Consider the following 71,669-nt stretch of genomic DNA (forward strand, 5'->3'; position numbering starts at 1 on the left):
TGAATTAAACTTACTGCTTCTTTAGGCAGGAGCCATGTCAGAACATGCCGGTGATTCTTGGTTAGTGATTCTGATCTATTCAGAGATTTAGTTTTGAATGTGTTAGAGTAGATGGAGAGAAGTCAGTTGGGTTTTTTTGAACTTTGCCTTGGGCCGTATATGAAGAAGAACTGACGCCACCTGAAGATGCTCCTTGAAGGAACTTCTTCCTTTCCACTGATTTTGCAAGAACTGAAGAAGTAGGTAGTGTGATTATGCAAAAGAGCCCCCGTAGGTCAATGAAAGTCCTCAGTCCTTGTCTGGACTCAGTAGGCAGCTAAATCTGAACAGTGGCTGTTATCACACTACCATTTGCTGTGGAGATCTCTAATGAGCCAGGAACACTGGAATCTTTCCAACACGTCGCCCCTGTTGGCTGCCCTCCCATTTGGTCATGCTAAATGACTAGGTAAATAGGCCTTTCATGAAATCTAACACCCGCCCTACCTAATCCCCCCTGCCTTCAAACTGTGGGGCTAATCAGTTGTTTTGACATAACCAGGATCCAAGTTCTATAAGGAACATGGCCAAGAAAAGTTCAAATCCAAGACCAAGATTAATGAGAACTTCAAAGAAATTTACCACCAAATGTTACTAATTTAGTACACCCTATGTTTGAAACCAATGACCTAATTGGAAACTATATTCTTTAAAAGCCATTATGTCCCAGCTCTTTAGTATTCTGGAGGTGGCTTCTGAGATCAGAGTAGGTTTATGTCACGTGGTAGGGTTGGATAGTGGGTTTCCACCCCCACCTCCCTGAAACCCGGGTAAAATATCCTGCTGTTGACTGTATCAAGCAATTGTGCTCTCAATGCGCGGTAAATAACAGACTCCAAATCAGACAAACAATTTCCTTCTGCTCTCCAATATATGAGTATAATATTACAAATCCTTTAAAGCTGGTTAGAGAAATGAAAGGTCTGGTTAACTTTGCTGTCACATTGCCAAAAAATCAGCACATTTAAAAAAAAATGTACTTAGCAAAAAAATGTACATTGTTCTACAGGGCTGCCACTGGTACTTCCCAGAGCTTCACCGAAGTCTGTAGCAAGTGCGCAAGCCAATGGTCCCACATTAGCTGATAGCTCGGTCACCCTGGGCTGGCTGGGACTGTGCCTTTCTTTCTCGCGGCGCTCGCAGATGGACTCCAATGTGTGGCTGATGTGGTGGGAACCAGCATCGCAATGCTGGGCTGATTCTCCAAAGTGCTGTTTCTGCCGTCTGGCACACTGAAATCGCCCCTTCACAGTGTAGATCTGGGCCTGGACGTCTGTCTAAACTTGCTGTCAGCCCCCACTTTCTGGAGTCAATTCTGCACTTTGTGGATTGGGTCAACTTGTGGAGAAAAACTGGTCCCTTTAGCAAAGACCCATCCACCTGCTGTGGAGGGCTCAAGCGTGCTGTGCTTGGCAGGGTCACACCTCTGTGTCTTACCTTCTAGCTCCACCACGGGACTGCACACCTTCCTAAAAGTGGTTGTTTCTCTCTATATGCAGGAAGCCTGTGATGACGAGCTCAGACTAGTACCTTTCTCATCTCTTGGACGTGGGTGAAGACAAGAAGATTCCCATCCTCAGTGATGTGCCAGATCAGATAGCCAGGCTCTGATGCATCAGCATGGTCAACCCTGCTTTGCAGAAGACAAGGTAGTGCCTTATGGGTTAAATCTCTTCCTGTGGCTGACACTTTGCTCTTCCCATCAACCTCCTGGTATTCTGCAGCTAAATGAAGCTGCTGTGAATGCAAGAGAATGGAAGTGGAAACTTCACCAAGCCTCCAGCAATGTGCTGGCTGTGGGGATACCTGCAAAATCAGGCACCAGATGCAGCCAGGGAAGCTGCAGAGACCTTTACACAGATGCACTCCCATGGGCTTGTGTGCGCGTGTGTGTATGCGCACACACACTGGGTGCCTATCGCACATTATATGATGTCTCTGGGTTTTTACATACACATGGGGAAATGCTGTCAATCACACTGTGAAGTTAATTCAAGTAGCAGAGGTGTACGTTCTGATAATCAGAATTTCTTCGAATAACCCAGAGCTTGTTACCTTCATATGCAGGTGGCTGTTTATCTGAAACTTCAGTATCCCACATTAGTTAGGAGTAGAAAGACAAAAGCTGTACCCTGGAGTATGTCCTCTGTTTCTATGAGACACTGAAAAATGAAGGTAGATCTGTCAGTTTGTAAACTCTGTCTGCCTCAAAAGCTGTGGGACTTTTTAAAAGGAGCTGGATTTATTTAAAATACTAATAATTTCTTTCTTGCTGTTGAAGATAGCAGTGACCAAGAAATGGCTGCTGATCAGTCTTCTCCAAAATTCTTTGTTGACTGTGCTGGGCAGAATGACAGCAGGTGCGGAAGGATCCACAGGGAAGTTTTGGTCCATACAGCTGACTAATTCTTAAGTAAATTTTTGGGGATATACTGGAGTCAGTTTTTAGGGAAGGATCTGAGCAGGATCTGGGGTACCTAATGCGCAAGCACTGCCACCTCACATGTAGTTCCAAATGGACCATGGAAAAAGAAACGTAGATTAGCGTAGAGCCAGGCTGCGAACCACTTACCTTCAATTTTAGAGAGGAGTAAGGAGTTTTTCTGGAGTTATGGGATGCAACCCTCAGAATTGCCATTCTCTGAGGATTTTCTGTTAATCTGGAAATAAAAGTTAATGTCTAACTGAGGTCACACGATGTCTCAGCCCCAAAACTGATGTCTTCCTTTTCTCAATCAAAGTGACTTTCCCCCTTTCTGCCTGACTTAAATGCACAGAGCAGTTATCAGTTCAAAAATTAAAAAAAAAAAAGGACTAGCAAAAAAGGAAGGAGGACTTGACCGTTCTGGAGGAACTTGGATACGTTAAACCTAAAGAAAGATTCCTTGTTTTCACATCAGTGAAATTTTGCCAATAAGCGCTTAGCTAACCTCAAGCAAGGTTTTTCTTGGGTCATTTTCAGAAAAGAGTTTAAGGAAAAAAACAGCCCCCAGACCGAATGGGCTTCTTTGTTGACGAAGGAGCTGGTTCCTGCTTTGGTTTGGATTACCTAATGCAGGTCAGATACTCAGCCTGGTGCCAATCAGTGATGTTTGACTAAGTTCAGCTGAGCTGTAGCATTCGTCCCTTCTGAAGACATTGCTGTATGAGCCTCAGGTTGCTGAACCAGTACATTAGACTTTTATTAATTTCTTCCTGATGACATTTGTTTTTTCACGTTCCGATGCAGAAAAACATCCTTGTTCAAGACAGTGCTTAAGCACACACTCATTTATCTCTTCTGTGTGTGCTCCCGAGGAGGGGTAGATGTTTAATTGATTGCCTGTTTGGGGCCTTACAAGCCTTGTAGGGTACCTGCCACCTTAGGAGCTGGGCAGAGCTTGAAAGGTTTAAGCACAGAAGAGACCGTATTTCCCAGAAAGGGAAATCTGTATTTTATAAACCCCGCAGTACCCATTTTACTCACATTCATTTTATGATTATAATTACTTAGATTACTTTTATTTCAGATGAAGGAAAACAATAATGAAAGGGTAACTGAATAAAATATCTCAGAGAAAGAAAGAAAACACTGTGGTTTCTGGTCAGGATTTTTAACCCTTCAGCAAGAGGAAAGGCTGAATTTTTAGAGGTGGAGGAAAACACTGATTAGTAGCTACATACAGACTACTAAGATTTCAGTCTGTTCTTTCCATAGAGCATTCAATTCTGTACTTACAAGTGAATCTCCCTTATCTTTTATGTGCTTAAATTAGTTGTGACTCTTCAAATGTCACAAAGTCGGGCATTATACATATCTACATATATCTATAGAAATAGTGGAGCATAAGAGAGTTTAGAGGGCAAGTCCAAACTCTAAACTGCCCTTTCTATTGGTACCTACAAGTGAACAGCACTATAGAGACCAAGAGCCCACATCCACACGTCTCTGCTGCTGGCCATTTTGTCCTAGATGAGTTACCAATGGACAAAGCTTTTTGTCCCTGCTGGAAATTTCCATCAGACTTTGACGAATTTTGAGGGTTGTGATGAGAAGACAAATACACCACAAAGAATTCTGATAAAACCAGAATGCTTCGTATCGGTTGGAGTAGAAGAGTTTACATGTCCATGCTGTAATGAGTGTCTGCACATTTCATTTATTACAGATCTATTTTTAATGTGAGAATTAGAAATTTTATTTTTGCTTTTTCCCATGCTCAAAGCACATCGGTTCGCCCACGTTTTCATTTAAACAAAAGCAAAGAACAGAAATCTCAGACCTACAGAATTTTCTGCAAATGGGGAGCCTAATTTCCACAGAAATGTCTGTTGCGGAGACCCCAGCTCCCTCCTAGAAAAGTATGTTATAGAGCTCAGCCCAGGGACAGATCTCTTGCAGCAGCAGAGGGTGGAAGGGCACCCGGGGCTGCGGCACGTGGCCTTGGCCTTTAAATGGTCCTGTGCCCACGAAATGGAGCAACTTTCTTCACCCCTGGCTGAGCTTGCCTGAGCTGCAGCTTGCGACGCTCGCTGGTGGATGGATGCTCTGCGTATATAGAGTAACGTGCAAACGCCTGCAACTCCCCGGGGCTCCCTGGTGCGGTCTGAGCGAGGATCTTCAGCCTCAAACAATTCATTCAATTTTTGTGCTTAAAACTGTCAGTCTGAGGGTGACACTGGCAGGCTGAGGTCCTGTCTCAGGTCCCAGTGACAGGGGCCATAGAGTCACAGTCCAGCCACAAGCTCCCCAGAAGTGAGTTTTGGCCGTTCTCAGCAACGAAGCTGTATTCGTGCAGGTGCGGTGGATGAAATCCGAAAAGGCATCTCCAGTGCCTGTAATCCGGTACAGCGAGACACATGGAGGTTATAATCCTGTAAATGCCTTTGTGTGTAGCGATTTTGTGAGGATATTTTGCCCCTCGCTCTAAAGCAAGAGAAATCTTGAAGCAGGGGCACGTGAGCACTGAAGAAACTGCCTCTTCATCAAAGCCCCTCATCCCTTTCCCAGTTCTCCTGACAGCCTAGCAGTGGTGGAAAACTTTTGCTTTTTGTGATAATATATGAAACATCACAGAGGTTGCACAACTTGCTCCTTCCGGGAGATGCCCCTGCGCTGGGCCACGACTTGGCACTTGTGACGCCTGAAGCTTGGAGTACTGGGAGCACCGACAGGATTGGGTTTGACGAATTTTCTCTGCCTTTCCTGGGTGTTTCACCCACAAGCAAACTCAGCACCTGTTCCTGGATGCTTCGCGAGCCCCAAGGAGCAAGTGCCGTGCCCCTCATGCCTACCGCGAAGGCCATGGCAGGCTAATAGGAAAGCAAGCAGATGCATTTGTCTCTGTGCAGCAGCAACCAAGAAGGGAATTAAAATTATGATATGTTGCCATGGTAATCAAGTCCCAGGATTTGGCTAGGAGGAAAAGTGAGGTTGTAGCTAGTTGCTCATGAATTCCTCAGTAGGCTTTTCGATACTCCGTTTCCTTTAAATGAAATTGGAGAAAGACTTGCCGTTCATCGCGGGGATAAAAATTTTATGAAGCTAAATCTAGGCAGTGTTTTAGTGTCAGTCAGCATTAACCCACAGCATGAACACATAAATAATTGAGATTTCAAATACCCCAGTGCTCTAGAGTAGGGCATTTGTGGCACTTGGGAGCCGGAGCGCTGCAGACACCCCTGAGCAACGGCGAAAGCCGGCGAGCGTCTAACTGAGCCCCCCCTCTCCGCATCCCGGGCATCCTTGTCCTCTAGGCTGGAATGAAAACATCCTTCCTGGGGTCGTCCTGCTGCCCCATTTCTTCTACCCATAATAAAAAAAACAGCTAAAAGCTAACAAGTTTCCTCTGGCTTGAGCAGGAGATGAATGTAGCTATTTAGGAAATATTTGCTCCTTTCTCCCCTTTGGGAAGTGAGGATGATGATTGTTTCTGAAAACAGATATTCAGGAGAGATTTAAAAAAAAAAAATCTGTTTTCTTCTTTTTTTTTTTTTTGACCAGCCCTGACCTTGGTTCCTCATCGACGTGCACAACAAGCTTTGGCAGAGATGGTTGAAAATTAATTTTCACGGAGGAAAATAATGCTAAAAAATAACCTTAAACATTTTTAGCTAGCAATAACACTAGAAAAAGGAACCTGGCCACAAGTTTTCCCCAGTTTTGTTTTTAATTATTCTTTTTCCTGCTTCTTCCCATTCCCCCTTTTCAGAGGCAAAATGGGAAGGGAAACGAAAGGGGGAGAACAGGCAACTCAGCTGTAGAGTAGAAGAGAGGGCCAGCGGGAGGAAAACCATAGCAGGGAAAAGTGGCAGGTCTGAGGGCTTCCAAGGTCCTTACCTGGGGCAGGGAGGACTAGCAGCCTGCCCCTCTCTGCTTCTGCTTAAACTCTTGTATCCGCTGCTTTCCTTTGCGGCATCGGACAGTGAGCGAGTCAGATCTCGCAACAGATCCTCCTGAGGTGCAACCCTCCTGTTGCATTCTCTTAGTTTCCCATGTGGTCGGGCCCTTTCTCCTGCTCACCGGGGAGTGCTAATACTAGCATGGAGGAGATGGTGGGAATTGGCAGCTGCTGGGAAGGGGACAATTCTGCGCCTTGTAGCAGCGACATAGATTTTTTTAGAGTGTCACTGTAACCATGACTTCACCCTTGCAAAGTGCCCTGCTGTTGGAGGATGGCTTGCCATGAGCCTTGGTTAAAGGTGGTGGATATCCCTATGCTTCAGTGCCACGCGCAGAGTAGCTCAGGTCTGGAGCTTTTTAATGTCAGTCTCACGCTATTATTTCCATTGTGGCTGTGAATTAAGCACTTCACTGTTAGAGGACACAAATGGAGGCAGATCATTTTGATGTTGGAAAAATCACTGCTGGGTGAGGCATGCCACAGGGTATGTTCCCGAGTGCTCTGCTCCTGTGTAGAGCCGGAGCCCAGCCAGGTCACAAGCAGGATGAACACAGGCTCCAGAGCACTTTTCAGCTCTACAATAACTGTAAAAAAGTGAAACTAAAGGGTAAAATAAAGAAATTATGAAGTTATCACCTTCTGCAGGGCTCCTGCCCAGTGCCTGTGTCATCTGAGGGAGAAAAGCAATGCAGGTCACTAAGGAGCTGCCACGACACGGCAGGGTTTCTTGAGCGTACGTCAGTACGAGTATGTCTGTGGCAATAGTAAAGTTGGGATGCTGTGATCTTTACAGAGCTAGAGGGCTTGTGAACTATCCTGAGAGCAGCTGCAGTTCACCAAGCTCCTCTCAGCAGGTGTTTGCCTTTCTACCAGTGATTGCCTTCCCTAAAATCACTCTACCAGGCTGGCTGGGTTTGATTTTTGTAGCCGTCACTCAGAGTGACTTCCTGACCCACTGAGATGCCCAACCAGATCGAGGCCTTTTTGCCCCTTACCCATTTCTATTCCTGCACGTCATACTCTGGGCTGAATTCACAGTGGAGCTTCACCAAAAAAACAAGCAGTGCTACATCCCAGAGCTGACTTTGGAAACCTCCACTCCTTCAGCAGTTCATCTTTCATTTTAGTCCTAGAGAAGTGTGCTTTGGGCCCTTTTTTGGGGGGGGGGGGTGAAGGGAAGGGAGGAAACCATTACCTCATGTCAGCTGTGCTGGTGGGAGCAAAGCAACCAGATCTTAGCAGCCAATTCTGGCAGAAGTACCTGGAGGTGGAGAAGCCCTGGCCCTATAAAAGGAGAGTCTAGGCCCACCTAGGGAGTGATGGTGGGGGTGGCTGGGCACAAGGTAAGGATGAGTTGTGGGGGAAGAAAGGATTGTGTGGTTGGAGGAAGAGCTGGACTTGCACTGAAGCTCACCTCTTTGGGAGGCTGAGGGATTTCATGTGGGTGGCTGAATGTTTTGGGCAAGTGTTGATGACAGTAAAATAAACACCTGGGTATCTCTGTTAACTGGCTGTTATGTTTTCTCTGCCTTTCTCCTTTCCAGAGGAGGCAGTGGGTGATAGCTGGGGGGAAGACCAGAGGAGCATGGGCTGTCTGTGTGTGTTGTTCTTGTATGCCAGTTGTGTTCGCTCTGAGATATGAATGTTCCCTAGTGCGGAAAGAGTAATTTGGCCTAAAGGAAAAGTGGGGGGTTGTGGATAGACCATCCCCGTTGCTAAGGCCGTAGAGGTGTCTTCTGTGAGGCTGTCAAGGGGGAAGGGGACAGCATGGTGAACTTTGCTAGAGCCTTTGGGGATCTCCAGAACTTGGATGTATCTGAATAAGAGCGTTTGTAGTCACAACGGGGCCTGATGATGTACCAGGATATGTAATGGGGCATCTGGTTTTAGGTGAAAATGGGACATAGTGGAAGAAATATCTCCTTTGCATTTGATATTAAGCTTCCCCCCAAAGCCATGGGGTTCAGAAAGAGGTCAGAAGTGCTGATTTTGGTACGCACGGTTATGTTTCTCTCGTTCTCTCTCTCTCTCTTTATTTTTTTCATCTGGGAACCTAAACTGGCCCTTTGCACCCCAGGGGAAAACATGAGAACTCCTGAACATCAAACCTCAGTGTCTTCCCACTCTGCCCCGAGCCTGGTTCACAACGGTGTTGCTGTGCACCCATGGGGTAAGTGATTTCTGCTTGGCAGCGTACTTTGCAGATCAAGAGAAAATAAACACAAAGAATTACTCTCAGCTCTTTCTCTCTGGTGCAACACTTGGGCTGGCTCCACCGTGGCATGTGAATAAAGTGTAAGGTTGGCTGCTGTTGGATCAGTAGGTTGATTTCAGGTCTCTTTTAGCAGGCTACAAGAAAACAAAAGTATTAAAGGAAAGACTTTTTTTCCTCCCTACTGTGCTAAACCAAGCCAGACTCATGTGATTGCTCACTCAGCCCGGAGAGCAAAGGGCTTTAGAAGCTCTGGGGTGCAGAGGTGGGCCAGGGCTTTTACTTAAAACAACTTTTCTTTTGACAGCTAGGTTCGAATGACTTCTAGAGCTGGTCAGAAATGGAAAATCACTATGGGGTGTCTCTTTAGTAGGGATCTTGTGTCAATTATTTACTTTCTGTAGATTTCCAAAGAGGAAAATTGGGCCTATTTAAAAAAAAAAAAAAGGAGAAGAAAAGAAGTGCTTCCATAAACCAAATTTTCCTTCAGTGTTTTGAATAATGCTTTTGGATAAGTGCTTAGAAGCACTTTTTGGTAAAAAGTTGAACAATTGTCATAGAGAGTTGTGATAATGCAGATTTAAAAGGAGCTGATCTTGAGCAGAAACTTCTGAAAACTCTTCCACTTAAACATTTGAGGGTCAAGCCTTTTGTTAATTCAGACCTTATACTCACAAATTTGTGATGCTATGCCCAAGAAAGGGCTGTTAATATCCCAGAGGTTGGTACTGACTCAAAGTTCCTGCTAGGGACTGCTGTAGAGAATGTAAATAAAATAAGCATAAAGAAGTTAATTCTGAAGAGGACTACAGTGCTGTTTAATAACTAATTCTTAATTAGACAGAAGTTTCCAAAATTTTCATGGCCTTTTCTGACAAAGGTTCCCATTTAGGGAAGCTTCTCTAATGGTTTTTCCAAAAGTAAATTTAAACTATTAAAAACACCGAAAGTAATTACACGCCATTTCAGCCAAACTAGCTACAAATTCCAGCTAAAAACCTTATATTAAGTGAAAAAATTAAAAATTCTAAAGGAAATAAGAACTTCTGCTTCTTCAGGAAGGGTGGAGTGAGGGAGGGAAGACCCCCCCACACACACACTTATTGAATGTGTTCTTCCAGCAAAAACTCCTTTGACCACCTCTAAAACAAATTCTTTTTTCCCATTGAAAATGCACTGATCTCCTATCAGCTGAAAAACATTGGGTTTTGGCATTAGAAATAACTGCTAAAAGTTTTTAACTAGAAACAGGAGGTAGGCTGGCAAAAGGGAAACACGGTAGGATTCGTGTTGCCTCCCACCTGCAACTGTTTCAAGTATCATAAAGCATCTGAAGGGGGATGGCAGGTCTGCAGTGCTTTAGCTTAATGAGGCGAATCATTAGAAAATGACAGGTCTCGTGGAAAAGACTTCCCAGGTGTTGAATCTTTATTACAGCGTTCTCTTGGGTATTTGTTTTAATCAATGCCTGGATGGTCATATTAGGGCTGTTTGCTCTCTTTATGAATTAATGTGGAATTCAGCATTAACGAAGGTCTAATTTTATAATGTTATTGTTAAAGGAGGTAATACAAGCATGGGAATACTGGCAAGGAAATACACTTTTGAGGTCCATGCCAGTAGTTAGTTCTCTGAATTAGTTCTGGTAAATGAGTATAGATCAAACAGAATTCTGACTTTTGGCTCAAACAAAGCCACCACTCATTTTGCAGACTTTGCATTAAGCTCTCCCCAATGCTTTCTAATTATGTTTCTGTTCTTCTCATTTCTCTGACGAGAGAAACTGGCTGTGAAGAGAAGGACCACAGTTCTTCCTGGTAACATCTGTGCCAATTAGAGTGGCAAGTACCAGAGACTTCAAAATGCTGAAACTCATGCCAGGGTGCTGGCATGACTTAGACTTTCTGGACCTTTCTTTTGACTGCATTCACAGAAGTTTTCTTCGTTTGACCCTTGGCAGCTAGGCTTTGCAAAAGAGTAATAGGTCTTCTGGCTCATGCTTTGTAAGGCAACTGGTTTTGCAAGGGTATTAGCAATGGTGTAGACCTTTCTCAGTGACAAGATTTGATTCAGACTGGTATAATGGACTCTCCGTTAGTATTTAAAAGTTGGACTGCTGCAAGCTGGTGGCTACAGTCAGAGCAATTTCCTCCGCCCAAGTGGGCTGGCTACCATGTGTTATGAGAGATAAATCTGGGGGCCAAAACCAGTGTTGAAGGACTATTTTGTGCTGTCCTTATCTAAAGAATGTGCTCAAAGGAGAGGTAACTTCTCAGCTCTGGAGAGAGGGCCTTTTGACTGGGCCTGAAGCTTTTACTTCCCACTATCCCAATGGTATCCTGCTTCTGCTCTGACTTAACTCAGTCATCTGGGATAACTGTCAGCTGGCTCCAGAAAGGCACAGCACAAGGGTGGTTGCAACCATCTTTCTGGTTTGCCTGTTACATGCTCTTTGGCCGTAAGTGAGAAGATCTGAGCCAATAACTAAAAATATGGCTTCATGGCCTTGGATAAAGGTAGCTTGCCAGCAGGGGCCTTCTCTGTTGGAGTCCTTGCACTAGTTCTTGCGCAAATCGCATGTGACTTTCCTTTGGGGCTGGGGGCGGGGGGATGTCAGTCTCCTGTTGTTTGCTTCTTCTGCCAAGTTGTCTTTGCCTCAACTCATGCTGAGCCACAGCTGGCTGCAGCTGGAGATGTGTGTGCTCTTCTCCTAGTGAGACCTCCATTATCTTGGGGGCACTACCACAGAATAAATAAGAGGAGAAATTTTTTTACAGTGGGCCTTGCAAGGGCGTTCTGGTGGATGACTCAAGGCAGTAGAAGGCAATGCATGTGGCAGGCAGGTGGGGATCCCGAACAGCTGGACATCCCAGACTATTGTAGGTTCCCAAGTCTAACAGTGCTATGTTTTTGTTGTGGGGACTCAATGTTGATTTAAAATAGGTTTGGTCAACGCTCTCTACAAATTTTTTTTATGCTGTGCTCACATCTCCTCATGTTCCCTCTGAGTGCATCCTTAGTGTAAAAGGAGATGGCAAGGTGAATCCAGGCATTACATCATGGACATCCTGTTGCTTCAGACCCTAGCATGTGTTTGACTTGGCTAATGTTTCTTTCTCAAGATCGATGAGTGCCCATCCTGTTTGCCTTTCTCTGAAGATAAAATGACCACCCTCCCCAGCCCTCCTGGGATTAGATTCCGGGTCTGGGCAATCCAGCTGTGACAAAGGACAGGTGTGGATTTCCAGGCAGAAAGGGGTTCAGAGGCATCCTCCTCTCCCCTGGTGTGTGTTATTCTTGTGAGATGAACTATCTCCATGAACATTCCAATTAACGGGGACTTTTGTTACCCGCCCTGGTTGACAGGCTATGAATGTTTTGGGTGGGGGGGGGGGGGAAGGGAGGAGGGGAAACGTGAGAGGAAGGAACTGGAAGACATTACGGTTTGTGGGAAGTGTGGAAGGGAGAATAGATGTGATGAAGGAGGAAAAAAGCAAAGTATTCCAAGAACTGCTTAAAAATGGACAAATAGATGAGTGCAACGTATGTTTTGTCCTGGTTAGGTAGGCTATATTTCTTGTCTTGGCAATGTGCATGTTTGTTCTTTGAGTCTCTTGTTTCTCAGACTTGGTCGGATCTGGTGCCATGCACGTTGGTAAGGATCCTTCCCTCTGGAAGGTGAAGGATCCCCATAGCTCTGGAATGTCCCTGGGAGAGTAATGCTAACCCACTAAGGCTGTTGACACTGGCAGCGTTACAGCCACACAGCAACTGGCAGCAAAGACAACTGTGAGCCAGAATGACCTATCTGTTAGTAATTCAAGCTTTCTTTAAGCATCAGTAATGGCTCTGGATGGCTGCTGTAGTTAAAGCAATGTTCTGTGCCCGTTCTTTAACAGGGAGGACTGTGTTCAAGCAAATAGCAGGAGGAGAGGTTTTTGGTTTCTGGAGAGAAGCTTAGGAGCAAAGCCAAAGAGGTTGATTCTGTCTAGTGGGTCATGGGTTGTAGACCTGGAAAGGGTCAGTGGCTTAGGGAAAACAGACTCTAGTTGGGGTGTAGTAGCAACTGAAGATCCCACTCTGTCAGGGTTTCATGGTGCTGTGCTAGCTTCTGTCACCACATATTGTAGGTGTGAGTTCTTTCTCGCTCAGGAGCTTATGCCCACTTTGCAGGGTGGGCATGATTGACTTTATTCTTTGGGTTATGAAAGAGTTAGTGACAGCTGGGGCTTTCTTCAGTCCCATAAAGATGTTGTGAGGACTATCCTTTTTCCTTCGGCTGAGCATGGGGGTAGTTTCTAGTGAGCGCAGCCTGACGCAGACATGACTCCGGTCTTGCTTTCTCCCAGGCACTGAAGAATACCAGCACCCATTCGTTATGAGCCAGAAAGGAATCTAAAGCATGACCTGGGTCTGACTGTTCTCCTTTCAGCTTTGTGGACTGCGATACTCACTTGCATGCCTTAACTCAAAAATGTAGCCTCTTAGCTAGGTCAGAATAGATAGTCCTACAGTGACCCTGGGCACAAATCCCATGTTGTTCACTGAAAGCTGTTAGTGATGTAAGTGACTTTGTTTTTTGCACTGTTTAGTTTATGCATTATAGTAGATGTTCCTACTGCAGTGTATTACTAGTAGCTCTGTGAAGACAAAGAATTTAAAAAACTAAAAGCTTGCAAATTCCTGTAACCGTTTGTGCTTGGGGGAAAGAGGAACTGCAGAGCCTAACCTAGGTTAACTAAACACTCTCAAACTCTGTTTCAACATAGGACTTCTAACGTTACTTGCCTGGCATGTCATCGCTGTGGATAAGGGCCACGACACAATGCGTGGTTAATCACAGAGCCAGCTGCTACTAGCTATGCTGCAACTTAAAGCTTGCAAGAGAAAGTTCTTTCTCTGACAGCCTTCATGACATGAAGAGAAAAATGAATAAAGGATGGGAAATGTCACATGACAAGGCACATGCCAGCCACTAAATGGGGCTGAAGAACAAACTCTGCGGGATGGCTTATTCCATAAGTTCTGCTATTTTTTTCCCTGGCTCTTTCTATAACAGTGAAAAAGGTAGTGATGAACTTAAGTTTTTTTAGGTCTCTTGCTTCTATCTGAGACGGGTTCCGCTGTCTTTTTAATACATCGGTCTTTCTGGAGCATGTAGGGAGTCGGAGTTGAATTAAATTTGGTGTCTTCTCCATGTCCTAGTGCTATGGATGATACCAAAGGCAAATCTGTTCCAGCTGTTGCCTCCCCACTCCAGCCTCCTACCCCCAATTGCTACCATCTCTTTCTTGCCCTCATTGCTTGGAGGATGAGTTCTTGACCACAGTACCCTGTTTTCTCCACTGAGGCAGATTCTGGGGAGAGGCACTGGGGCTGGCCCAGCCCCTGCCTGCTTTTCTTTGGGCGATTTAACTGTCCCTAATGGTCAAGTTCAAGACGTTTGGCCAAACTTCTCCTGAAGTCACTGACTAGGTCCTCTTCCAAAGACACGACTCTTCCAAAAGCTCTTCTAGAAAACTAAGTGTCTTTGAAAGTCCACAGTGATTCTTGACAGTTCCCTTTTCTGGGTATCTCTCTGTGTAGAGACTTGTGCGGGTTCTTTCCTCAGCTCTGTGTCACTGACCTTCAGCAAACCATTTTATCTTCCTGTTTCCTACATCTGACAAAGAAAAATGGTTCCTTTCTTCCTTCTTTGTCTGTTCTTATCTATTTATATTTTAAGGTCTTTGGGGCAAGGACTATCTCTTGACTGTACAAAGGCTGATAGACAAAGGCATTGACCTTATTTGGGATCTCTAAGTGTTAATGTGATTACAGCACCAGAACAGTGGGTGGGTGTAAAGTAGCAACATAGTCTATTTTGGCACAGAAAGCTGAAGTGTTTTCCTCTCCTTGTTTTAGCTTTTAGGTTGCCGCAATTAGGACACCAGATGGAAGCACATGGGACTACCTGATAATAGCATATTGTACAAAAACACTGAACAAAATTGTTTTGTAAAAATTGAGATTATCTTCTTCCACCTTCCCTTTTCTTTCTTGACTAAAAATAAAACCCAATTCCTGAGAAGAGGAAGGAGTTGGGACATAATGGATGTCTGTAGCTTACTAAAGCTTCAAAGTCACCTGGGGTCCTGAGGATGTAAATAAACAGACCAGCCTTTGCTGCTGCAAAAGGCTTTTAGGAGTACCTGGTCCACAGATCCCTTGCAGTGCAACGGTTCATGGAGTTACCTGACCATAGTGAAATGGCCTGGATTATTTCAAATCATGTAAAAAAGTTTTAGTGTAGATCTGCTTCATAGAAGAGGTTTTATGTTTATTTCAGTGCAGAGGAAGCATGAGCAAGTCTTACTAGAAAGTGGGTTTCTTCTGCTTAGAGATATAAGCAGATTTTTGCAGGTAGTCTACCTTCTCACACAACACTCTTCCCTTCTTCCCTCTGCTTAATGTGCTGTTTACCAGGAACAGGCCAAAACTACTTCTAACCTCTGCTGCATCCTAGTCTAAAGATGTGTCACTCTTTTTCTAATACAGAGATTTAAACAAAAATGAAGATGATTTTGATGGTAAACTCGACAGAAAAAGTAGTTCTTGAGCAGTAGATGTGGATGTGACCTTCTGAAAAGTGTCTTTTCTGTTAATTTAGTACTAAGTTCCCATTAGATTAAATGCAATCTGAAGAGATGCTATAGGAGAATGACAGAGGAGGGGAATCCAAGCAGCTCTTAATGTCATCTTTACTTGTGTTTCATGCTGAAAGATCAGATCAAGTAGTGAATTATTAACGCTGCAGTCTGGCATAATCACAGGCATGCAGCCTGCCAAAATGTAAGAAGTCCATTGCAAAGGCAGGATATTGGATTCTGTTGGGGTAAGCAGGCATGCTTCCATGTTTGAAAGTTCACAGTGGGAGAACTCAAATCAACCTCTGAAGCTGGCTGCAGATTTAAACTCCTCTATTTTTAATTAGTTGCCTCACGGAAGACCTCATGTCAGGAAAAAGTAACACTAAGCCCATGGAAATATCCATAATAATTGTCCCACACATTCAGTCATTGTCAACGAGGTAAAACATTAACATACTTTTATCATGCTTAAGCATTTGCTTGGTTTGTGTTGTTTTTTTTTTCCTGGTCCAAAAACTTTAAAGCCTAATGAGTTAAGAATTGCTGAGAGTGATAATGGGGCTGCTAAGTCTCTTTAATGATTGGCGTGGCTTATGAAGGGGAGAAACAAAACTGAAGGAGGCTCCCTGGGGGAAGGGTGTAAGGCCACAAAGGGTTGGTTGAGTGGGCGACTTGGAGAAAGGGACTGTTGCTTTCACATAGTTAGGTGTTTAAAGGAAGACAAACCCTGGACACAGCTGACTAATTTTGGCTAATTGGAACCTGCATGGGTCAAGGCCTGGAGGCCTTGCTGCTGTTAGGGCAGGGTAGCATCCATCCTTAGCCTCTCTGAATGGCAGTCCATCTGCAGCCTGCAACACTGCAGAGTCAATGGAAAAATGACAAAGCCTGTTCTTCAGAGAAGCTTCCTTTGCACCCGTTTGTACTGGTGCTGCTTTCTGCTGGAGTGGCCAGTCAAGAAGTTGCTTTGGTGGAGCAATCTAATAAGATGTCCTCGTTTTCCCCTTGCTTCAGGGCCAATTTGTCATGGAGGGGCCTTATCTAATTCCACTCTGTGATGACTGATTAGCTACTGTTCAACTAACACCCATCTCCCAGTCAAAATTCTAGTTAAAAACTTTCAACTGATGCTGGCTGGCAAGTAGGCTTTGATCTTTGGCGAGGGGTGGCCTCAGGTGCCTGACTCTTCGGTGGGAATGGGAGAGTGTAGCTGAACGATTCTAATTGCCTGTTTGGACTCTCACTTCAAAACTGTGAATAAAAGGTCTTTCTTGTGTAGCAACACTTCTAGAAAAGCAGAATACTCCTACAAAAGGTTGGAGGCCTTTGTATGCATGAATGTGTGAGCTGAGCTATGGTGTGAAGTGTGGGCTGGTATCATGCCAGCTCGCTCCTAACATACACTTTGCCCTGTAGGACTTGTCTCTTTTGACAATGGTTTGTCACCTGAAAACATTCATCCTGCAGTATTTCATACAAAGGTACAGTTTTGATAACATCTCTCCCCGTTCATCTTTTTACTTCAGATCATGCTTGTTCCATACAATAATTATTCCAGATAAATGCAGAATAATTATTATAATTATTCCAATAATTATAATATATTATTCCAATAATTATTCCAGAATGCATTGTCTTGGACACACTGTCTTTTTAATGCCTGTTATTTATAAGAAGGATGCTATTATTTTGACTGAAGTGGAGGGTAGGGGGAGGAAGGGCATCTCAAATGTTCCCAGCATAAATCTCATGGTAACCTGAGAATTACGGTTAATTAAGAGCTTCGGCCCTTTTTTTTAATACTGCTGAAGTAGTAGGCTGCTTCAGCTTTCATTTAAAGAAATGCCATATGGGCCTACGAATCTCTCTAAGCAACCTTTGCATCAAACTCACTATTCTGTTTCATTTATTGTACATCTCTAGAAAAAGGGGAAGGCTCTATGACCCTTTGGGCTTCACAGATATAATGACAGGCAATTTCCAGATATAGTAGTTTCCACCAGCAATTTGCTGGTATTTAATACAATGTGGTATTGGACAGTAATAATAAATCAGAAGCTTTTTTCAATATAAACTCAAAATAAACCTAAAAGAACTTGGATGAAAGATGGAAAACCTTTGAGATCATTGGTAGCTGTTGTTTTCCTTTTCTACACTTGGTTTCTGCTACATAAGTTGCCCTTTGGCATTTGCTAAAACCAGCAAATTGAGGAAATGACACTATGGCATTCATTAACCTGCAACGTGGATGTTAAACAGAAGACGTTTCACTGAGAGTGGGATATAGTTGCTCTGTGGGAAATAGTCCATTAGAGCTTACCTGGATGTCAAATACTATAAAACAGGCTTATTATGAAAATAATACCATGCTGCAATGCAGTTGTGATCACAACACGTTCTTGTGCACGTTATAACAGTTCTTTAGTTGCAAAAACCTTTCATGCTCCAGAAGACGAGGTCTGCTTTATTCAGAGATTCACTTCCAGTTATCTAACCTTCTTGAAGCTGGAAAGCTAGTGTGCAGATAAGTGTGGCTTCCAGCACTGATCCCCACATGCATAATCTGATGTCTTCAAAATGGGATGGCCAGTGTACACTAGCAAGGAGCTATGAGTTTCCCATCAGTTGAGCTTTACTCACTGCTCTACGTTAGGTGTTGTTCTGATCTGTTTCTTTTCAGGCAAGTCCAAAGCAGCAATTACAAAGGTAAGAGTGGAACAGTTCTGGCTTGAGTTATGCCCTGTAAAAAAAAAAAAAAAAAAAAGGAGAAAAAAATCTTTATATATCTTTTGGGATCTGAATCAACGGTCTCATAAAAACAAAGGAGGAGTTGAGCCAGCTTGGATAGAGGCACAAAAACATTAACATCCTAAGTTCTGTTTGAGTATTTCAGATGTCAGCTGTACCTGCAAGATAATCCATTCATGGTGAGTGTGTGTACCGCTCTGGATGTGCAGGAACAGGATTACGACAGCCCACAACACTTTCTGTTGTGGTGCAGTGTGAGTTCTGTTCATGGAAGCGATCATCTAATGCACTTGCCTGTGAGAGCAGAGATCTAGACTCAGTGTCCTGTGAGTTCCCTTCTACTCCCGTGCTCTTACCTGAGCCTTGACTGCTGGTGTATGAAGGCTAGAGCAGGATGCACTTCATCTGCAAGTGGCCAGATCCTTCCAATAGTCAGTGTAGGCAGACGTTATGAAGAATTGTCTTGTTCAAGAGATGATTCAGGCTGTATCTTCCTGATAGGTGTTACAGGGTGTGATGACTGATTTTCTAGAGGTGCCTGTCTTTCTCTCTCTACTGATAAGAGAAAGCTTAGGTGAGAAGCTTAAATTAGATGTTTAACTAGGTGAGATGTGTGCTGCTCTTGGTTTACCAACTATTTGGATTGTCCAAGATAAAGCATCAAGATGGATCTGTTTTCCATAGGAAAGGAGGACAGAGATCTGAAGCTCATGCCATAGAAAGCTCCATAAGAGGATGAGTGTGGAGGAATATGCATGACATCTTTTTCCCCTAATCTCCCTGGCAGCAAGGTCCCATGCCGTGGAATTTCTCAGTGCCATACCATGCTTGTATCTGAACACCTTCTCTGTATCCCTAAGGCCCCCGGACTGACATCTGCAGTGTGTATTCTCTTGTTCCCCTCCTAGTGTGAGACTTCAAAAGGTCTTTCTGGTTTTGGTAAACTTTTAAGAGTATAGTATCATTATATTTGATTGAGGAAGGAAAAGCGAAAGAAATGCCTCTTATGCTTGGAGGTACAAGTGCTCCAGGAAAAGCTGCTCAGCCAGCCATGGATTTAAAATCTCCTGAATTTACTTCCTACCCTTTTAAGGGTAGGCAGATCCTCTAATGTCGGGTTATTACATAGGATAGTGATGCCTATATTCTTCTTGTCTGAACAGCCCAGCATGGTAATGGTCTACAGGGAGAGAACTGGAGAAGGAAATGGGAAGAAATAGCAGGTAGTTCCAAAGTGTGCCTATAAAAAAAAAAAAAAAAAAACCTCTTGTTTCTGTAGGAAAAGATTTTTTTTTCCCTCTGCACAGTTCCCTGGTAACTTGCAGGGGTGAAACAGTTCCCATGTTGCTATCCAAACTGAGAATTTGAAATCCCAGAGGATTTCTTGAAAAACTCCAGCAGTTCCTGTGGGCTTTGCGAATGAATGTTTGTGCAGACTCATGAGTTAATCTGGTTAATAGAAATGTGAGAATAGCCTTTTTCATGAAGTGCAGAGGTCAGTAAAAACAGCACAAAATAGGAATGAAGGATTCAACTATCCAGAAATATAGGCTGGGTTCTTCCCCACTCTCCCAAGCCAGAACACTAGTGGTAGTTTGTTCCTTTCCTCCTCTTAAGCTGATTTTTTTTTTCTCTTGTTTTCAAGACTAGTCCTGGACTTGACATTTGATGAAGCTTTGGATTTTTTCTCTGAACCATTGCAGTTTGCTGATTAGTAGTTTTATATATAAATAAGTAGAATATAAAAGGATTTCATACTACTTGAGCGTGCAGTCACTCATGGAATATACATAATATATTACCCACCGCCTATGACATTGATGTATGTGAGCCCTCAGAATGGGGAGCAATCACTTAAAGTGAAATTTGAACCAAGCTTGAACTTCCCTTGAGGTTCAAAAAAAGTCAGTCAATTTTCAAGGCTGCCTGTTGTTCATGTAGCTGCACTTTTCCTCTCGTTGAGGTGAGGAGAACTGCGAAAGCTCTGAAGTTCACGGAGGGCCTGTCCATCTCATGCAATACAGCCTGGGTCAGGGATCGCTCAGCTGGACCAAGTGAACTCTGTGTTGAACAGAACATGGCAGCAGGAGGATGTTCCTTGTTCTGGATCAGTTCCTGGTGCTGAGAAATGGGTCTCATTCACGCCTAAGAACAGCATTCTGTTTAAAAAAAAAAAAAAAAAAAAAACCACTTTACTACGCCTGTGGCTAGAGCTAGTCCCCTTGAACAGCGTTGCTCTCTGCATTGAAGTGTAGTGGCATAGCTTTGTTGGTGTTTGGTCCCTTGTGCAATGAACTTAACCAAAGTGCACTTTGACCAGGCTCATTTTTTTTAATATTTAGTCTCATAATGAAGTAAAAGTTATCCTTTAAAGACCATAGTATATAGTTGGAGAGGGTATGTACTGGCATTGGGATGGAAGAGCTGCTTTCAGTTTACAGATAAGCTGAGCTATAATATGAGAGAGGTTTACGAACTCATGAAGGTGATGAATCATCAGGTTCGAAGAGGAATTTGAAAGTCATGCACGTCTCCAGAAACATGCTAAAAGGGTGGGATGGGAATGTGCCTCTCTGGTATCCCATGTTTAACAGTTTGGTGGGTACAGAAGGAAGGGACTTCAGTGGCTAGGCTCATGTACTCTCTCTAAATAGCATCTCCTATTACCTGTATTTGACATAGAAGAACCTACAGGACAAGATCATTTGAGCCAGTAGAGTATTTATGTGCTATAAAGCAGCTTAAGGAGTTTCTGAGAAGCAGAACAGGTCTGTATTTTGAACTTGAGCTTGGGGCAAAGACCTTGCTGACAAATCTAGTTAGGCTCAGTCAAAACTCCTCTGCTACAGAGCAGCCCCAAGATGGCAGGTTGAGCTCCTTTCCCTATGGAGAACTGAAGGGAAAGGGCAGGTGTCATGCTGGTGTCAACTCTTTTATACATTTGGGAACATTCAGTTTTTATATTAGAACTTTAGTTGACTGATTTTTTTAACCATACTGCACACTTGGAAAAATTCACCTTTTTATTAGGTTGGCTTTTGTAATTTCTCAGCCCTAGTTGAGGCAGGGGAACCGGTAGCATACTTACTGCGCAACCAAAAAATCTGTGTGTATTTGCTGATTTAGAAGTTGAAGTGGCTAGAGGAAGAGAAGAGCAAAGCAGAATAGAGCCTTAAGGTTCATCCTCTATCAGAAGAGATGCACATTTATCTGCTTGATATAAGTAGTACTATTTTAAAAGGCTTTAAGCATGAAATGATTAATCAAACAAAAAGTGTGCTCCAGAGAGTTTGGGAAAACACAACTGAGAGAGGATGATTTCTGTTCCATTGAAATGCAAATATTCCAAAAAACAATCCCTTCAAAAGCCTGGCATTATTTGTTTCTGGGGATCCTTGTTATATGCTTATTACCTCCTTTCTGTGATCACTAGCTAGGTAGGAACTATTTCTGCCTAAGCATGTCAGTAAGAGAATTAAATTGATGCCACACACTGAATGAAAGATGCTATGGCTCAAATTACAAATGATTTGCCTTCTTATAATTAGGGATTTTTATGTTATGTCTCTTTTTGCAAACCCAGCCTTCTGACACCGAAGTAGAAAAATCTGTTTCAGATGTGACAGCTGTAAAGAGCCTGGAGTCAAAATGATTTCATTTTGTAGGCAATATTAGAGGGAAAAAAAAAAACCACCTCAAACTATAATTGCAATACACTACATTTCCAATCCTTGAGCGCCCTTTACTGTAGTGAACTGCTGAGTGCTAGACTTGATCACAGGTACTGGTTCAACAGGCTGATCTTTCTGAGGAGCCACAGTGGCTTTCAAGGAAGCCAAGATGTTAGGATGGCTGCAGGTTGTTTTCAGAGGTGAGTAAGCAAGGAGGGCAGTTAACATCAGGGCTCATAGGCCAGGCAGGCTTTGAGGAAACATGTCACATCATTGCTTGGTGGTTGTGTTCATTGCAGCGGGAGTAAAGCAGCTCAGACTAAAATCTTGGCATCTCCAGAAAACTCAGAGCTGACTGTGGCTTGGACCATGTAGCTCCAGTGGGAAGGGAAGTGGATAGGAGCAATGGGAATAACTTCTCTGCTGTTCACAGAGCAGCCTGGCCATGGAGTACCATGCAGAAAGGAAAAGAGGTTCAACCAGGCCTGACCTACAGCCCCATCAGCAAGGGGGGGAATTAGGGACCCTGGTCCTATGGATTTCTAATAGATGTTCAAATAGCTGAGAAAGGTGAGCGGCATTTGTTGCACAACTATCCATGCCCCGGGCCTCACTGGATTTTGTCTTTAGTGGGACTTGCTGAATCTGGATCAGATTGATCTGAATTTTTTAGGGCTTGGGAAGAGGGAAATGAAGGTGATGGGGTTGATTTGATCTTTTTGTTTTTCCATAAGGCCATCTGGTCCTGAGTCAGTCAGAAAATATTCTCTTGGCTTTAAATTTTTAATCCTTTTCAAATTCTTTCTATAAATGAAGCTTGTTCTCACATCAAAAGTGAGGACGCTGTTTCAAAAGAAAATGGAAGTATTTTGCTTTGAAAACAGCACTATTTCTATTTTCTTATTTTTTTTTTTTAACCAAACTAATTTGAAAATTAAAACGGTTGCAGTTAAATGGGAAAGTGTCCTTTTTGATGGATAAGGAGTTAATCTGAAATGCATGCCCAGCTCCAGATGGCAAATAACACCTCTGGGATGTAGCGGCAATGACGTTCCTTGAAATCGCCCACCGAGCTGTCTTGGGGAAGTTGGGGGGCGTTCAGGGCAAGAGCTTGGATTCATCCAAGCCCTGTTAACCAGCAGTGAGAGTTAACATATGGATAGGAGAATGGAGAGGCCAGCTGAGGGGGCACATAATTTACTGCCTTGCCTGGGGTTATTGGCCTAACAGTGACTGTGGTTGTACAGCAGGGGCCAAATTGAAATCTTTTGTGATGAGGAATAAGTCTGAATTTGATGTGAGGCAGCGGCAGATCCTCGCTCTGGCCTCTGGCTCTGGACTGCCCATGTTTTTTCACGCAACTGAAACTTGTGGCCTGTATATCTGTGGGTAGGCTTTAGTCCTGAACAGCCTTTTATTTCTTTGGGTAAAAGGCCAATATTAATACCATTTTGTGATAATTTACAGTGATCCAGGGAGGTTTATTATGCCAAAGGCAACAGCATTCACCCACTAACCAGCTCGAGTGAGACCTTGGCCCCACGGAGGGGAATGGCAATGATCCCATAACTTTTATGGAGTCAAGCTTTCACCCTGCTGCTCCAGGAGCAGGACTTGGGCATCTGCAAAAGATGTAATTCCAGGGTTGGCACCAAAACTTTTGGGTGCTCTTGGACCCTATACTACTTAGAAAACTTTGAACTGAAAGTCCATTGATGAGTATTCCTAGCAGAAAGGTACGAACTTTGCTTAGGCTTGTTGTTTGAAATGGTAGTTAACATTTTTTTTCCTCCTCTCTTCATTGGAAATGCAACAATACAAATTCAGCATGGTTAGAAATCTTCCCACAAGTAAAGCCCTGAAGTGGACTAAATGGTTTTGATCAGGAGTAAATTGTATTAAAAAAGGCTAGTAATCCAGAGATCTGGGTGATAATCCTGATTCTCCTGTAGGATTTCTGTGTGATATTAGATAAGTCACTTAATGGCTCTCTGCCTCTCTTTCCATGCCTGAGACATGAATAGCGCTCAGCCCATCCACAAAAGGGTCATGAGGCTCAATTGTTGAATATTTGCAAAGCTCTTTGCAAAATCCTCCAACGTGAAATGGTACGTCAGTGCGCGAGTGGCTTTGTCTAGGTAAGGAACTGCATATCTCTTGGCTGAGCAGGCTGGCTAAGCAATATGTTAAAACTGCTGCGCTGCTGCAGCGAGGGGGAGGCTGGACTGGGACTAGCAGGAAGGGATTAACAGGCAGTGGTGGGTCCGTGCTCAGCTACAAAGCTGCATTTGAAGGACTTGTGTCCATGGACTTGTATTCATCTTTGTCTAGATGGCTCCTCTTCCTCCTGTGCTGCTGTAAGGTAGACACTGGTGCTGCCTTTCCCTAACGGGTGATGCTTAGAGGCAAGGTGACATTAGCAAAAACGGTGTCTTGTCCCACTGCATTGGCAGAGAGTTCATGTCCATAGTCTCAATTTCAATCCAATGCCGAGTCCTTGCAAACAGAGCTGGGAATGCGATAACAGCACAACATGCTCCTTTAACCTACTCGGCACCAGTGTGTAAAATAATACCCCAGATAGGTACCCTGAATGCTTTTATAATTTATTCATTCAACAATTTCTTTTGATGTAGTTAATGTTGTATTTCCCTGGCCGGGGCTGGCATGTGAAGCGTGAGAAATCCTTATGGACAGATTGCTTTGCCTTTTTGAAAACAAACTCATGTTATCTGCTGAGTGGCCTAAATGAGCCGACTCCTTTGGGAAGCACTGCTGGGTCGTAGGGGAATTCGCCGGCTGGCTGCTGAAGTGTGCACATTCACAATTAACTACGAAAGGGGTAAAACAACAGCCAGTATCTAGGAGTTCCTGATCAGTTTTATTCAGGCTGATCAGCAGCTGGATGTTTTCTTCTTTCCTCCAGGATTTCGAAGGTATGTAAGTACCCACTAAAGAAAAATCAGCATCTCTGGCTCACAAGAGCCAATGTGGCTCAGGCTGGATCCATGAAAGCCTTCCTCTTCCTGCTTTCTTCCACCTGCTTACTCTAACAACAGATATTACCTCTTTGTACCAAAATTCACTTCTATCCTTAATTATATTTCATGTCTGCTTCGGGCTTAGAACACTGAAGTGCAGTAACGAGCGGTTTTCTCGATGAACTAGACTTTAAAGATTTGAGTCAAATCCTTAAAATGCCAAGCTGGATGAAACAAGAAAAAGGGGATGAGTATATGAGTCAACGGCTTTGCTTTTGGGGGGAGATTCTTTCTTTGACTTCTCATGGGAGACGTGGCCAGGAGATTTCAAATTCCCAATTTGTTCTAGTCCACAGAAAACTCAAGGTGTATTTAACAGAGGGGTCCCTGAAGCTATATTTTAACACCAGAGCGAGAACTCCGGGGGTAAGTGTTAATCTCAATCTGATTTCATGTGCAAAAACAGCTGCTTGGATCTCTCGCCTTGCATCTGTCTCAGATGGGGCTGTTTTCTCCCACTCTGTTCAGTGCAGCCAGAAAGTTAATTTAGTGCATATTGGGAAATTCCTCAAACACCATGAGACTTAACACCATTTTTTCCATCAAACCCTTGGAGTTTGTGTTGATATTTAGAGGTGTGAGACTGCAGCGCTGGGGAATGGAATGTTTCACTAATTTATTGTAGGGAGCTGATCTGGGGTGTTATCTCCATAGACCAAGCTGTTATTGTTTCACTTACAGGCTAAGTGCTATATAACTCAAAGTCACAATGCATTCTCTGTAATGCGAAACCCATAATACTCTCCTGTGTTTGACACCTGAAGTAAAGTATGTGTCTGCCAGCCTCCTTGAATAACTTGCCAGCATATTCTAATTGGGTCTATATAAGGCCCACGTTTATTTATAGATATGCTTTTAAGTGCGTTATCCGGTGGTTAGGGTGCTAGTCTGGGATTCGTGACATGTGAGTTCTTCTCCTGACTTTGTTGCTGCAAAAGAAATTTGGGGCAAGTCTTTGGCAAAAACACCTCTGGATCTTGCAGCCTGTATTGCCCAGCTTGGCGTTGGGTCTCGTGGCCAGGCATGGCCCAGTGCAGTCCCCATTGCGGATGGTGAGAAATGCCAGTTGGTTTACATGCATGTAACATAAGCCAGAATTAAAGAAATCTTAATGTTCCTTCAAGAGCAAGTCTGGGAAGTCAGTTTACAAGAGAACCAGTCTCTTCGGCTCGGGAGAGGAAATGAGGGTCAAAAAGCACAGAGCTGTTGCTTTTGAGTTCTCAGTGCTCTGTGCTGGTGAGGTTTCCAGGAGGAAAGGGGGAAGTTTGGAGGAAGGGGGAGAAACCAGTTGGGCTCATGTGAAAGAAGGGGTTGTGGGTGGAAAGCGGCACCAGTTTGGCTCGGCACAGGAAAAAAGAGTTGCGTCATTCCAGTATCCCTGAGAAATTATTCCAGGGCAATGTCACTTGAGCTTGGGGAGCTCCTGACAGACTGAGCATTGTGAGGAGCAAGGACTCCCTATTACGCTCGGTTTTGAGGTGCAGGCTGTGTCTGTCTTAGAAAACGCTATGGAAAACTCCCAACTGGAATGATGGTTGGTAATGGGGCCTCTGACTGGTGGCCTCAGGGCTTGGTCTACACTGGTGTTTCCACTATGGTTAATCTATAGAAAAGAAATCTGGATAGTGCAGAAAAAAGCAGCCAGGAGATGGCTCAGAGAAGACAGGGAAAGCAGCAGGAAAATGAGTGGCCTTAGAGCCTTCAGATATACTCTTTGAAGGCCTGCTGGGCAGAGCCCAGAGCTGGACTTGCAGCAGTTTTGGCTCCTCTCCAATGGCTTTGCAGATGATTGAGACATGTTCCTGTGATAAATAGTCATGTTAAACCCCTAAACACTGATGTACTTGATGGCTGGGTGACGGCAGGAAAGGGCTGAGAGGTTATGTACATCCTCCCACCTCGTTACTGGCCCAGTCAACAACTGCATGAAGTCCCGATATTACCCCATACCATGAAACGTGTCCAGCTGGAGTGGTCTGGAAAAGGGTCAAGTTTTGACCTCAAGGTCATTGATTAGAGGATGCTGATGTGATTGATCAGCAGGAGGCACTTGGGCACTTGTTGCCGGTGGATGAGGGGCAACACGACTGTTCATACGCACAGTCTGTATTTTCCTTCTCTCTCCCTCCCTATGCAGCAGCTCTTTTTTTTTTTTTGGTGCAAAAATCTAATTTTCCCACTACCAGAGAATCTCCGTTTGCCTTAGGGCCCCAAAACAGTTTTAGGGCTCATTCTGAGCTCTGAGGACTCCCGATAGGCTCAGAGCAAGGCAGGCAAGCTGTGGAAACACAAAAAGGAGGCTCAGGATCCTGACTTGCATATAAACCAGATCTTGTTTTTAAAAAGAAGAAAAAAAGCTTGAAATCGCTTGCTGCTTTTTATGGGGATGGAGGAGGTTATTCAGTAACCCACATGTTCACAAAGGCACTTTTGTTCCAAATAGGTCCTGAAATGTTACGACCTAATGTGTAACTTCATAGTTTACTCATGTAGCAGCATCGAGGTTACTATGTAAGGACATGAAATAGCTGCTTCTTAATGATACTGCAAAGCGGTGGGCCGGGGCACCTGTTTGGGGGGAGGATGGTGCCCGCCAACCTGAGCGTGAAAGCTTCTACTCCTCGGAGCTCAGGACACAGCACGGCCGTTTGTTGCACTCATGAACGGGGTACGTTTGGCTCTTGAAAAAGGTGCTGTATGCACCAGCCTGGGACATAACAGCTGAGCTTGTAAGAAGCTGTGACGTGAAGCCACGTGCAACTAACCCTACCTAGACCTGAGCGTGCCTGGGGGTGCTGGCAGATAGCAAATGGGAATTTGTCCCCCTCGCTCCAGTAAGAGATGGTGTTTTGTTCAGAACAATGCGGCCTCTATATATTTTTAAGGTGCTTTGTGCTTTTTAAGCAGTGGATAGGTATCCCCGCTGGAGAAGTGCTTCCTGTGCACTGAAATAAACACAGGTTTGACAGATTAAACTGGTCCATGGGAAAGGATGCAAGTGAGCAGACTAATGCTTTATCTCCCCTACTAGCCAGCCTCCGGAAGCGATGTTTGAGCCCCCTTATTACCTGAAGCTATGACTGTCACCAGTACTGAAATATTGTTTGCTTTCTTGATCCCAGCAGGGGATTAGTTGGAAGCACAAGCACCAGGAGCCTTTATAACACTAGACCTAGGCAGAGAAGCTTCAGCTGATGCCGTTATTCAACTAAGTAACTGATTCTTTGAGGAATTATTCTGCATTATTTGCTTCTCTTGTATCGCATGGCAGGAAGCTCCGCAGGATAATTACTCACATTAGAAATGCTTCCTCTGGTCTGTTTTGAACATTTCACGTTTCATCTTCCCGGGTGCCCTGTGTCTGCGGAGGTCCCGAGGACTGCAATACTTTCTCAGGGTGTTGCCAGGGAGGGGTCCCCTGAAAAATGCTCACATGTCTCTAAAATGCTGGTGACAACATGCTAAAGTTCACTGAAGACAGGCGCAAGATGGTGCTTCCTGATCTAGTGCCAGCTTTCCTCCTTTATGTTTTACAGCAAATTTCTAATATGGGCTGAACTTTTGTCCATCTTTAGGGTGGAAAATTCCTTTTCTTAAGGGGAAGCAGGAAAGAAATGAACCCTATTGGGAGCCAAAACTTCATGATAATTGATATATATATATATATAAACTTTTTGTCTTTATTTGGAAGACTCCTCTGTTTTTCTTTTCCTGGAGATACTTTCAAAGTTTTTTTTTAAAAAAAATTATTTTATCAAATCCAAATTCAGGAGAAACGCATTTTGTCTTAGCCAACTCCTATTGCTCTCCGTCCAAACGAGGTTGCACAGACTGGCTTAGTCTTGCCCGGCCGAGGAGTGCAGGGGGGCATCATTTGTGATGCATGATTAAGTGCAGCAAGGCCCAGCTGTGCGCTCGGGTGTCTGGACAATCTTACAGTAATCCAGCACAAGCCTGCTCATCCCTAAGGCAAATTCTTGAATAATAGCAAGCAGGGACTTACCCCCAAGTACAAACCATGGCAAGTCAGAGAAGGTGAAACAGCCCCTTTCTGGCAGCACCAGTAAGGGTTTTCCAGACCCACATCCCAGGGCTTGTTTCACACGGACGCTGCTGACCTTGTTTACTTTTCCTTTATCTGCCCGGCCTTCCTGCAAATAGTATTGCATTTGTCAGAATAGACCAATTAAATGGCCCAGGCCCTTAACGAAAACCTTGACTCTTCTTTAACCTTCCCGAGGAATTGCTCATTAGTGGGAAACGGTGCCGCTGGCTCATACGCATAGGCAGAAACCACTCTGAGCGCGCAGGGCTCCTCGTGGCCGAGCGTCGGACCGTGCCGCCTCCTAGCAGTGGAAATCCCGCTTGCCCCCTTCTTTTGGACGCTGACATCTCCGAAACGGCAAAGTCAGGCCTTCGGTGCCCCCTGAGCGACGGGCACCTGGGAGAACTTCTCAAAGAATCAGCTGAAACAATCGGCTAATTCGCTGAGCAATTGCGTCTCTGGATTTCAGTTTAAAGATAAATGGATTTCACGGACATGAGAAGGAGAAAACTCCCTTTGGCTTCTTCCCTCCTCCTCCTGCTTTGCATCTCAGTAAGAAAACAGGTCGTTTTATCTGGTGCCACGAGTGAAATGGTGGGGAATGCCGGTCTCCTGCTGCTGCCCAATTTCTGTGGGAACTTCAGGCTTGGAGTGCTTTGAAAACTTGGACTCCTAAAGGACAGGACGAGTTTCCTTTACTGCATCTTCACCTCTTCTTTATTTTCTCACGCAGGCTCACATCATTCTCTCCCTTCCTCCCACCCGTTTTATCACAGAAATCACTAAAGTTTCCATTATTTTTACCCCCGCCCCCCCCCCCAAAAAAAAAAGAGAGGAGAAATAGCAAAATTCAACCCCCATCTAGAATTGCTTTCAGCGCTAGATCGCATCAGCTAGATCGTGCCATGGCAACGAGAGGCAATGAGGCATACCTGCTGCCCTTAGATAAAGCACGAGGCCAAGCCAGCCATGTCGCAGAAGGATAAAGTTGTGTTCAGGCGCACACACAGGCTCTATTATATTTCTGTGCTCTTACCCTCAGCATCCTTCCCGTGTTCCTGCTAGTGCTCCCTGCGCTGCCTGCTGGGGTCTGGCTTTAGTTAGACTTGGATGCTGCAAATACTCACGTGTGCGCTGAGGGCTTCCGCTGCGCTCGCTGAACCTGTGCGCGGCTGCCAGGGTCGCAGGATCTCAGGCTCTAAGATCTTGAACTCTTTCTTTCTTTTTCTTTTCTTTTTTTTTTATTTAAATCCCAGGTTTGTATAAAACTAGCCAATTGGAGCCCTGGAGTCCAACTACCATTAAATATCAGGTCTGCATTATTTATTTAAAAAAAAAATTTAATACACATAAATACTTAGACTCTTTAGTGAATTATATACAGACACTGGAAATGCTTCTGGTTGAGTTTTTAAAATGAAGCTTTTTTTTTAATTTTCTTCCTCTGAACTTCATGAACACTTGAGAAAATATTTCTCATCTTCCACAGACTGCTTAGTCTCAGAACTAGTGTGCCTAAGTACATCTGCAAGATAGATCAAATGAAAATAATTCCCCTTTTTTCTTCCATTACAAAACAGTTCCTCAGTTTTATTTATGTATCTTGGACAGAATACCTTTGAAGCTCACGTATGTTGTATTCACATCCCGAATCACCTTGTACTGGATGAAGGGAGAGGATGAAATAATGACAGAGATGTATTGCATCTCTGGTTTTGGTGATGCTGTGCTGTCTACATCTCAGCATACTGAGGTGGTCTAAGAACCTGCAGGAAATAAGTGAGCAATGTGGGGCCAGATTTATTTTCCTAACATTTATTGGCTGCTCTCTGTACATAGTGCTAAGTTATGTGGTCTCAAGCAAACAGAAAAAAGATGGCACCAAGGGGGAATTCTGGGAACAGATAGTACTGCAAACTCGAAACACCAATAGCCAGCAGAACTGGCTCAAATTCTATTATTGACGTCTAGGGCACTGTTAATAAGTGAAGATGGAGCCAAAAAAAATGTCCTTAAAGCTTTATAGTCTGTTTTATTTGTATTCACATCTGGGATCTTGGTTCAAATCCTGTGTGATAATAAGCCAAAGTCAAATCTAGATGTGGTCTTGGCTTGGACCTTGTTTAGCCCTAAATTAGGTCAAACATCATTGACATCATGTGGCCATGAGAGACAATTTACCTGTATCACAGGGCAGGCTTTAAGCTTGGGTACTATCCAAGGTGTGGAGATGGAGATTTAAGAGGCCTTAAGACTGGAATGTTGTCCTGGTCGCAAGTACGTGGCCTTCTCAAGACCCTTTTGGTCAGGCAGGACCCTGCTTTGGAAATTAAAGTGGTTTTCCATGCAGGACCGAGGCTGTGTTGAGAAACAGTCGACCTCTTTCAAACTTTATTTGTCGGCTGGGCTGTGCCCCTGCCGATGCGAAGGGCTTCATTTTTCCCTTTGTATTTTCAAGAACTTTTTTGGTTTTTCCTGACTTCTTTTTTGGGGCTGTGACCTGCTGCTGCGAGGTTGCATTTAGGAAGTCTCCCAGGCATTTCTCTTAATGTTTTGCTTTTTATTTCCTGTTGCAACCCAAGAGGGAGCATTTGGTCAGCGTGCCCAAGAAGTGTCCACCCTTTGTTACTCCAGCGCTGCCCTCCAAGGCCCCTCAGTAACCACTGCCAAAGAAAGTTGGCCCCAAGGCTTGAATTACAGTGAAGCCATGGATAGAAAATACACCATGAAATTTTATGGCTCCTGCGAAGGGGCTGCCATCTGCTTTTTCTTTTTTTCCCCCTTTTTTTTATAGCTGTTCCACAGTCTATTAAACCATTACTGTCTGCTCCTCCACTTCCCGCAAAGGTCTGTGTCCATTTCAAAATACAACACTTTGGATTTCAAAGCAGCCCTTGGGAATTCTCCAGATTGTTCATGCTTTACAGTGCTTTACTGACTTTTGTTTAAATTTAATTTAAATCTATCCGTTCACATATATAGGTACATACTGCTCCCAGCCCTCTTGGCCGCTCTCCTCCCACTTGCTTTCTTCTTCATGCAAAACCTAAAAATCTTGCTGAGATGAGCTTGAGTGAGAACCACTATATCTCATTGTACCTCGCTGGCCCTGTGAAGAGGGATTCTCTGAATTTGGAGTCCGCGTGATGCTTGCGGGGTGTTTTCTGCGTGAGGAGCGTCCCGCTACAGGAGGCGAAAGCGGCAGGTACTGAACAGCAGTATAAGCAGGGAACTGGATTCCACTTGTTTCTGGAAATTGCTTTTGCACATGTTGCTTGCAAGGCTTGTGATGGTAGGATTTTCTTTTCTTTCAAACATTCGGGTAGATTTCATTCCTGTCCTCCCCCGGTTTTTCTTTCTGGAAGGTGGAACAAAACCCCTTCAGCTGTGACAGGTGGGACCGCAAGCAAAATGTGCAGAGACCGGGGTGTAGGGAACATGTGAGGCCGGCTCTTGGCTCAGGATGCTTTTGCCTGTACTGTCCTTAGACTGCTCCATCTCTAAAACAAGGCAACTCTCCATAGTAAATGTGTCTCTGCAGCTTATAAAACTGTTGGAAGGCGAGCACGGGCACCCGAGTGTGTGATTTTTGCCTTTGAGTCCAAAATAAATCTTCTGTGGTTCCCCTGTTGCAAGCATGAATTTTTTTCTCAAGGTGACCTTCCCCCCCCCCCCCCCCCCCCGCCCCAATCCCTGTCTCCCTTTCCTGGCCTGTCCTCTGAATGCATTCGCACAGGCAGCGATAGGTGTCCAGCCAGCCGGGACAGGCACTGGGGTGGTGCCAGTGCTGTGGTTATATCAGGAAGAGTGTTGCTGCCTTCTCTGCGAGGTAGTGCAGACAGCTTTGATAGATTGTGCTTTTGAGGAACGAGGTGTTAGTCTCTGGCTCTTCAGAGATGCTGCATGGTGGTTTAGGGCCACCTGCAGCATCCCAGAGATGAGGACAGTCTCGGTGCTTAGCCAGCCTGCTTGAAACGCCGGGAATATCGTGAATCTGCAAGCTGTGCTAACTGAGGTCTCCGCGAGCATCCTGCCGCAAGCTCAGCTTCCGCGGTCGCTCCTCCTTTTCAGCTGCAGTTCTTCTCCAAAAGCGCTTTTCCCCCTTCGCTGCAAAGATCCCGTGTCCGGGGTCAGAACAGCTGAGTAACCGCTAGAGGGAGATGATAATGACTCCTCTAACACTTGTAACTCTTGTGTTATCTCCAAGAAAGAGCAATTAGCTTTTGCAGCTGCACAGCTGTAACGAGGCGAAAGTCATTTGTTGAGACCTTTCGTACCTGGAGAGAGGAGCCGAGCCAGGACTGCTGGGTGCTTTTTTGGGGAGCACCTTTGACTTTTGTCAATGTAAATCACACGGCCTCGCTAAAACTAAGCGTCCCGGTTATGAAACTCTAAATATGAAGTGCACTAAGGGACTATTTTCCAACTGGTAGATGCTTCCATTTAGACTGAAGTTGCGTGATATATGGGACTAATTAGCTGTTCTTTAGCTTCTCCACCTGGGAGAGCACAAGGCTATTCCCACCAGAGTTGTGATGCCACTGAGACCTAACGTGTGTTCATATTTGTACTGTACTTTGGGATCTCCTGTTAGGAAAAAGCCTTATTTCACTTACAAATTCTTCCTGTTATGAACGATTCTAAGAGAGCCAGTTTTTGGGGTGTCCGTAGTCACATGCAGAGTTCAGCCAGGACTCAGGGTGGGCTTGAAGGTAAAGGTTGTCCGTGATGCCAGCGGTTAACTGAGAATGTGAAAACTGAAACCAAAACGATGAATGCTTCCCCCCAAAATGTGGATCTTCCTTGGTAGCGCTTACAGACACACTCGCAAACATTAGTTTGAAACCAGTTCATTTGATTAAAACCCGGAAAATAACAGTTTCCAAAGTTTTCCTTTCAAATAAACATAGTTTTTCTTCCCTTTTTCTTTTTCTGTCGCCTTTTCATTATTAAAAAAAAGAAAGAGGAAGGGAACTTCAGCAACTGAATGTGTGTGTGTGAGAAAGAAGAATTGTTGAAAACCGAGACATAGTTTCTTGGTATGAAACAACGTGAGAATTTTCTTTACTCGAATTAAAAAAAAAAAAAAACCAAACCCTGAGCAAACTGGAACCTCGTGTGCAAACTGTCAGATTCTTTCAGAACCTATTTTTCACTTGAAAGCGTTTGCTCATAGAAAGCATTTTGTCCAGCCTTATTACGAACACAAAAGCTGCACCTAATTGGTTTATATGTTGACAGGCATCTTATTACTGAGAATAAGCGTGCGTGTGCACCCCGGTCTCGGCTGCGCTGGGTTCGCCCAGCCGCCCTGCGCCAGGGGAGCCGCTGGCCCCCTTCGTCTCCCAGTGATGGGGATTCGCTCCTGGTGAGGGACGCAGCAGTGTCCGTGGCTTCCTTTCTTGCTTTTCTATTGCAAATTAGCTGTCTGTAAATAAGGCGAGTGATGAGGATTGCAGCGTTCATCTGACTTGGCAGCATTTTGCACCTGTGCTGTCGGTAGGCGTTGTGGTTCAGCTAGGATGTTGGGCATCCTCTTGCATGTCAGAGCAGTTAAACGGGGGGAGTTTGGCTCTGAAGTGAGCTGGGGGGATACCTGGGTCTGTTTTATGGAGCCACTGTGCCTGGTGAGACAGTCCCGGCAACGTGCAGTGCCCCAAGGCGTCAGGCTCACCCCATGGCTCCAGGTGTCCTCTCTCTTCACAAGGCCAAGTTGGATGCCTCGAATATTGCAACCCTAAATACTGACCCTAGGTGATTATGCTGACTGATGGAGTAACTTTTTGTGTTGACCGAGGTTTGGTCTGGGGCTCTTGTGAGCCTGCAAAGAGAGGCTTCCCTCTTCCCTAGCACCTGGATGCAACTCACTCACGAATTAAACCTGAAGGGGGATTTCCAGAAGTGTCTGCACAAGTAAGGCTATTACAACCTAAACTGTTTTGGTGTTTTGGAAAACCCCTTCGCAGACCTTTGGGCACCTTTCTGGATCCCTGATCTCTGCCTTGGGGACTGGCAACCCTGGCTTGTTGCACCTCCAGCTCAGAGTAAACGAGAGCTGGTGTAAACCTGTGATAGAAATCACACCAGGGCTGGTTAACTATCACAAGGTCATTTCTCCACGCTCTCTGAAGCACTTGCTCCACTGGAGGATTTTCTGCCCTGGCAGCCATGCAAGCCTCACTGCAGCTCTGCATCTTTCCAACAGGTGCAGAATTACTGGCTTCCACCTCACTGCTTTGCCTCCAGCTCCAGGTGATGAAGGTCTCTGGGGGAAGTGAAGGGCCACATGGTAATGAGTGGTGTTGCAAGGCCATTGAATGCCTGAGAAGAGGTTGATGAATGTGTTTGTGCCAAATGTTATTGCTGTTGCACAGTTCTGCTTCTCAGGCCATATTTACACAGTCCCAAGAGCTGCTGCATTTTTAATATACATAGGAAATCAGAAAAACTAGAGACTGCCATAGAGTCAGTTGCAGGAGGCGTAACTGATAACCTGGGGGCCTTCTCTGCATTGGGGATTTGTTCCAAGCCTAACTCCTGGTGCGTGAAAACCTCAGGGGTAGGAAAGGAAAACTGAAGCTTACCCCAGTCAAGTTCACTCTTGCTAGAAGCCACGGTGTAAACTCTGTGTTCAGCTTAATTTCCTTGCCTTTATTTCAAATTCAAAATGATGCAAAACGGCATGCAGAGACTGTTCACTGACTACAAGGATTGGGCAGTTTTAATTTTACCCTTCTGTTTGATATGAGACAGCCTTGGACTTGGCTGGCTCTGCTTTGGTGGAGGGGAGCCTAGCGCTGGGATTTCACCTGTGACGGTGTGCCGGGGTGCTGGTGCGTAAGGCCAATTTAATGAACCAGCCATGCCTCTGCTGTGCCAAACCGTGGTCAAATCTGGCTTGCGTGGGTAGAGCCAAGTGACTTGTTCTGGCTGAGTCTCCCTTGCTCACAGGAGGTGAGCTGGTCCCCACCACGTGCGGGGGTATCCCCACCTGGGGGGGTTATCAGCTGGCTCTATTCAGATGCAGATTGGCATGTGGGAAAGGTGGGCAGTCAGTGGGTTTGAGTCCCCTTGAGTGCATAGACACAGCCAGTGAACCGGAGCCCAGCTCCTTCAGCTTATCAGCTCTTTGAAGTTCGCAGATGCAGAGATGTCTCCTCATTGCTGTTTCCAAGGCTAGGTTGCATATTATGAACAACTATCAGCCTTGCTTAGCTTTTAATTGCTCTTAGGGCTCTGTGTTGGAAAGAAAAGGATAGCTAAAATGCAGGTAGAGGGGCTGCAGGACTGAGTAGAGGGGTCAATGCACTCAAAGAAATGAATTGAGCTTTGAAGTTGGGAGGAATGCTTCAAGCTGGTATCATTTATCAGGAATTGAGTAGGCAATAAGTACTATCTAGGTTATATGCCTTCTTGGTCTATTTTGATCCATTAGTCCAGAAGCCCAAGGGTGGTACCCACTGTAGCCCCTGGATGGACTGGGAAGGTTATAAGGCCAAGCCAAATCCCTTGCTTGGGCATTGATTTTTTTTTTGTTTATTTTAAATGAAAGTATCTGTCTCTCTTCATGCTGTCCTGCCCAGTTAATACCACCCTGAGGAGATATTGAAAACTTGCAGCACCATTGGGCGCTAAGGAGCAAATGTTATGTGAAAAGAGGAAACTGAAGTCACCAGATGTCTGTCCCTGCTGTCAAAAGCTCAGGCAAAATGCAGAGCTTTCTTGCAAAGCTGGGATGTGCTGGAAAGGACTGCTATTTTGCAGAAGAAGCCTTGCCTCATCTCCTAGTATGTGAGAGAATCGTCTCCTAAGGCAGCAAGGAATGACTTTTGAGGAAGGAGGAAAAAAAAAAAAAAAAGAGACTGACTGGATTTATGTAGAAAGAGCTGGAAAATGTCACAAGACATAACGGTATTTACAGCTGGGCAATTCTCAGCTTCTTGAGACCAGCCAGGACTAGAGGCAGACATGCTAAAATGCTTTTAGCATGGCCTTCTTTGTATTTATAAACAAGAGCAATCAGCAGAAACCTTACCTGGAAGTGTGTGCTGGCCCAATTTGAAACCCAAGAGATGAATTTGTGCTGAGCACGGCAATGGGCTGTCAAAACATTTAGGTGTTTCTGTATCTCGGTGAAGACTGACACCGCTCAGCTCCAAAGCCAAAAATGATAGAAGGGAGTTGTGAACCTATGAACATCTGAACTGCCCGAAACATAGAGACTATTTTTGCGCAGACCAGTCCTTTGTCTGCAAGATACCTGTTTTCTGCTGGCATATGCTCGAGTGCACAATGAAGATGTCTTGTGGTACTTACATCTATTATCCTTTAAGCCTCTGAGCATGTCCACTGCAAATCATACGTAGCCGTGAGCAGGAGGGAACATGGTCTGGCAGAGCACTTACATTTATTAAAGTGATGCATTTTCGCGCCGGGCTTGCAAGTGCTTGTCAGCCACTCCACAGAGTTGGAGCACGCGTGGTGCTCCAAATGCCATGTGGCGTTCCCAGGGCTGTGGCATCTTTTAAAATCATTCACACGTGGCCTTGATATAATAGCCGGCAGCGAAGCCTGCCAAGGATTTTTCTGCTGAAGGGGTTTTAGTAGAAAACACGCTTCCCACAAAATCAGAATTTTGATTAAAAAAACAAATTCCCAGCAGGAAAAACATACCAATGCTTTTCACTTGGGTTAGTGAAACATTTTGTTTTTCAAGTGGAATGGAAAAATTTCAGTTCAATAGTAATTCATGTTTACTGCCTGAAAGCCAGCCCCTGACCTGGACTATGTCCCTGAGGGTGTGCTTTAGATTTGCTTTTGCAAGAAAGGTTAGGATATAGTCTGGGTAGGACACCTGGTTTGAAGGAGAGACAACGTGAGAGGCATCGCTACTCGTGTGGACGCAGTCCGATGCCGAACTAACCAAAATAGAAAGTGAAATGGAAATTCTGATTTTTGAGCCAACCTAGTTATTAGTAAATTCCCCAAAGGCATTTACAGTATAATCATAATTTCAAACTCATAGGCATTTAATTAGAATTACTTACTCATAGAATTGGGATGCATATGTGTGCATGGATGTGTCTGTAGTGGCAAAGGGAGCCCTTAACGCCATAGGAGATCTACGCTATAAAAGACCTTGCAGTCTCCAGCAGGATTTCTCACCTAAAGCTAACCTCTAGGACTGAAACAAGAGGATGTTTTCCTTCAGGCCACTAAGGGGAATGCTACCCTGGAAAATTTTTAATTTTAGGTGTTGAAATTCAGCTATTTCCTGCACTATACGTTTGTGTGACACATACATGACATAATTGAAACTTCTGGAAACTCTTATAAAAGTATCTCCCCCACCCCCAATGCCATAGAATTTGGAAAGTCTTTTGGAAAGTTGTTTTAAATGGAGGGTGGGAGGTGAAATTAATGTATGCATGTATAAAATCCTTGTTCGCCAGGCTGAAAGGTTAGGTGTTCCTCAGCTTGGTCATTTCTCGTTATGGTCAAATGCTGCTTTATGCCAAGGCTCTATTTGTGTGGCTGAGAACCTGGCTATAAATCTGTGGTAAAACATGACCTTTGGTGTAAGAGCATTTCCTCTTTGCTTGTTCCCACTGAAGAAATATTCGCTGGAATTCTTGTCCGTGTACCCGCTCGGCTGTGCTCTCCAATTAGCCTGCAAATTAGACCCATAGTATCTCTTTAGATTATTAATAGGGCTGAATGACTTTTTAAATGAGTGTTAGATAAAGCTGAAAAGATAGCTTTGAGGGATGGAAGATGCTGTAAATGTTGGTCGTGTTTTCTGTTTTTTTTATGCTGACTTGAGAGGCTTTTTGTTCCCAAATCTGCTATTCTGGCTCTCTGGCTGGGTTATGTCTCCCATGAAGCAGCAAGATGCATGAAATGCCTCCCCAGATGCGCGGTGCCGATGTTGGTGGGACGGGAATTTAATGGGAGATGTAGTTGTCCAGGGAAATCAGTCCAGGGAAGAAATGAGCACGTGGGAGAGTAAACTTTCCATTAGGTAATATGCTGACAGGGAAACTGAAGTGGATTTCTTTAGAGACCCATTTAAAAAAAAAGAATTTTCAAAAAAATGGAATATTCCTATTTGGCCTAAGTTAGCCTAAAAGGAAACATTTCACTTTGATTTGCCCAATGAAACCCAAAATTTATTTGGGAAAAAGGGTTTTTCAGGTGACATATTTTAACTTTGTAGAAATATTATTTTTGATCAGGGAAAAAAAAAAAAAAGGCTCCAGTAGAAAATTATCAGCTGACCCCCTGTGCAACCTGTTCTGGCTGCTGTGAAGGAACAGCAGGACTTTTCCATCTTTTAAGGCTTACAATTTCCCTCTGCTGAACACTGATTCACCTCCTACCAGTGGGTGCTCTTCTGACTGGAACAGCCAATTCTATACACTTTTACTCATTGCTGCTTTTTGTTTCGAGGCAAGTTGCTATAAGCTTTTAGCGTCCCACTAGGCATGGAGAAAGGCTCTTTTAAAAAAAGTTCCCCCTTGGCCTGAAACAAGCCTGACTCTTCTTTTCCAGGGGCTCACCCTGAAGCAAAAAACAGCCTGTGCTGACCCAATGCCCCTGGAGTTATCTTTGTTTGGACTGCACGGGGCGCCTTTATCGGGCTTTGGGCAGCCTGTACCATCCCTGCTTGCGGAGGCAGCTGCGATAATGCAGTGTGTCACAGCCAAGGGATGGGGCAGCAGGAGGCATGTTCTGTGCTGAGCATGGACAAACGGCCTGTTCATTGGGAACAAAAAAGGCCCTTCCTTTCTCAGTGACCCTCTAAGGAAAACACAGCTGTACCTGGGGCATGATTCCCTGGTGCAACAACATCGTGGGTGGCAGCAGGATTTGCTGGTGGTGCTTCTGCCCTGAGGCTGCTGTGGATTCCCAGGCTGCCTTGGGGGATGGACACCAAGGTCACAAGGCAACGCAAGGAAGTGGCTGGATATCGGCAGAAAGCGATAGGCCACAGTAATGGGTTTTGTGCTGGGTCCTGGCCTGCTCTCTGTTCTTGGCCACGTGTACTTGGGCTTGCGATGGGTGCAGACTCTGCACCTCAGGCCCTGAGTGCAGCCCCCATGCCTCTGGTCCCGCAGCGGGTGCGGAGCCCGTATCTCAGATCCCATGGTGGGTGCAGACTGAAGTCAGTCAAAGCTCCCAAGGTCAGACTGTGCCGTGAAGACCCTGCAGCTCTACACTGATGCTGGGAACCTTGACTTCAATGGTTGTCTTTAAAGCAAATGACTGAATAATGCAGATTCTTTGTGCTGCAGTGTAGAGCCACATCCCCTGCCCAGTGCCACGACGCCCTGTGCAGAGTGAGTGGGTTGTCAGGCTCTGATATGATTGCCAGCAGGAATCATTAAGGTTCCTTGGGTACACCCGGCTCACCACAGCCCTTAAAACATGGGATGGGGACATCAGGGGAAAGGGGCTTAGCAAAGCTCTAAGGTACATTGCCAAATGGTTTGTGGATGCCCAAGCTAGGGAGGCCAAGTTGTATGAACATAGCCCCGAGTGGAGTGGCAATGCAAGCAAAGGAAAGCACAGAGCTGGCTAGAAAGTTTCAATGCAGCCTCGTTGGCTTGTTTGCTTTATTAAGAAGTTCTTATCAGTAAGCTGCACATTTTCTCCCTAAACATCCATTTTTCACCTACAGTGATGAGATTTTGTTAAAAGAGAAGGAATTTGTTTTCATTTTGGGACAGTGAGTAACTGGGCTTTTTAGTTTCTTTCTTTCTTTCTTTCTTTCTTTCTTTCTTTCTTTCTTTCTTTGCTTAAAATTGCAGTATTCTGGGGATCAGCTGCAGAGATAGCCCCAGGTCTGGAGAAGGTTTGGAAGGTGTCAAGATCCCTGAAGGAGCTTGGGATATTTTAGCATCCAGATCTGAACACTGAGTCCTGCCCTTGTTCCTCAGTCTTTACTCTTATTAGAGTAGGGTTTCCCATGCTTGTAATGAAGAAAAATTGAGCAGATTTTTATGGTGGGGGAATGAAGCTATTAATAGAAATGTGGCTGTGGTCTGGCACAATCTCAGTGTGTTGCAGTCTATTGGCACATTGGTAGAGAAGCTTCTGAAGTGCCTTGAGGCCTAATACGAAGTCAACTGCACGTTGGGGTGCCAACGAGGACTAACAGGAGGTCTGGGTTGTTTAGGAGGCTGGGACCATTCCAAGGGCAGCTCTTATCAGGAACGGGAGGTTGTTACAGCAAACATTGGACTTCTTGTCAGTCCAGAGTACACCTCCCTTGCAGCAAAATTCACAGAACAAATTGGCCTGGTCATGAATTGAAGGACACTGACCTGGGAGGCGGCGTGTACAGTGCGCTGCATCTCTCCACGGCCTTGCTGATAGAGATGTTGGGGCTCGTTTTGTCTGCCGTATAACTAGCTTTCTCCTCTTTGACCCCTTCCTGAGAGTCCAGCAGCTTCACTGTGACTTCTTCTCCTTGAGGTTTAGTTTTGAGTTTGGAAATTCATACCGCCAACCTCTTTTCATCAGAGCTCATGTTGCCTGGTTTGTTCTGCTTTGGGCAAGACCTGCACAATTCAGCTCTGAACCCGTGTGATGTCCAAAATGGAGGTTTAAACTCACATGTTTCCAAAACTCCTTTTGTGTTCATTGTCTGTGTTACCCTCCTATTCAGAGCTGGAAGGCTTCATGCCAAAATATCTTAAATGACTTGCTTTACAAAATGTTGCCTCTTAGAAAGGAGGTGTGATCTTAAGGGGAAAAAATGCCAGGTCTCAGGAAACGATCAGGCTTACATCTTTTCCTATTAATAGTGTGGTTTTAAAGTGATGTTGGTTTTCATAAAAGGTTATTAGTACCAAGTTGAAAAATATAAGGTCAAAGCTCCCAGGATTTTTGTTTGGAGATGTCTATTCAAACCTGCACTTTGCCCCAGATCTCCTAGGGCAGCATGTGGATGGACTTCAACCTGCGTGGAGTTACTTTGACGCAAAAAGTAAAGCCCTGTAGGCACCATTATTAGTTTCTACTTTTTTTTTTTAACTGGGAAAACAGGATTGATTTGAAGGAAATGCAAACTCAAAATTTCTACATTTTCTTCCACTAGAAGATGGACCGTTTTTTCAGCATATGGGAGAATATAGGTAGTGAGTGAGACTTTCAGTTCATTTCCAAGGTTGTGCAGTGTTTTCTTTGCTCCCTCTAAAAGGAGTTTTGTTGAGGATTTGAGTTGCTTGTCTGAGCTAGGTCCAAGATTGTCGCTTATCCTGCTGATGTTGTATAATGAAAGCAGTGTTTGTGTCCTTCCTTCTTTGGTTCCCCTCCCCAAACTGCAAGAAGATGGACTCAGATTTGCCCCTGCATCCACAAACAGAGGCTGTAACTATTCTGCTTCTTTCATCCAGTGTCTGGGCCAAAAAAAAAAAAAAAAAAAAATCCCAGAGCAAGAAATATCTCCAGGCATGAACCTTACTGCACCCAAGAGTCAAAGCTGACGGGCTCCTGGGTTTGCAGAGCCTTGGTCTGGCAGCTCCTTCTTTCTAGCAAGCAGTTGTGCCACAGCAGGAGCTTCATGTGGCCAGTCTCATCCTCCCTTCCACCAGTGCGATGCTGTGGGTTTCATGCAAAGCCTCCTTTGCCTCGTGGTGAGGAACACCCATAGCAGAAGCTGGATGCACTGGAGAGAGCAGAGCACAGCTCTGCTGCAGCACCTTTAACTTGAGCTCAGGGCTGTGGTATGGCGTGACATTGACACAGGACTTTCTTCTCCAGGGCCACACACGCAACAGGGAGGAGATGCAGCTGCTGTTTCCTTTGGCAGAAGCACAGCCTATTGTTTGTGGAGAGGAACCGCATAAGAAGCTATGGGGCTAGGCTGAGGAGAACTACCCTCCTTCAGCGATGTGAAGTCTGTTCTTGGAGCTGGGGACATAAATCTACCTCAGGGATGCTGAACTTGGGCTCTTCTGGTGTTGCATAGACAGGAGCTCTTGCTCTGAGCTGCCACTTCTGTGCTGGATGGGACATTTGCAGCTCTCGATGCTGGTGATCAGATCGAGACCTGGTGGAAACGTGCAGACCTCACGTGGAAGCTGATGAGAGCTGCTTGTTTACTCCAAGGCTGAATTCAGCTGTTGGCTGCTTGTTCCTCCTGCTGAACAGGATCTTCTTGTGATGCTCTCCCCAAGCAGTGTAACTAGGTCAGCCTGAGGGGAGGGCCTTGATCAGCACTCCAGATGTCTGTCTCTCTTTTCATTCCTTCTTTTCTTTTTCCAAAACTGAATCCTTTATTTAAGTTCTCCCTAAAAGCCTGGAAAAAACCAAACCAAAACAAAAAAAACCCTCCAAAGACCTGGACGTGTTTCACAAATCCCAGTCCTTTGCCTAATCACCCTGCAGCCACATATCATAAATAGATCACCTCTTTGGTCAAAAAGAAATGTCTTTTTTTCAGTGCTGCCTTGACCATAGATAATGCAGGATATGGTGTGGGAGCCTCCTCAGATACCCAAGGACATGAACAGGCATTGGTTTGGGGTCCCATATGAGGAGATTGGAGATGAAAGCAATTTCTTGTGAATCACTTAAGATGCAACTCCTCTGGTCTTGCCCCCCTTTGGCTGAATCTCTGTGTCTGAAACTTCCCCTAGTTGAGAGCTTGTGCCCTGCTTGGAAGCAAGAGGAAAAGAAATGAAACATCACCTCTGAGTTCACTCCTGGGCAGGAGCCAGTCCCTCCTCGAGGCCCTTTCACGTTGCCTAACTCTTTTGCCTTCCCTGGAGTTACTCATGATTTATACATTGATAAGTGAATATGAATATGATTGGGGTGTCGGGACAGAACTTCAGGACAAAACCTGACTTCTGATGCTTCTTTAAGTGCAATTTCTCAGCTTGTTCTCAAATCCTAGGTCCCTCAGGGTGTATGTCCTGTTGCTGAGAAAACCTTAAATTGCAGATGGGGGAGGCTCGAAAAGGTGGAAATTAGGAATGGGAACTGTGCAGTGGATGTGGATGAGTGGGGATGTTATGAAGCATATTCTAATAACGCAATCTGGCTAGTGAGAGGGAGAATGAATCAATGTCACCTTGAGTAAGCATGGAGATCAGCCTAGCCACATTCCTGAGATAGCTGTGTGAAGATCTGACAATGTTATTCATGATGGGAGACTTAAAACAGAGTCCAGAACCAAGGGTGTAACCCAACCTCAGGAGCAGTGCGAACACAAATAAGATCAAGGTCAACTCAGGAGGCTGCAAAAGAAAGGTCAGATCTGGTTCAGCAAGTGCAGAGCAGCTCAGGTTAATTCCTCTGTCATATCCATATCTGTGAAAGCAATTGTTATTGCTCAGTCTTGGCAGCCCTGTCTGTCCTATGGAGCACAAAGTCCCCTTTTCTTCAAAGATCATCGCTGGAGGATGGGCATGAGTAAAGCAGGATCTTCAGGCACTCTATAAAAGCAATAGCTTCTTTGTGCTCTTTGAACAGTGCCCAGCACTTTAAAGCTAGACCTTCATGGTGCCCTAGTACTAGAGAAGAGCTTCTATTTTAGCAGAGGCCAGTACCTTCATATGCCTTTATAAGCATTGTATATTAGATTGCTTTGAATTGGAGCTGTCAGGGGGTCTTAAAAGAGTCTAGGACACTTTCTGTTGGCCATGGTCAGGATGTGGTTGGAGAGGATATACTGAGTGTGGGGGAGATCCCTGTGTGGGGTCCTAGGAGCCATCCTCCTAGGGCAGGAAGATTTGGGTAACTGCTACCCACCCACATGGGTAGCCTCCACATCACCTCCCGGGGCGGGGGAGGGCTGCAGGACCACCAGTAAAAGCTCACGGTTCAGTTCCGGTTGAAAGGTCTGATAAATACGATTAACTCTGCTAATACGGTGAAGTCTTCTCAGCCCCACTGAGTGCTTCTAGAGTACTGCTTTGCTCATAGGAGGAAAAAAACTCAGCCCATTTCTAATTGTCACGTTCCAGTCTTGTGCTGAGAGAGATGTATTCCATATGGCAATCATATCTGAGCTGCCCCGCTTGGCACAGCAAGGCAGTTGATGGGAAAATGATACATTTAATTGTATGGATGTCATAGCACTGGAATCATTTTCTTAATCTTGGAATTGGAAATAAATATGGAAAATAACGAATATACAGTTGGCTGGGGATGATTCAGAGTCTTCATGCTTTCCTTCATTGTGAGGAGTTGGAGGGCAAACATATGGAGAAGGTTCTCATTTTCAGGCTGAAAGCTGGTTGTAAGCTTGTTGGATTGGGTTTATGAAGATTTCAGGCTTCTGAAGATTTGGCCCCACATTATTAAATAGGATTCCAGAGCCTCTCCTTACTTCCAAGGAAGCACTTTTTGATGTGCAGAATTGGACTACAAAACCTAAGTAAGAGCTGCCTTGGGCCAAATGCTGATTCGTTTTTCTGCTCATGGTCAATGCAGCGTCTTTAATTTGGTCAAAAAATCTCACAGATTTGATCAGCTCCTGATTCTGGAAATGGCTGCAGTGCTTTCTACCTAGCAGCCACTTCTTCCTGTTTTGCAGGCTTCCCTTCATGTTCTTCATTACTGGATTTGCTCCCATCCCTCTGCATGGCAACACTGTAGCACCTATCTACTGGGGTTATTCACTGGTTGTCCCTATTCCTGTTGTAGGCAGAGGATAGCAGGACAGTCTGAGCATAGGATTGCTATGTACAGATGGAAACCAAGGTCCAGAGGGTGGAGCAGAGATGCTGCTATGCTTGCATTTCATGAAGCAGCGCTTTGCGAGGGCACAGGGAAGAGTTTAGGTGTGGGAACAGTGAGCTGTCGAACCCAACATCTTGACAGCCAGTACCCAATGCTGTTGTGTATTTGTTGAGGGTTTCCTAGACAGATGTGAGCTATGGGGCCCTTGTCAAGTCAACCCAGCATTTCTGGAGGTTGGCATGCACCCACCACCTCTGTGGTGCCCCTGTGGTTAGGTTTAATGCTTACTGGAAGTGCTGGATCTACCACAAATATACCACGTGTTGGGTTCGCACATGCCTTGATGTTCTTCAGCCTGGCTGGAAATGCAGCACATGAGCTCCAGCCAGGAATCCTGGAAAGCCAGAAATACAGGTAACCTCTAAATCTCTGAAGAGAAATGTCCAGGAACACCTTGACAAATTAGTCTTCCCATAACAGCTCCTTCTACTAGATGAAGATATAAAATTCCTAGGGAAACCAGAAACATGGTTATCTGCAACCTACAGTGATTTCAGCTTGGTTTCTAATAGTGATTTGTTTGAGCTCTGGTGTGTGAGGTTTAACTTTACTTCCAAAGTTGGTTGTTATACAAAATACTCCTGATATCTGTATCAACATCCTTACCTGAGTTTTCTTAAGTCTTGAGACAATTCATAACCTTGGCTCTTGCCAGCAGTGTTAATAGAAATAGGTGTCTCTGACTTTCAGACTGGTTACTCTCAGCTCACCTCAAAGCTTCCTCTCTATCAGAAGCTGATCAAGAGCTTGCAAATAGATGGCGATGGGGGTTAAACAGGCATCCCAGCCTGTGTCATTATCTCCGTGAGCTGCGCTCTTCATTAGTCCCCCTCACCTGCAAAGTGTGCCAGTCTGGCCCACAGAAGGCATTCAGGGCATTAGCTCTGCGCGTGCCTGGCTCACTGCTTTTTACACCAGTCATAGCAGTCATCCCTGTTTCTCCAGCTCAGTGGGCTAAATCCTTAGAGGTGCTCTGTGGCTTCATCCTGGGGCATCCACGCATCCCTGACATGGGCCAAATTTTGCACAGGAAGCAAGGTAGGTGCTGGGAGTGATTTGTCTCCTGTTTGTCCCACTTTGTGCATGGCCTTCCAACAATAATATCGGTGACCCACCTTCTCTTATCCTGCCAAATGCCTCATATTCATCCACCTGGATTCATTCTGCTCTAGATCCTTAGAGCTGTTTCCTGGGAATAGTGAATGACATTGCTCTCATTCTTTTCCTTTCAGATGTCCTCCCATTTGGTACTGACGCTATTTAATATTTCATTCTGCATTTTCATTGCTAGGCACTTATACACATTAATTATTAAATGGCCACATTTCTTGAAATAAATGTATAGATAAAGACAGCTGCTGTTTTTTTTCCAAGGGAGACATTCACTATTTAGGATACACTGTTGCTATAACTTTCAAATAAAAATCTCAAAGGCCCCTTTTTGTTCAATATTTTGAAAGTCTTGCTTTCTTGTTCAGTGCAGGGTGACACCTTCAAAAGCACTCAGTGTTGAGCTAACCTTGTTCTCACTGAAGTCCCTAAGAAAATCGGGCTGAGCTGGTTGAGCCATTTCAAATATCCTTAGCTTTTCCCCCCAGAATCCAATATTGCAGCAATATTTGCAAGCTTTTAAGGGCACCTGTGTCAGGACTGCAGGAAGAGCTTGCTTTTTAGCCATATTTGTGTTACTTTGGAGCAATTCAGTGGAGGCTATAGAGACACAAGGCAGGCTCTGGAGACACAAGGCATGTGAAGGCAAAATATGATCCCCTCTAGCAAACTAAAGATGTCGTCTTCTCCCCTCTCCCATGAGGCAGCTTGAGCCAGACAGGCTGACCACAGTGGGAATCGTGGTGGGACAAGCACTGCTGAATAGACTTATGCATTAGTTATGTAGAGGCCTGGGACAGAAGGGAATCATCAGTGAGATGGGCGATCTCAGCTCACAAGCATCAAAAGGCAGGCGATCTGCATACCGCTCTTGAACACAAATTCCCCGTGTAAGTGTTGTGACTACTGTGACGCCTCTGTTCCGGGGTGTGTGTGGCTATTTCAGACTCCTTCCTGTCTGGGGTGGTAGGACGCTGGCTCCCTGTATGGTTGGTGGAAGGGGGAGCTGCCAGAGTTAGTCTGAGATGGCTCCACAGCACCAGCTGCAGTGTATACGCCACATACCAGTTAAGACATTTTTGCTTTGAAGAAAGGCAGTTTCACGTCCGCTTAATAATTGATATTACTCAGATCTTTCAGATCGAGAGAAAACAACCCAGCCTAGTGAACCTGCCTCCTCTCCATACTCGATCTCCTTTCCTCCTGCTGGCATTTCTCCTCTGCTCTCCAGGCATCCTGGAGCAGCCTGCCTCACTGGCTATGCCTTTATAAGCACAGTGATCTTGTTCCTGGCAGTTGGAAAGAATGTGCTTCTTTTGGATGGGAATCGGGGCAGGTTCTGGTGACGGTAGGAGACACCTCCTGGAATTCCTTCCTGGAATCCTGAGTTCACCATGAGCAATCAACCTCATTTCATTAATCTCAATAAGATGGAGCAGGATGGATTTGCTCATGGGCGGAGTTGGAAGAAAGTAACAAGCTCCTTCTAATGAAGAGAGTGCTTTGGTTTGCTGTGTCTGGCAGACTGTTTTCATCTTTTGTACTTCTGGTAGTTGGCATCCTGGGCAAGACTGAGGGACTTCAGTTTGGGAGTGGTAGGCATGCACTCAATTTGCTGCCTACCACTGGCAGAGGATCAAGGCTGGAATTTTCATTACAATTGCTTTGCTTGCCAGAAAGAAGCACTTTGATTTAATTCTGGTGGCTTCTTGTTCAATGCCAAGCCTGGAACGTGATGCTCTGATGTCTTCCAGCTTCTTGAAGTAACCACAATGTCCTGCTGAGGAAATATTTATACAACAGAGGAATCGCATTTAATTTACTTTCAGTCACTTTATTAACACCAATGGCATGACATGCTAAAGGTGGATGCTATGGTTTGGGATATAAGCCTGGCCCCTTTTGTAATCCTATGTATCACACCCTGATAGGGCCAGAATTTCATGATTCCTCAGTAACTATTCTTAGAAGGCTCACTGTGTTAAAGAACAGTTAATATGTTGCTTATCCTTGGGAAGAGGATAAGGGATGTTAATAGAACTGATCAAACATTTTCTGGCACCAGCTTTGTTTAAGATGGAAGACTGTGCTTTTCACAAGATGACATTTTTCTACAGAAAGCATCTGCTCTCCTCAAAACATTGTTTTCTTGCCAGAACAATACCTCAAAACCCAATTGTATTATTTTTTGGAGAAAAATCCAAAAGCTTTGGGGTTTTGGCAAAAGATTTTAAGGATTCGACTGAATAAAAATGTTTTTGTTTTCCAAAAAGCAAGAAGCCCAAACATATTTTTTTTCTTTCTAGTTCTGTTTAAAAATTAAGCAAAAAACAGTTTCTGACCACGTTTTCCATGTGATGGAAGGGACCCTCTTTACAAGCCAGCAAAAAAGAGGTAGCAAGGTAGCAAGGTAGCAAAAAAAAGAAGAGTTAGTGGGCACTAAAATGCACAAGAGTTCTGTCATAAGTCATGCAAAAGGGCAGTAGCTGTTGCCAAAAGTAGTTCAGTCAAAAATCTAAACTTTTCACAAATTCTTTGGATTTTGCTTAGGGTTAAATGTTCATCATTTTCTGTTTCTCATATCAGTAGGTGAGGACTGTACTATGCTCTGCTCCTCCCGGTACCATCAGCAAAGGAATGAACGTGGGCCTATCCCGACACTAAAAGCTCTCCCTGGGTTGGGTGCAATGGGCTGGTGGGGTCGTGGAAGGAGGGACCACGTGAAGCTGGAGCCAAAAAATAGAGAAAGAGGATGTGAAAGAAGACCACTTGTTTAAAATGAGAACAGGAGGACACAGGTCTTCTGTCCACAGGTCTTCTGCTCTGGGGTGCGGAAGCACGCAAAGCAACAAGTAAAGGCCGTGCAATTGTTACAAGCCAACCTACAAGTTTTTTCTTCATTGCAGCTCCCTTTGAGACAGTCTGGGTTAACACAACATGGAAGGAACGGATGAAATAGGAAGTAGAAAGAAAATTCTGAAAATGTTTGGCGTCATGAGAAGTTTCATTTTTGCTAGGGCTCACACAATTTGTATGTGCACTGTCGTTTCCATTCATTATATTATAACACAGCATTAATATATTAATATATTCATAGAAAGTCGCAATTCATATATAAATATAATTTATGTTTTAATATAAAAGTCAAAATGGAATGAATCAGCATGACATCTGAAACAAAATCTTTTGACATTGTTGAAAAGAAATGAACTAGCCTCACAGAAGAATTCTCACCCATCTTGCTCCCCTTTCCATTCCAGGTTCTTCTCCATGTTTTCATTCCAAGTATGGTGGGCAGCCCTCATTTAGACCTCTGGCCACATTTGTGAGAAGGCTGGATCATCTCTGGCCACATTCAAGTCACTTTGCTTAGAGGAGCATATATAGATCTTGCTTGAATTTCATCTCCACTTACTTAACAAGTAGGTCAGAGATCAGGAGATGACCATGGCTGAGAAATATGAAGTATCTGTTTTTCTGTCTGTATACTCTATGCCTATACTCTACCTGGAAAGCAGGTAGTCCAGAAGTCCTAGGGAGTGTGGACTTCTTCATGTTATATGCTGATCCAGAAAGATCAAACACAACCTTTTCAATTCTTTTTTAGTCCCCTTCTCTCCTGAGCTTCCACTCCTACTTTCTTCCCAAAAACTCTGTTCATATTTTCTTGGCTAAAATATTTCCTATCCATTGATCTAGCAATTCATCATGAAATGCCATCTGAAACTCACCTCTGAGCCTACAAGCCCAGCCTAAAGTGAATCTTTCCCCATCCCGTGGTATAGCCTCATACTTTGGACATTTCAGGAACCAGGAAACCACTTGCCCTAGGCAACCATTTAGCTCTGCTCTATCCTTCTTTTCTTTTCCCTTTCTCACTATTTGGACCATGACCTGCAGTTTGTATTCATTTGTTCTGGTTAATAGAAAATCTCATAGAGCCCAGACTTGATTTTATTTTGAAATGATTCTTCCTGGGAAGTGAAAAAAAAAAAAAACAAAAAACCCACAAACACACACAAAACAAAACAGGAAATGATAAAGTACAGACTACAGACCTTTTTTTTGTTTGTTTCACAGAAGGTGACAGAAGGTGATATGGAATGTATTATAATCCGATCTTACTGGGTGGGGGAGGCTAGGGAACACATGCAAGGAGTTAAAAAGACCACTGTTTCATAGGAAAATTATATATATAATATATAGATATATATATAAAATGTAGATTTTTATATGTGTATTTAAGTTTACACGTATTTATCAGGAGCCCAGCACCATTTTCATTTGCACTGGCTTTGCACCACCACAAGAACCTGTGGGAATGCCTCCAGAGGTTCCATGGTGTGCATGAGGAACTCCAGCCCTAGCATTTATTTATGCTGACCATCCTGTAATTTCAACCATTCTTCAGGTTCCCTCCACTTATCTGGGGATCTGGGAAATGCAGCCCTGTTTGAGAAGTACCGCAAAAGATTTGAGGTTATCACGTTTCTGCAGAATGACAAATAGTTGCTATTTGTATAGGGTCAACGGAGGCTAAGAGTACACTTGAAAACAAAAATGTTATTCTTAACACTGTCTGCTCTACCTCGTCCTTGTTGCAGTAATTTCTACCAATTCCGGATGCAGCAGGACCAGCACTTAGACTGTCCTTTGCCTCAGGTCCAGCACTTGTAGAAAGAAGTGCAGTCTTACATACGGAGCATGTAGGAGCATTTAGGCACTCAACTCCTGCCTGTGTGCTCCCACTGTCGGGGCTATGCAACTGCAGCCGAGGGCTGCCTTCTGCCTGAGAAGCCTGATGTGAGCTCTGCAGCTGGGTAGGGGAGCCCTGAGTTAGGGTGCTGCACCCGACGGTGACTGCCAGGCACTGCCCTGTAGTGCCAACTCTCTTGCACAGCATTGTCTCGGGCAGCGTATGCAAGCTCTGGTCCATCACCCCTTGCGTGTGTCCCGATCCTTTGGAGGAGGACATACCAAAAGCTCCACCACGCGGGAATCATTTTTCACCCTTAACTCTGGCTTGCGACATTATTGCCTCCAGCTGGGGCTGTTGCACTGACGGATTTTCCTGGGTCTGTCCTCTTATCTCTGTCTGGGAACATCAGACCTTCAGGGCATGGTCTGTAAGGCTGATTAGCTCGTGTGCAGTGTATCCATACAGCACAAATGCACTTAGGTTTCAGGACATCTGTAGCCCTCCCATATAGAGCCAGAGTACAGATTGCAATGCTTCTTGGAGGACTTGGACTCACTGCCTGTGAGCTATATGGTGCAAGCACAGATATTTCTGGCTGGGAAACCACAGACTATGTTACTATATGGTAACTATATGGTATATGTTACTATATGGTTACCCTGCTTGTAAACATGCCCACTCTGCTCTGGACCAGGAATAAGATTCCCTCAGGATGGACACAATTTTCACTGAACTGTCCAATTTATTTGTATTGGAAGCACAGTCTCTTCTAAATCAAATTGTTGTTTAACTGGATCCCCAAACTTTTATTGTTCACCCCCCTAACTGGTTATAATTACATTTGCATATATGATATACACATATAGAGAGATTTAATCAAAATATAGCTGCCAAGTAGAGAGCCAGTGAGTGTGTGTTCATCAGAAAATCATTATTAAAGACCTTCCAGGTTGGCCAACTTCACTTTGGAATTAAAAGTGAGATTTTTCATTATCCCATTGAATATTTCAAGTCATTTCAGATGCAAGAGCCAAAAAATAAATCATTGCCAGCATGCAGAAATATGAGCTGGTAGAATGATGATGATTATTATTTACTAGATTGCAGGGAAGGATCTTGGGGGGTTTGTCTTGATGGGTGAGTTACAGGAATACGAGTTCTGCAACGGGGGGTGGTGCACATGGAAAGGCATTCACATTTAACACACTGCTTTTGATTCTCCACCTCCGATTTAATTTCTGTAGAAGGAGAAAGAGAGGAAAACTTGGATATATCTGTGCAAAGGCACCTGTGAAGTGGTCTCCTGCAGGGTTGTGGGTCATGGGACAGTGGAGGGCACGGGATTGGAGGAGAGGAGAGAGACTTACTGGAAAGTTGCATCAATCCTGCAGCTTGTCCTCCAGTTTCAGACGGGGAGAAGGTAGCTGACCCCCACGTTAACCACAAAAAGAAGGTGCCATTCCCGAGAGGCTGAACGTGGTAGGAGGGGCACGACATAACCGATAAGAAGCACCTCTCCAGGCCTCCCTTCTCAAAACTGTTTGCAACACCTGAGGGAGGAGAAAATGGGAAAATAACTGGCAATGAATGTAGGAAACCAAGAAGAGGAGCCAAAGGAATCAGTGAAGTATCTTTTTAGTCAGTCCACCTTAATAAAACAAGTTGCAAATCTCACCTTTAATATTCTAGTCATGGGATGGCCCCCCCACTGTGGTTATATGACTTACAGCAGAGAGATGATTAAGAATGTGTTTCTTGCATCTTGGTTGTGGTCTAAGTGTGTCACATACATGACCTTGAAGAGTATTTCATCTCACCATAGCTGGTGGGTGTCTAGGGCGGAGGAGGGAAGGTGGTAAAGTGAGCCCCTTGGTGAGACTAAATTAAGCCAGATCAAATTTATGGCTTTGCTTAACCACTTGTTTGCCAAATCGTTCCCACCAGGGCTTCATGCAAAGAGAAAGAGAGGAAGAGATCTAAAACAGCAGGTAGAATTTTCCATAGACCAGGGAGCTGAATGGATGAATTTTCTATGGACTCCAGTGTAGATACATCTATTTATTAGAATTAATTGTGCAGAACTGAGGTCACGGTGATGGCCTGATAAATGGGTGGCTGGACAGATAGACAGATGTACCTATCTGAATATGCTAATAATAGTTCACCCACATGCATGAATTCAGCTGTGGTAATTTTTTAAATAGTAGCAAATATTATTTCACAGACAATATGAATAGTCTGGTAGGGGAGGTTGCTGATCCCCTGCACTAAAGATAAATGAAGGTCACAAGCACAGAAACACCAAGCTGAATAACTAATATGTAGAGCTGGCTCCAAACTAAGTTGAGATTAGAGTTGTTTTGGTACAATGGAGCTCAAACAATGATATGTGAGAAGCAAATATTTTTTCCTCAGCAGTGGTAAATCTAACAGCACCAGAGATCATAAGTACCAGAAGTTCTTACATTGCAAGTAACACAGCAAACCCCTCTCTGTAGCAAGGTTTTTGGTGAGACCTCTATGACGTGAGATCCAGGTGGAGGTAAGAAAGAAAAATATATATGTGCCCTCAATTAAACTAAGAAGCCAGATGAGCCAAAAGGCACAAACCCCAAGCTCTGCACAACACTGGGAGCCTCTGAAATAGTTGCTTGACTTTGCTTCTCCTACTCTTTTTCACCCTTTGATATGTTTTCCAGGGCTCTGCCTGGCCAAGGTGAGACAATCTTGCTTTACTGATCCCTGCAGTTAATCTTTCATTAAGCTGATGGACTGTTTCGGTCCTTACTGTAACGTAGCAGGCAAGTCATAAAAACTCTGTCCATGTTGTGATAGATCATGATGAACCTCAGGGGAGCACCTTGGGAAGTGGACATTTCATGGACAGGCCCATGGGAATGAGACTTCCCTGGAGCTTGAGCCACCACCATGCCGGGGTTCCCACATCCCCCCTCAGGGAAGGCTTTTCAAGAACTGGAGAGCAACTAGTTTGGTCAATTTGTGATTATTCAAATAAGAGGTTTGTTGGGTACTAGCCAAAAGCTTATTGAATAAGAACTGCCTCAGAGGATTGTGGGGCAGACCCAAAGCTGAATGTAATTACCAGCTTATTTCTAAATTAATATTTTGTTAAGGGTTTGGGAGAGAATTTACTTTCACTCACCCCTCCCTCCCTGCACAAAACACTAATCTGGGTTTGTTCAGCCTTGGAGCGTGCTTCAGGTTTTACTACATGTGACTGAGATTGTTAAAATCTGTGAAAGTTGGGACCGTTTAAAATCAGAGCAAAAGGGGAGGAAAAATAGCTGGGAATGGGGGAACGTCATATAAATAGCAGTAAAACTGTTAAATCTATTTGCATTTCACACCCAATAATTTTCGACTCCACCTTGAGAGCACTGCTTGAAAGTCAGCACTTTTAATTGTCCAGTAAATTTCCTTTCAGACAGCTGCTTCATAAACTGCCATTGCCGTGCACGGTGAGGAAAAACAGATAACTGATTTATCTTAGGATGGAGACCAAAATGGCCATTTGTGTGTCACTAGTTCCCCCCTCTGTTTCACTCAAATCAACATGCGAGGGCATTTGGTTATGGATCTGCAATCTGTCCAGAGACGCTGACCCACACAACTCAGTGGCACCAACATGCATGTGTAAGATGTCACTTTTCCACCACGACCTGGAATGGTCCCTGAAAGGTATGTAGCTCACACTACCCACTGACTCTGGCCATGAGCTCATTGTGTCCTGTTACGCCAGTAAATCACTCTCTGCTGCTCAGGGAATATGCAAGCTTTGGAACATGCACCCATAAAGTAATGGCTTATAATTCAATTAGAGCTCAGGAAAATCTGCTGATTTATGTCACGTCTATTTAGCCTGACACTGGTTTCTTGGAGGTCTAAGGACATGACCAAAAGGGAATTGAGCTTTTTTTTGTTGTTGTTGTTAGCTCCTTTTTTATTAAAAAAAGGAGAAAAAAATTCTGGACATAAACTTTTATGAGATTGTTGTAGCAGTTGCGGGACTGCTCAATGTCTTCAAAAATGGATGCAGAAAGGACTTGTCTAGTTTGGTTTGTACAACAATTTCAATGAAAGTGGACTCTCGTCACAGCTGCTCCTTATGTCCCATTTCAGACTCTTCATGGAAACTTATCTCCGCGTTTTTGCAAGGACTCCCTTCTTTCTTCCCCTTCCTTTTCTTTTCTTTTCTCATTGTCTTCCTTCTTTTCCATTTCCCTCTTTCCTCTTTCTCTGTTGAAGCAGACCAGTGTACTGCCAAGCATAGCAGGGATGACTGGTTGTACCAAGTTCTCGGCTATTATTCTGTGACGAACACTAAGTGGACTGCCCAGCAGGTTAAAAATCGGGTCTGATAAGCAAAAGGAAATGTGATTAAATGAGAGAAATAGATTTTTTTTTTTTTTAGTAATTTTGGTAGGGGAGATTTCATGTGAAATCCATGACATTCCATGACATTCATAAAGACCTTAGGAAACTCTCTCTTCCCAGAATTTATTTTTGTGCTTGGAGGTTGCATTTAATTTGTGTTTTTTTCTCAAACTTCAGAGTAGATTCAAAAGAACAAATGCTGTCTGGGCAGCAGAAGCCTTACTCCAGACAGGTCATAAGTTTTCCTGAAGCCAAACTTACCAAAATCGATGGGAAAGTAGGCAATTTCTAGCTACACGGGCATGCACTGTTTAGCGCTCCCATCCTGCTGCTCCAGTCTCATGTCTTCCACTCACCACCTGGCCATAATCACAATTACTGGTTTTATTCGAAGTCTCGTCGTATCTTTTTACCTGGTTGAACCTGGTCTGAGTGGTCTGAGCCTGTCCTGGGGTGAGAAGCCACAGGAGAAACAATTGCGCTCCAGGGTCTAGCATGGAGGGGGTGATGGTGAGTCAAGGCCAGAGTATCTGATCTAGGGCACCTTCCCAAAGCAAAAGGTGAAGCTATAGGAAGCAGTGGGATTGAGAGGCCAAAGGCTGGGAGACAGCTCCTGTAATGCAGTTTGGTGAAGAGAAAACGACTGCAGAATGTGAGGATAGAGAGGCCAGAGGTGCATTAACTGGGTGAGAAGGACTAGGATTCAGGGAGACCTTTTGCTACCATGAACCTGCTCAGGTCTTCTTCTTGTTGTTTTTACTTCATTCACCCTAGGTAGACCAAAAAAAAAAAAAACACCAAGAAAGGCATATAAAGAAAGTTACACAATTGCCCTTTTTGGTGTTCTGCAGGGGCTGGTCGGGTAGAAAATTAGTTAAGGGGTGGGGGGACAGGAAATAGAAAAATATGGACACCCAAATTCTTGATTAAAGCAGCTTGCATGGTCTCCTCTGGGCATCTTTCCCTGCTGCTGGAGATAAGAACTTGCTCCCATATAAAGACGCAAGCACACACATACCCGCATGCCTCTGAAAGAGGCCACTGGGACTCTGAATGGGTCTGCAGGCAGTTTGCTTGCAATCTGTGCATCTGATTTGCCTTTGCCCTGCAGTGACTGATGCAACAGAAAAATGTGTGTGTGTGTGTGTGTGTGTGTGTGTGTGTGTGTGTGTGTGTGTGCGCGCGCGCGTGTGTGTCCGTAGTGCTAATGCTAGCAAGTGATTTTTTTCTAATCAGGTACTTAATAAGGAGGATATTACCATTTCTTTATTCATTTTAAAAGGTCCCACATGATCACGAGTAGATTTATTTACCGGCTATTGTTTGGATAGGTATAGTAAAGTAACCACCAGCCTGGTCTATTGATGCATGTGCTTTATCATGCATTTAATAGTCTTATTTCTCTGTAATGAATGAGTCCTCCAGTGGGAAATAAATTGAAATGCCAGTTTGGGGATCAATCACAACACACATGCAGCCTCTATAACGGGAAGCCTGTATTCTGTAGTGAAGGTATTTTTTTGGAATGGCTTGGCTACAGTTTGTTACTGCAGGTTTTGGCTTTGTTAAGGTACAAGTCTCATGGAAGAAATGGATTGACTAGTTCTTGAGAAAAAATTGGAACTGAAATAAAACTTAATAACAATATGTAGGGCCCTGGTTGATAAAGATGCAGTTCCCCATTGCCCCGAAGTTGTGAGACATTTACTTCAGTGGAAAATAATGGAAATGCAGTGCCAGAATGAAGAGCTCCAAGGTGAGGTGTCTGCCTTCAAAAAGGAGAAGTCAGTCAAACCCACAGATGTTAAATGTACTGAATACTGTGTCTTTTTTTGTTTCTTAACCGTATTTTGAGCCGGTTGGTTCACATACACCAGATTTTCTCCATGGCCATTGAGCAATTGAGCTGTGTCTCTGCTGACGGGGAAGCGAAGCCTCTGAAATGATCGCTTATCTCAAGTGATCACGTCGCTGAGAGACTTGCCGTAAACCGAGAGAGCAGGGAGCGCTTAGGGCAGAAAGGCAATGCCTTGCGGCTACTCCACTGGTACTGATGTCGGTGTGGGGCAATGGGACTTGTGCTGCTTCCAGCCCTGCCAGACGCAAGCTGCCAGCCCACGTCCTCCTCCTCTCTCAATCCCAGACAAGGCTCAGTGCTGAGGAGGAAGTCTACTGAGTCCACTGAAATACTCTGCATGCCTTCAACTCAGCAGCTGACTAAATGTCTGCAAGATCAGACCACATTTCCAGAATAGCAATAAAATGAAAATTAGAGGATTCAGGACCCCTTAAATGGGCAACAGAGGAGAATTTACTTCATGCTGCCGATCATGATGGATCCCTCATCTGCTCCGGTGCTGCACTGGGTAGAACGTGGCTTTATTTCCAGGGCGCTTTATAGGTCTGACCCAAAGCTCATTTGAATCTAGGAAGTTTTCTTATTGACTTCATTGACTTGCAGATGAGGCCCAGAAGGAACAGCAAAAAATTAGTTCAACGTCAACAGGCTGGGGATAGCTTCAGTTTGAGTTCAGGTGCCTTTGCTTGAGCTTCCTTGGGGCAGAGAGTCGTAGTCCTTGGGGTTAGGGTTCAACTCATGCAGTCTTACTTATTTAAACTTAGCTTTAAACTATATTACCTCATCTCAACTTACTGCCTAGGCTTTCTCTGAGGTGAATGGACAGAGATGAGCACCTAGTAAGGGCAGTTCACCTGTCTTGATTGTCCTAAATCTCTCCAATGCCTTGGGGAGCACTGCCAACCCCTCAGCCCAGTAATCACCCTTGCAGCTGGTGAGGAGCATGGACGTTATTGCGAGTGTCAGCTGCGAATGTGAGCTTAATATAAGGAGGGAAAGAATACGTGAAAAGTTAATTTGCCATAAAATATGCCCAAGTCCCTTTTTGGCTTTTACAAGAGGTTTTTAACGGGGTAGGCTGAAGTGGTTTGCGGCAATAACGGGTCTGTCGTAGGGGTGATAGATATCACTTTACTGATGGTAAAACGATATGAATCTGGCTTGTCTGCCAGCGTGATTACCTAATTGTACTGGGAGAGTTCAGCAAGGCCACTGCAGTTGCTCTGATTAGACAAAGTCTGTGGGTTATTCCACTCCTGAGCCTTATCACTCAGGTTTCAAGGCTCGGGAGAAATATGTCAGTGCAGCTGTCAAGGACTGAATGAAGTAAACCCGGCAGTGGGAGATTCTCCTTCCAGTGCCGAGCCAAATACCCTTGAAAAGAGATGGGATATTAAAAAGCAGGGCGCCTCAGAAAGGGAGGGGCAGGAGGTGAATGAATGGTAAGAGCTCTTACTGCGGCTTCGGTAATATTGATCTTGTCATTAATAATGCGATGAACCTTAAGTGAAATTCAAGTGTCACTGCCAAGGCAGGTTATTTCTATCATAAACGGCGCATCAGGCAACTTGAGAACATTGATATTAAGATGGATGGAGAGGAGAGAGGGAGAAAGAGACAGTGTTCCCAGGGAGCCTGTACTTTCCAGATGGCAGAGAGCTGGTCTTACCTCAGGGTTGGGGTTCAGTGGAAGTTCAGTGCTTCTCCAAATTGGAGAACTCTAAATGAAACACCCTACAAATTCAACAAACCCCTTCATTTTTTGACAAGTGCTACTTCTCTTACAAGGCTGCATGCTTGCCTCTCCCTTTTTCACTCTTAGGTGCTGGGAGTTGAGCTGCTCACGCAGCATTCCCCACTTCTTTCCATTTTCAACGTTTCTCATTTTTATCGTCAGTTTTCTTGACTCCTGGGAGTTCTTTCCAAATGTTACCAAATTAAGATCTTTTTCTTTCGTCCCTGAAAACTTTTCTGGTTTCCTTCTCTCCTGAGCCCCCAACATTTCTTCTGAAAGCAATATTTTTTGTCAACAAGTTTCTCTACATAGTGGACCACTCACTTCCCACAGTGCTAGATCATCTTTTTCCTGTCAGGGGCCCAAAGTTTCCCTAAAAGCGAAAATGTGACTCCTAAATGAAGATTAGGCCTGCTCAGCTAGCAATTCTCTGCGGTCTCCAGGTCCTCATGCTTATCTGGATCACCTCGTAACTGAGTCCGCTTTGCAGTAGTGTGGAGTAGGGCCAAGTTGAGTCTTACCTAGTCAAAGACTTAAAGCTATTCTGTTCCTGTGCCCACATGCAACAAATGATCTTTCATTCCTGTTTTTCAGATGTTTAATTTTAGCTTTTATTCACTAGAAGGGTACTACTAGAAGGGTAGGAGGTCATTATTAGTCCAGGTCTGGCAAGTCAGTGATGCAATGAGTAATCCAACATAATCACTGTGCTGCTTAACACTTTTGATTTTTGATGTCTTGAAACACATTCATGTTATTTGTAGCCACGTCTTTAGTGCCAAGCTGGGGACATGACCTCAGGCTATGCACAACTCTTCTGCTTGTCCCTTGAAATGCTCACTAGCCTTGATTTATCCTGTTAAAATATTTCATTCCCTCCCTCTGAAAACCAAGCCTTGTAGATCAAAAGATTAGGGATTGGGGAAAAGTAGACAGAATGGATTTGATATCTTTGGATACCTCACGCTTTGCTAGTGGATGATTTTAAAAAGGGGACTGAATGCTTTCACAGAATTTTGCTGTTGACTGAAAAACGTATATGGGTCTTTGGGATCTCAGATCTTACGTTTAACCGTTTTTCTCCATTGGAAATTTTCCTAAAGATCTTTGCTACGCAGCATTTTCTCTTTCTTCTCATGGTTTTTAGAGGACATGGGAGACTCTTAACATTTCAGATGCTTTAAAAACACATCCTGGACCATGCAGACTCAAACCATTTCATAAAAATCTCCTTCCTGTAGCAACTTTCTCCTTTTTTAAGATTCAGTGAAGCTGCTCAGCTTGCTCTTTTTGGTCTGAATGGGACCCAGAGAAATGTAGATATGTGCGCCAGATTAGATGCCGACACAATGCAAACACACTGCAGAGGAAATCCTGGTGGTGTCAGGTTCCCTGCTCAGATTGTATCTGTGCTCAGCATGGTAACTCAATCTTCTTTAACAGCTCTCTTCAAATCAAGGTGGTGCTGTTTTCCAAAGCATTAAAAAGTTGAAGCTAATTACATCTTTATGCCATTAAATATCCAAAACATTGCACATATATTTCAGGAAATGGCATGACCCAATCTACAAACCCATCATCACGTGTGCAGTGCCCACGAAAGCTATTTCATAAACATTTCTTCGCTGCTTCCAGTTCATTGCCTGTATTTTCAGCAGGGCTTGGTGAAAAGATGCTACCATAAAACGATCCTTTGTGTTGCTTTCCTCTAGGAAAGCTCAGCCGTCCGAGATGTCTGTTACCTAGATAATGGCTCTTTTTCAAGAACTTTGAAACTAGCAGCCCAGAAGTGGTTTGAAGTGGAGCCTGGCTGCAGAATATCTCCCAGGGAGGAGGGAACAGATCTCAGCAAAATAGTTTAGCCGAGAGACCGGAGAGGGACTCTTTTACTGCTAGATGTTGTCTTTTCGGGTGTGCAGGAGGACACCAGTGAGCTACACCAAATGAGGCCACGGGCTCTCTCTAGCCCGAGGGCTGCAGACTTGCTAGCCCTGAGCTGGATAAAGAGACTGCTACCAGCAAAGAGAAACATGAAGTATCTCCACATGCCTAAGCCCCACAGTACTTCAGGCAGGACTCCACTTCAGAAGCTGGCCCTGTTTCTAGAGCAGTGGGAAATAGGAGCTGTATCCAGGCCACTTAGTTTCAAGCCCAAAATGTATATGCTAATTTAAGCATCCCAGATTTTGACATTTAAAGAGGAGCTAGTCACCCAACAACCCCCTGGTAGGAGGTGAAGAGAAATAGGCACTTCCAGAGGGTGGGTCAACCCCTCTGAAGACTGGATCTAAGCTAGGTCAGATCCTGCCTTCTCCTTGGCTGGGTGGATGCCCTCTGGAGAAGGCGATCTCTCTCCATCAGCTCAGATTTTTAGAAACCTAGTGTGAATCGAAGGGAATTTCCCAGTCAGGACAGCAGTGTATGATCCAGTCTCTTACCCAGCGCTGCCAACCTCTCGCTCCTTACATTAACAGGGAAGAGTCTGTTGCAGCATCTAATACAGACCCCCAAGCAGGTGATCCTAACTGTCATCACTTCTTTTCACTGATTTGGCTTTTGTGGCCAAATACTCCTGTGGGTACAAAAAAGGAAGGCCGTGGTGAGGGAGGAAATCTCTCACACTCAGGTTTGGAAGGAAGAGGGCTGGGAAGAGTCTCCAGAGGCTATGTTCCCAGCCAGTCACTGAGTCACCCCTTTCCCATGGCCTCTGTGTATCTGCCTCTTGCGAGGTGGCCAGGACGCTGCCAGGCCAGAGAAGGGCTCCTTATTGACATGGCATTTCCAGCAGGAAGCCCAGGAGACCCTCTGGGGGACATTCAGTTGCTCTGATTTACGCATTGCTAGAGATGCTGCTGCCAGCACACACACACCTCAGAGGGGAAGAGTGCACAAGTTATCCTGTTGGGGGGTCATTATCACTCCCGGGTATGTTCTGGAGGCCTGTCCCGGTCTGTCCCGCCGTGCCATGCTCCTCCAGAGCCCAGGCTGATAACGAAGGGGGTGCGTTGTTGAGAAACCACTCCACTTCTTATCAAACACGCTGGCTTGGACGCAAGCTTAGTGTTTTGTGAAAACCCCAGTTCAGCACGCCTTTTCTTTGCCCTGAACACAGCTGAGACTGCTTGGATTTGTAAGCCCCCCCCAGAAACTAAGCAGAGCCTGGAGGCTGCTCACCTGGATTGTGCGCAGTTCAGCACCCCAGGCTGCAGAATTGGTCCCTCTGTCCCCTCTCGCCCTTCACCCCCTCATGCTCTTGCATCTCCTCCTAGAGCAGTCCCATGTAGCATGCACAACTGAATGACCATGAGCAGGCAACAAAGTGCTCAGCAGGCCAAGTCGAACATTGACTTCTTGCAATATAAGTGCAATATAATAATATATAGTTGACCTTTTGAGCAGATCAAAGACAAGTTCCACAGGCGGTTGTAGACTGTCACTGCAGGTCTTCAGGAATGTTATTCCCAACCACATTTCTTCAAAGGCTTCATGAGGTATATCCAAGGCCTCAGGAAGACAGGAGGCAGCATGTACCACCCCACCTTGAGGACTAGAGTATTTAGGTTAGCTTCCTCTTGAAAAATGGGATTTGGCTGTAAGTGGAAATTATATATTTGACGCGAAGGGCATTGCCATTCCCATGCTGGTAGAGCCAGCCCCATCCAGGCTGAGATGACAGCCAAAGCCACAAGTGATTAGAATACAGACCTGGAAGGTATATCTTTGATACAACTCATGCTGTATTACTGTTATTTGTTCCCCGGTTTCAAAGCCTCTGTGGTTCCCTGACATTTTAGATTTTTTTCCTTCTAGTCTCCAGAGACTGAAAACTGAGTGCTGTGATTCTCAGGCTGTCCCTTGATGGTGGGAGGCGAGTGTAAGGGATTTTTCATAAACTCTATGACTCCAGGACTGGGGATTTTTGAAAAACACAAACAATACAAGATTGAGGATAAAAAGGAGAGATGAGAACCTGCAAGTCCGACACTTTTTCTGTTTGTAACCAGTCTTTAGCTCCCTGGGCCATGACATTAGGTGAAAATACTAATTTTCATATTTTTATTAAATATTGCCAGGACAAGAGGCAATGGGCAGAAACTGAACCACAGGAAGTTCCACCTAAACCTGAGAAAAAACTTCTTGACTGTGAGGGTGACAGAGCATTGGAACAGGTTGCCCAGAGAGGTAGTGGAGTCTCCTTCCCTGGAGATATTCAAAACCCATCTGGATGTGATCCTGGGCAATATGCTCTAGAGGACCCTGCTTGAGCAGGGGGATTGGACTAGATGATCTCCAGAGGTCCCTTCCAACCTCAACCCCTCTGTGATTTTGTGATATATTTCTGTCCTGGCTGGGGAGACAAACTGCACGCACAGAACAGGGCCAGCTGATAGCACCAGGAACCCTCAAGTCTGAAACAAGTTAAATGAAGCAGTAATGTATATATCTGTATTAGCTCTCTGTTAAGTATATTTTTTTAAGCTGCTCTTATTGGCAGGGTCTGATCATTTTGCACTCTTGACTTCAGCCTCACTGGACTAAACCCTGTGTGTTTCTGCTTCGGCGCACGTGCTCTGGTGGGATTTATGCAGGCACCCATCGCTCCCTTTGCCTTTCCCGTGGCAACAGAGGTGCTGCTACTGCACATTCCTTCCTCCTCCTCGCAGCTCGGGTGCTGGCGCCAGGTGTTCGGAGCAGGGCTCGTTGCACATATGCCTTCAGCACTGAAGTCATTAGGAGTGCAATTTGCCCCCCACTAGAAACATAAGCAAATGTAATCAAATAAATATTATTCCCTTTCTCCCTCCCAAGCCTTCCCTTTCAAAGAGTCACCACCCTAAAAAAAAAAAGAAAAAATCAAATCAGCTGCTCTCTCCAAGCAAAGCCGGTGTTGATTGCCTGGCCAAGGTTGACAAAATCCTTCCTTTTTTTAATCAACATGAAAAACACCCCTACCCTACCCACCCGCTCAGCCTCCCATCCATGACAGCCCCTTGCCTCTCCCAAGCAGGCAACAGATTTCAATTTAGCTTTGAGCGAGGGAAGCTCAATTGGGTTATTAAATTTCACACACTAATTGACACGCCTGCCGTAAAATATAACTTGCACAAACACAATTTATACTAATGACGCGGAGGGGTTTGTGTGGGGGGGGGGGTGTGAAGCTTTCTGCTTCCGGTGCCTCTCCGGTTCCCGGCTCCCTCAGCTCCCCCGGGAACGCGGCTTAACTGCACCTCCGTAGCACTGGCAGTTAGCAGGGCTGGGAGGTTAAAGAGAAATAAATAATGAAACGCTGATGGGACGTTTCCTGTTTCTGCCCCCGAGAGCGTGCCAGCGTCGGGGTGCGGGGGGTTTCTGCGCGGGCTGGAGGGCGTCGGGCGTCTGGGTGGGCGGCGTGCTGCCCCGTGCAGGCGCCCATCGCGCCCGCTCGCCTCCCCAGCCCGGCAGAGTTCGCCCTGATCAAGCCTTAATGGAAACGGATTAACCTTAGCCAGGTCCCCTGGCACAAGTTAGCCACTGATGTTTTACAGATAGGTTTCTGCCGGCCTGTTCAGAGGTCTTCGTTTCCCTGCGACGGGCAGCCTGGCAGTCGCAGATCAGCATCTAAACGGCCCCCCTCAACGGCGTATGTCGGCTTCAAAAAGCCCCGAGACAAACAAATTGTCAGTGCAGAGTTCCCCGCCTGGCAGCTCGCGCTCCCGGGCTTTGGACACAAAGCACGCCGCCCGTTTCCCCCGGTGACAACTAACTGCGTAAAACCAATTTGACAAACCGACCCGCGGTCCCATGCGCGTGAAGAGAGCAAGAGCAGCGAGGGCAGGGGCGAACGCGCCAGCCCTGGGAAGGCTCTCGGGGCAGCCGTGCTGGCTCCGCTGCTTCCCCAGAAATGCTTTCCCCACAAAAATTAAAGCACAGCCTTTTTTAAGATTTTTTTTTCCTGGAAGATGTGTTTAAATAATTAATGACAGAATCTTAACAATGCCTGGGAGTTTAGCTGAGTTGGTTTGTAGGTGTAGTTGCCATAAAAAGATAAAATCGACCTTTTTTTTTTTTTTCTTGAAGTAGCCAATTCTAGTTTTCTGAAGCGTGTGCTCTTGTTTTCAGGACTTACTACTGCTTTCCAGGCCTGCGATTTCTGCTGGACAGCAAGGAATGGAGCTGTCATCTCAAGGTAAGAGGAAGCAATTATAGTAAAGCCATGTTCCTGTAGAAGATGGTGCTGCAGAGCTGATTTTTGAGATAGGTGACGGGAGCTGCAGATCTGGGCTATAGTTCCATCTTTGTATAAGTCATACCATCCTTTTCAAGTAAAAATCAATAACCTTGCTCTAAGCCTTAGCTGTGCCTGAATCAGTGTCAGAATTCAAAATCTGTTGCACGTGACGGTCACTAGGAAAAATTTGAGTCACTTTACTGTCTTTCTGCTGCATCTCTTTCGTGCAAAGATCTTCCTGAATACGTGGAAATCACAGCAGTTTTGTTTGGCGTGCTGGGGAGGTATATGCATACCTTCATGCTCTTCATGCTTTCTTATTCCTAAGCTTTCAGGAAAAGAAGCCAGGAACTATATAGGGTTACAGAATGGAAGTATTCCAAAATATGTAGGTTTAGTCTAGCAGTGGTTTAAACCTGAAATAGGCTTGTCCTCAAGAGGAAAAAATGGTGGGGTTCTTCACGCCATGAGCAAATACTCAGCATCTGAGGGACACAACCCCCCCAGAGCACAAACTATCATTTCCTCACCGTTCCTACCTGTGCTGCTGGATTCCCATTTACAGCCTGGAAAACTAAGCCGCAGCGCTAGGGCTGGCACAGAGTCCTGACTCTTTGGCCTGTCCACAGTCCCTTTTCACGGAGGGAGAGCACAAAGTCGGGCAGAGATAATCCCTTTGCCCTCCCTGCGGGAAGACAAGGCCTGGCTCCTTCTGCCTTGTCCGTTCATTAATGCAAAGCATGGATTTCATTACACCAATTGCTCAGTTCTGTTATTAACAAGGCATAAATCACTGCATAGTCACTCTCAGCTTTCGGGTCACAACCCCAGCGGGAGGTTGGCAGTGGATCTCCAGCCTGAGCCATGTTGTCCACCTGCAACCTGTCCTGGTCTTCCTAGCCCTCAGCTGGGTCTCCAGAGATGGGGCCAATGCTGAGAGCTGAGCTGGGCGCTGAAACACCTGTGAGGTAATGCCGACAGAGCAATTGGAAACTGCGCAGCCTTGGACAGGCCACATTTATCTCTCTCAAGGGCTTGATCCATCTGTAGGTAGGGTTTAGGATTGCCCCATGTTACTGTCTGGTATGAAGTGCTCTCTGGACCTTTTCAGCATCTACCACATCAGTGCTGAAAGTTCTTGTCTTCTCTGCCAGGGCTCTGGCTCTGGCCTTGATGTCACATTTTCACTCCATTGCCTCGGTACTGGATACCTCATTTGGACCCAGCTCCCAGCTTTTCCTTACACATTGCTCTGCTAGATCTTTTTACACTTTCCCATCAGAACCCTGATTCTGGGCTCCTGACATCTCTTTCCTTTGCCCTTCCCACTTCACAGTCCTGAGTAGGGTCTCAGGAACAGATGCGCAGAAATTGCAGTCTGGCCATCTGCAGCAAAATAATCCCTCCCACCCTCCTGAAACTTCCCTGATTCCCAGCCTGTCTGGCCCAGGAGTGAGAATTAGTCCAAATACAGAGAGGCACCAGATAGCTGCCACCATCCTGTTCTTCCCTAGGGTTTCCCACTGCCTTCCTTCTTCCCTCTTGCTTTTTCCCTTTGTTTTGCTCTGATCCCAGCACTGGAAAAAGCCTTTGCTGTCCTGCTCGTATTGTCCTTCAGCTATTTCCTTCCCATGCTGAAGAGGCCTAGGCTACCCGCATGGCCCATCGTCATTCCTTGTGGTCCGCACCAGCTCACGCCTTTGCTCATTTCATGTCTCAGGCTCATGCTCGCTCCCGAATGTGCTGAGAGTAAAGAGCCGTCCAAAGAGGATTTTGCACTCTAGTCCTTAAGCAGGGAAAACATTCAGGACCAGAACAAACCTGTTCCCTGCTGCATCGACTCTGCATTTCTGTCAGAAGGTAGATCTGCGTGTGCTGTGCCGCTGACAACACCAGCGATCACGGAGAGCAAACAAGGACACGTGTGATCTCCGTCTCAAGTTATGGCACGTCGTTGGGTCTCAGCTTTGAACAGCTCTGCTGCACTGCACGATGGCAGCCCCCCTCCCTGACTAGCGCGGCCGCCCTGGGGCACCGCGGTTTGCAGCAAGCACAAAAGCTGCACACCACACCGGTTCCATTTTTCTGCAGTTTTTTTTGGCACCCAGTGGGGGAGGAAGGGTAGGGGGAACAGGTGGCATCCGTCCAAAATCGGCAAGCATTTCATTTTTGTCTTTATGGGCATTTTGTCAAGCATAACTGCAGCCTGTAACTCTACAAACAGTAATTAACCACAAGCTGTGGGCAATGTTAAAGTGCTTGCCCCCTAACCTGCTGGCACACAGGAAATCTGAGATGCTGCTAATAGGTTTTCAGCAGCTGAGTCCATTTCTGGCCCAAATCTATTTGATATGGCTCTCAGATAACGCTGTTGATTATTTTCCTGAGCACTCACTGAACGTTTCCTGTTGTGCGAGTCTTGACTGCAAGAACAAACAAACAGCAAGGTGGTTGGGGAGGGGGGCGCTGCTGAAATCAATACCCCATCCCGTCAGGACGTGCCAGTGTCAACCAGAAATGCAGCTATGAAGCAGAGTAATTAATTAGCTAAAACGCAAGGCAAGCTGACAGGACTAATTAAGATGGGGAGTGGCAGTCTGGAGCCCCCCTGGACTGCCTCCTCTGTTTTCTCCGCGTGTGTGAAATACAGGGGGGTTGTCCCTCCTGCCTTCAAGATCGCCAGATGGGAACGCATAGGGCTCCCCTAGATCAATAGCTCATCTCCAGCAAAGCCCTGGAGCAGCTGCTCCAGAGGAAGGAGTGGGATGGCCCCATGGCCGCAGCAATGTCCTCCCTCCCCAGCCTTTCTCTGCTCTCTCCGGAGGGAATTTTCCTCCTACCTCCCCAGAAGTTAAATTTTGATTCATGACGCAAAGCAGGAGGGTCAGCAGTCCTTGTGAAAGAGGTCGTCTTCCAAGTCATCCCTTTTCTATAACTCTTAATATTCAAGTTACTGCTAAAAATGACCAACTTATTTTGTAGCATGGTGCTTTTCAGTCCTATCTTGTGGCAATGAGTTTCATGAGTAGCAGGGAAAAATCTTTCTTGGGAAAGTGGTTGATCAGATTCGGACTCCTGATTCTGGTGTGTCTATACTGGGCTGAGCTCTGGAGCCTCAGCAGGGTGTCATATTGGTAGGGAGTGATGGAGTACAGCGCCTTGGCCAGATTCTTCCCAGTCCAGGCATGGGCTCAGCATGCTACAAGGAGAGCCGCAGCTGCTGATGTGAAGCCAGGCTCAGCTGCACCACGTTGGTCCTCAGGGAACCGTCGTAGACGGCACTTCGGACCCCGGGGACTTGGCACCTGCAGGTGTAGCTGGTGGCTAAGGAGGATCTGAACTTGGACTTGAGCTATGAACTTGCCGGTCTCTTTGTGGCTCTCACCTTTCATGCTTCATCCTGCCCCACCAAAGCCGTCAGGAACATCACTGCTGGCTCCGTTGGGCACAGGATAAGTCTCGTACAAAGGATCGGCACTGACTCCTTCAGGCACAGGGTTAAACCCAGAAAGGGGTGTTTGGTATTTCTTTTTGACAGTCAGATATGTTGTCTGTACTGGCCCGGTTTCATGCTTTCCTTTTAAATAATTTTAAAGGTTTCTCTCCAAGGGATTACTCTCCAGAGCTGACAGACAGACAGGTCTGTCTGTCTCTCTACTTAGCAATCTATCTTTTCTGTAAATATTCTTGCTTTATAGCATGTGAACCCCGGATTAAATGTGCAGAAAGAAACAATTCACTGTGACTTGGCCTGTAAAGTCTTTTGAAAGTTAAGTTATGGCTGTTAAATGTTAACACCATATAATGCCTGTCTTTATCGTATCTTTGCAATAAAGTGATGACATGGGTCTATTATGAGCTAGTCACATAGAAGCTTCCAAACCTACAGTATTGTAATGGCATTTAATCTCCTTTCCAAGTGCCTGAGATTTTCACAGAGGCTTTGTCTCCAGTGTTTCTCCCGCCCCTGGCTCTGGACTCGCTGAGCGCTCACACTAAGGCGAAGACATTTTAAAGAGAAAAGATGAAATCGTCAAGTCCACCCCCAGCTGTGCGAGGCCTGGGAAATCTCACACTTTCCCTTGGCCATTACAATGACGTGTCTGCCTTGCTTCTGCCACACTACCTGTCCTTTTCCCATCCTCAAGGACAACTGCAAAGTTGCTTATCAGCCTGTAAATCAGCTGTGGCAATAAAATGCTGGCATCCAGAGCAGTAGCTTTTGTACTAATGTACTACTTTGCAATTGCTGTGCATACCCAACATATTAATGACACAAATTCATTACAATAAATGAAGATACTGACTGGCTGGGGGCCAGAGTCGAATAAGGACAGAAAAAAGTTGCTTTTACTCCTGCCAACTGGCAAGTTTGCGATGCAGAGTTGAATGTGTTGGATATAGAGTGCTTTTGGCAAAAGATGGGAAGAAGTGACTGCTAAATATAGTAAGCAATGGTGCCAGCCTATCTGGGGAGTGAAAAGGGAGGCTGCTTCCACATGCAATCAGTGAGTGGAAATGATTTCCAGGTGAAATTAAAGAGGCAAATGGTTTCATCAACAGAGTGATGGATTGTGTAAGCAGCTCCCACTGGTAGGAGTTTATTCAGGTAGGAAAAACTGCTTGTTAATGTGAGGGAGCCATCACAGCCTGGAAAAGGTGTGTGGGGGGGTCCTATTGGACTACCAATTTGTCTGTTGTTCCTTCATTGCTTATCTCTCCACCCATCGATCTGTCTCTCTCCATCTACTGATCTATCTGTCGCTTTATTGCTCAGTCTGTTGCTCTTTCTATTGGTGATCTATTGATCCGTATGTTGATATGAGAAATGGGTAGAGAAATTATTAAACACTTCGGATACTTTACTGTGAGGGATTTAAAATCTTAATTTGTTTAGGTTAGCAAAGAAAGTGCAGTGCAATCTGTACCAGCACAAAGAAAAGACACTTAATAGCAAAGGACGATTTAATTTAGTAACAAAATCCAATGCTTGCAAATTAAAATTAGAACTATTAAAATGAAAAATATGGAATAACTTTTTAGCAGTGAGGATACATAACCATTGGAACAAATGATTAAGAGAAGTGAAGGATTCTGCAGCTTGCAAACAAAGTCTTCATAATTCTGGAAGTGAAATTATGAATAACCACATACTATTTGGTTAAAAGTTGAAGTAACTTGATATTTTGTGACCCGTGTTCTACCAGGATCATATTAGGTGATGGAACAGTCTAAAACCTGGACGTGCCCTCCTGTCCTGCAGGCAGCTGAAGGTGGATCCACGAATCTACCCCATGCGCCCATCTATCTAGAGCATCAGCCACGAGGGTATCTTTAGCAATTATGCAAGAGAAACACCGGTTGGGAAACACATCGTTTGTATTAGGAGCTGGAAAAAAACAGCCCAGTTTCAGTCGCTCCCTCCTGCCTCATGGAAGTGTGACACACAGAGGAGCAGCATGGTGACAGTGAGGAGAGCAGGAGCGCTGCAGTGAAGTGTCAGAGATGTTCTCCTACCTGCGTCACGCACAACGCACCCTCTTTTAGTGCAAGCGTACTTCTCTGGTCCGTGGTGTGCCAAGCGCTTCAACTAGCGAATGAATTTGAGCTGATAAAGGAGAGGAAAACAAAATTAAGTCTTAATGCGGGACCTAAGCCAGCATTTTTGAAAAGAACCTCCTGCATGAGTGAAACTCACATTCCTCACATTATAACTGAAAATGTCCTATGTGCTTTGCTGAGGCAGGAAAAACGTTTATTTCTGCTCTTGCTCCTTTGGACTCCTGTTGTCTATACGCATGATGGAGGCAGGGAGACCACCTCCTCCTTCTGGACCAGCAGCTGCCTGGGGGGTCACCAAGCTAGCTGCCAGGCTCTGAAATCTCTCCTGTCCTCATGAATGCATCCAGGATCCTCCCAGCAAAGCATCGTCCGTTCCCTCTTCAGGAAATAAACTGCCCATCCAACAGGGCTGCAAAAGCAATTAGGCATGTTATATACTTGTAAGCTGCAGGGCAGCACAGCTTGATGAAAGCAGAAAGTGGAAGTCATCTATAAGGGCATTAAGCAATCTCGCCAAGCCATGAAGAGAGAAGGCCCCTGCGTAGGCTTGCAAATTGCATACAAGCCACACGCTTT

At 45.0% G+C, this 71,669-nt stretch overlaps 1 long non-coding RNA gene across 2 annotated transcripts; it reads right to left on the bottom strand.

Moving 5' to 3' along the window:
- Nucleotides 1-15,577: 15,577 nt before the first annotated feature.
- Nucleotides 15,578-32,439, bottom strand: LOC138061635 (uncharacterized). 2 transcript variants are annotated; one of them, XR_011135541.1, is made up of 4 exons: nucleotides 28,727-32,439; nucleotides 19,818-20,170; nucleotides 18,368-18,563; nucleotides 15,578-18,003 (listed from the first exon to the last, which is right to left on the bottom strand). It is a non-coding gene; the product is annotated as an uncharacterized lncRNA (long non-coding RNA). The 2 variants fall into 2 exon arrangements; XR_011135540.1 differs by having other exon boundaries at nucleotides 16,939-18,003; nucleotides 18,368-20,170.
- Nucleotides 32,440-71,669: the final 39,230 nt, after the last annotated feature.

The sequence above is a fragment of the Struthio camelus genome, chromosome 19, assembly GCF_040807025.1.
Source record: "Struthio camelus isolate bStrCam1 chromosome 19, bStrCam1.hap1, whole genome shotgun sequence".
NCBI classification, from domain to species: Eukaryota; Metazoa; Chordata; class Aves; order Struthioniformes; family Struthionidae; genus Struthio; species Struthio camelus.